Below are 72,089 nucleotides of genomic sequence, written 5' to 3'. Positions count from 1 at the left end.
GGATTATTACTACTATGGATTAATGCTTACAGATGTTTTTTGGTGCTGGCTACACCCTCTGAAAACTCTGGGTATAGAAGGGTTGTCCTGTCAGCATCCTTCTTTGGTGTCGTAAAAAGAAATGATTTTGATTTGCCAAATATAAATCTGTGTACTGTGCAATTTAATGATTGTATTTTTGATGGTTGTGTTGTGGCAAAGTTTATGCTCAGTACAAGAGGCCTCAGTTGGGTATGGTGATACAAGCTTGATTGGGTCACTATGAAAAAATATTTCTATTGTTATAAGTCTGATCTGTTTATTATGAAAAATTATGATAAATACATTAGGCTTGACATATTGATTATGATAAGCATATGTTGAAATCAACGGGCAGTTATAGTTGGATTGTTATTTCCCTGTATAAAAGCCTACCGATAGGTCTTTTGTTACACAAAATATCAAATTAACTTTGTACGGAATGATTTTGGTGTTGACTGCTGCCTCGGGCAAATCCTAGTGGGAGAGGATTTGCACTGGAATAATTCTTGCTAGAATCTCTTTAGTTTTCTGCTGACATCTTGCAATGAAAAATAATTAAATCATACAAACCTCCATATGTAGGAATATATATCCATGCAGATACATAGAGGGCCTTTGGGCCCACTCTGTTCTACCATTGGTCTTTGTGAATGTCTTTAACACTCTCCTTCCGTCCATGGTACTGAACTGCAGAGGAGCAATGGTTCAGTCTGCATCAGTCATTGGCTCTTTTTCCCTGTGAATGATGGCATTTGTTGATCATGCGTACATACACCTGAAAATGAGTGCCCTTCAGTATCAGAGTTGGTTGGCAGTCCTTTACTTTTGACTTTTCTCCTTTTATAGTTCCTCTTTTATTTCTATGCCTTACTCTTTTTCCTTTATGTTGTATATAGAGTATTATTATTTTTTACCATACCAAGATGGCCAGAACATTGGCTCTAAATGTACCAATGATGCTTGAACTTTAAAGCACTGATACACTAGTTACAATACCTTTGATGGTCACCTGCTCCTACGTTTAGTTTGTTATTGGAAACATAATGCCTGACATGTTTTGAAGATAGCATGTTTTTGATTTGTAGTCTTTTAATTTATCTTGCATATGTCGTTGAGTTTGTCTGTTTTGTTGTGGGTGTGCTAGAGGGTGACTGAAAGGATGATTCAGTGGGTTGATGAATGAATGCATGAGTGCAAAGATGAGTGACAGAGTTTGTTTATAATGAAGTATTGAGAGTTTACACTCTTCAGTGGCACAAAAAGCACTTTCATTCATAAGCCAGATCTGCTGGCATTGCCAGTGCTTGTTTTTATCCTGCACCTCTGTGTTTGTAAGTAGTAAGGGGCAGATGGTTATAACACTGATTCACACTCAACACTGTTCCTCCTGTTACCTAGCATGATTCATTTTTACTATGCCACCGCCCTGGTAATTTTTGAGCATTTTCTGGCTGGTGGGATAGTTTTGGATAGGTCATGTGGTCATCCTCTACACACATTTTACATTATGACATCCGCACTAGTATACTCTCTAAGTTATTAGATGAAGGTCGGTTGCACTTCGTTGTAATTGCAGTAAGACTAACAGGCTTACTCTGATTGAATACTGGTTTTAATTGTTTGATTCCTTTTATACTCTGTATCTCTACCGTAAGTAGTAGGAGCAAGGTGACACCAGGCCCATCCGCAAACAGCTAGGCCCTGATTTATACTTTTTGATGCAAACCTGCTCTAACGCAGGTTTGTGTCAAAAAGTATAGCGCCGGCTTGCTCCATTCCAGGATGCCAATCGGGCGCCATATTAATGGAATGGTGCAATCCGGTGCAAAAGGTGGGCTAGCGTAAAAAAAATTGTCGTTAGCCGGTTGGGGGTGGCAGTATGGGAGATAGGTGTTTAGAGTCAAAAAAGATAACTCTAACCAAATTAGCATCAATTTATGGCACTAAACCTACCATGCCACATGACTTCTGCCTTAGAAAAGGCAGGAGTCATGCCCACCACACCAATGGCCAGCACAGGTGATAAGGGTCCCATGGGCATGGCCATTGCACCCTGTGCCATGTATGGGGGCCTATAACTGGACCCCCCTGGCATTTCAATAAAAGATAGTAAATACATACCTTTACTTACCTGTACTTACCTGGGATGGGGTCCCCCATACTCTGCTGTCCCTCTGGTGTGGGTGTCCCTGGGGCCTGCGGAGGGCACCTGTGTACTCATTCCATGGTGTTCCACCATGGAAATGAGCCCGCAGGTCTCTTAACACCTGCCCTGACCCAGGCGTTAAATAATGGCGCTAAGCAAGCTTTGCGCCATTATTTAGGCCCGCCTCCCTCCCATGCACAATTTTTGCAGAGGATAAATAAGGCGCAAGGGCCTTTAGAGTCATTTTCTGCCCTGTAATGCTTACCTTGCATCTCATTGACGCAAGGTATTTTTCCGCAGGCAAAAAATGACTTTAACTCCAATATTTTGACGCTAGACGGGTCTACCGTCAAAATATAAATATGGAGTTAAGTTTGCGCTGAAACAGTGTAAAGTAAATGACGCTATTTCAGCGCATGTAGAAAAACTACTAAAGAGAGCTACGTTAATATACATGAAGATATAATAATCTTCAAGAATAAAAACACTATAGTTTAAGATGATTGCAACTTTGTACAATAAAATCTATTATAGACATATGATGCTAGACTGCTATAATGTAATAATTAAACTCAAATCAACTTGATCCTATTATATGATTGTATGTTTATTTCATTTCTGCGTGATTACGCTAACATCAAATTTATGAATATCATTTAGAAAGAAGACAATAATGAAAGAACAAAATACCTAACTCAGACATACCACATACCCACTAAATGGAACAGAATGGAGAAGGAGGTGATAAGTACAAGTGAAAATATACAACAATATAGCTAATCCTAATAACAAAATGAAACTAAAACAATTCTTTAATGATGAAAATGTATAAATATTAAGTCTTGTAATACAGCAATGATAATAGTAATAATAATAATAGTATAATGATAAACAAAGAAAATACTAATGACGTGGCTCTGTCGAAGTGGTACCGTAGGGACCGGAGCCCTACGTGCGTTTCGGTGTTTTAAGTTGTTCTAAGTCACCTTCTTCAGGGCCGTTCCCAATGATACTATTCACCAGTAGTCTAATCTTTGCAGCCAAATCTTCGAGTCAATTCAATTTTGGATTCTAGATATGATTTTTGATACTGTAGTCTGGATATCTAATGGAGAAAATTATATAATACTTTATAAATACCATTGTGCTAGCATCTTAGAAGTCACCTGTCTTTATATTGCATATATGTCACTCAAAGGTGACTTATTGTTATATTAGAGTAAGTGCCAAAGGGGTCAGAATGCACTTTAAATTGTATTTTTAATGATAGAAATTAGAGTATCAGAGAAAAAGTGAAAGCGTTATTTTTAGGAAATAGAGGCATAGAGTCCCAAATAGTCAATTAGTTGTAATAATTGATTCTAGATAATATTAGGAAAACCAGTAGTTAGTATATTATAATTAGAATGTGCCTTACATTGTGTTATCAACGTTCATTGATTCCATTCAGTGAAGGCATGCGTCCTGGTTCATGTTAAAAGTAATAGTGGTAGATTATGATAAAGGACCTTTTTCAGCGCAAACAGAGTATAAATATACCCCCTAGACTTTCCTCTTTTCTCTTTTGTACTTGGACAGCACTGTGTATTTTTACTTCATCACCATGTTCGTGGTTTTTGAAATGTTCTGTCAAATGTGGGAAAGATCATGCGCTCATCCTTTCTCCACTATTAAACTATGATTTATTTCTTACACTTTATATTGGACGTGTTGACACAAGAATAAATATCAGAATTATGCTAAATAATCAGAAGTGCAAACAACGGTGAAATAACATTGCATAATATCCATACGATCGAACAAAGTACATATTGCATAAATGAGCACCTGAAACATTCATCTCTAATTAATTAACCTGTTTTATAAAGAAGGACGACTGTATCCATAAACATTATAATAAATTGCAGTTGGCAAAGTGCAAAATACTCCAATAAATCACATACAGAAACACATAGGCCATACACATAAAACTTGATTGGAAGTAAGTAAATGCATACAGCTACAAATTGGTGCCCAAATCTGTTTTAACTGCCGACTTTCAGGGTTATTATAAATTGTTAAAATTCCAGTTCATATATATCCTTGAAGTGTGACCACCATAGCGAAATATTAAGCATATCAGCACCCAGTCAAAATTTAACAGTATAAAGTCTAGTAGTTGCTATCATCAAAAGAAGACAATACAAATGCATTGTTTAGTGATATTTGCTGAAAATTCGAACCCTAATAATTTGTGTGCAGGGACTATTGTGATGCCAGTAAGTCTGCTTAATTTCTCTACATGCCAGATCCCAGAATTGAAGACGTTTACAGTATGCAGCAAAATATGTATTTTATCCACCTTTATAGAGCTACATCAAAACCATGTTGAATTCACACAATCCCCTAAACCCTTACCCTATTTGGTGCGAAATCTTTATGTTGATACATTTTCAGTGACGGAACATTGAGGACTTCATGGCGGAGATTAATTCCCCTAATCATTTATTTACCATACCTGCTAAGCCAGTCTTATATTAGTAGACATTTTATCAAAAAGAACAGACAATGGACGTGATGCAGAAAAATGCAAACATTCACCCCCAGTCACAGAGATCTGAGTTGAATCCATTGTTTTTGTTGCCCACCACGCTATCCCAGTTTGGACCCAGCCATATGCAAATCAGCCTTCATCCTGCTTCCCATGGGAACAGTCAAGCCCGAACTGCCAAGCCAGGACCTCCCGGGAACAGAAACAAGCACCCTGGGACTGGTTTTGGGGTATCACCCCTCATCAGCCAGGCTAGCTTGAATCCAATGGTGCAGTGAGCACAATACCCACGTCTGGGTATACCCATCCAACTTAGGGTGACAAAAACATTCACCCCCAGTCACAAAGATCTGGGTTTAATCCATTGTTTTTTTGCCCAGGTCCTCCTTGGACTGGAAACAAGCATCCTGAGACCGGCTTCGGGGTCTGCCCCCTCATCAGCCAGCCTAGCATAACTCCACTAGTGCAGTGGTCATGGGACCCACGTTTGGCTAGGATATGCCCAAACATGGGCCCCTTGCTTGCTGCACCACTGGAATCAAGCTAGCATGGCTGATGAGGGGTGATACCCTGAAACCGGTGCCAGGATGCTTGTTTCCAGTCCAGGGAGGACCCGGTTTAGCAGTTCAGGCTGACTATTCCTGCAGGGAGCAGGGCCAAGTCTTATTTGCATATGTCTGGGTCCAAGCTGGGGTAATGTTGGGAGCAAAATAATGATGGATTAAAGCCAGATCTTTGACCAGAGGTGAGTGTTTGAAAAGTTTTAATGTACCATCCATCATTTTATTTTGTTAAGTAGACATTTTATCAGCAAAAGAATGTACATTATCTATCTGGTTGACTAGTAATCTGCGTACAGTATAAACAAGGAAAAACAGAAGGAGGTATTTGTGAGAATATCCAAGGGCTTTCCATTTTTATCTAAAACTTGCCAGCCTGATTGTTCTTACAGAACATTCCTCCTGCATGGGATGTATTTGTTAAGCAGTAGATTGTGTCCCTGCCTTGAAAAAATAAATACATGAAATAAAATGCTGCATAACTACTGCTCATACTGCCAGCCAATCCCACTCTTGCCCTTTTGGTATCTTTCTACTCATTCGTCAGAATCTTCGCCTGGTGCATGTTACTGTATGGATTGCTGGCCTTCTCTGAGTAACCCCCCTTTTTTGGTATACGGTCACTCAGCATCCCTCTGCCCCTGTGGCTTAAAGTATTAGCCCTTATTATAATTCTAAGTTGCATGGCTATCTCTCATATACCCTTGCCCATCACATTGCCAGGCAGTGCATCTCATCACACAAAAAACACACCTCTGTGTTTATCACACTCAACATAACAATACTTCAAATATAGGCCCAAAACAAAATTAACACCCACTCAGCCAACCACAATGTAAGCTATTCGGCACCTCACATAGAGGTAGGATGCACCATACAAATGCTCCAATACAATACTGTTCAGCCAGCTATCTTCAAAAATGTCAGTTCCACCAAGACCACTTCTGTTTCCAATTTGATCATGCCATCTCAAGTTCTATGGAACACTGCTTTTTGTAGTTCCTTTTGAACTTCTGTTGATGTGACTTTGCATACTGATGACTCTCCTCTTCCTTTCTGACCCACTGATACTCAACTGTTTCTCATGGAATTTTACTTTTACTCTGTTAAAAAAACTGATTGCAAATTCTTCCACTGTCAAGTCTGGCTCTCCTCTTGATCCCTCACCAATACGTCCTCTAATTCTTATTCTTTCATCCCTAGCTCCCACTCCCACTCATCCGTGTAATAGCTCTCATTGAAAAAGAACTGTTCCCAAAAGCAGGATGAAAGTCCTTGTGGTACTCTTGCTATGACTACTCTGCTGAGATTGCACAGGTTTGAACAATTTCAGACCCATGTCTCTTGCCATTTCTTATTAAACTTCTAGAAACAGAAGATAATCAGCAACTTTCCAGCTTTCTAGAAAGTAATTACGTTCTTGATTGAGTACAACTTGGCTTTCAGCCACTATACAGTACCAAAACTGCCCTTTTCTCTATATATTCAGGGATCTTTGCATTCTTTTGGATGAGGGCAGCTCTGCTGCTCTCAACCAATTATTCTATCAGCAGCAGTCCATAAAGTGTCTTCTGCTATTCTTCTTGCCAGTCTGTGTGAGATTGGTATTGGGAACATTGCTCTGAGCTGATTTGCATCCCATCTCTAAGCTTGCACTCAAACTATCAATATACTTTCTTTTTTGTCATTTTAGAACATGTTCAAGAATTCTCATCTTGATTGCTCAGGAATTCTATTTTACCCCAACTGTCTTTGACATATTTTCTTCCTTTGGTTTTGCTGATCCTCTTCTATGTTGTCATGCTTTCTACATATGCAGATAACACCCAGTTTATCATCCATCTCGACAATAAATCTATATTGGCAAAGGAACCTTTCCAACAATGTTTGATAGACATTATCTACAAAATGACTGTTGGACCTGGTATTCTTCATGTGGTTTTCCCCCAACATTTTGCCTTTAATCCTCCTGTATTCGCTGACTTTGTCTTTGTGGGCCTTAAGCCTCAGAACACTTTACCACTGCTGACCAGTGCTGAAGTGTTTGGCTTGCTCTCTAAAACACGGTAACATTTTACTTAAAGTTGTACACCATGTACCCGGGCTGGTAAATTAAATGCTACTTGTATTCTTGCAGCACTGATGGCACCATCCACTTAAGTGGCATTTTAAACATGCCTCGGGCCTGCCATTGCAGTCTGTGTGTGAAGTTTTAAAGTGCGATTTTGGCCTGGTAAAACAAAACTTTTGCCAGGTCCAAACATCCTTTTTAATACGTATGTCACCCCAAGCATAAGTCCAACACAGCCCGGAGGTCAGGGTGCAGTATATTTAAAAAGTTAAACATGTACTTTTGTTGTTGTGCCCTGGTAGTGTAAAACTCCTAAATTAGTTTTTCACACTGCAATGCCTACCTTACCTATGGAACGACATTAGGTTACTCTAATACATATAATAAGTGATCATTTTCTATTGGGAGCTAGTAGGAATATAAAATTTGATCTCTATTAAACTGTAATTTAAAACCATCTGTAATAGTATTGAATTTTAAGTCACAATTCTGAAAGTGCCACTGTTAGAATGCTGCCATTTTTTGTCATAACAATTTGCTACCAGCAGCCTGTATCCTGGGTCACATGACTAGGTGTAGCTGACAATTGGTTTTTGTGTATTGCTCCCAGACAGAGAGACAAAGGGAGAATTGGTGTTGGTAGGATGGTTCCTCTCTGTCTTAACAGAGAGTCAGAGCTGTCACATACCATACTTGCACACCACAAAGACTCTGCCTCAGCACACTCACAAAGGGTTTAACACTAATCTTTTGTGTCCCCATACAAGCTGGGGGCCAGGGCAGAGAGGCAGAAAATGACAGGCATCTGGTAGTGGAACCATCTAGAAACGTCTACTACTTTCAAAGCATAGTGGGCCCTCAGACCCAAATCTTCAGCAAACAGCTGGGCCCCTAGAGGACTCAGAAAGACTGCTCTGCTGCATAAGAAACATTGAGGACATGTTAGAAAGTAACAATTTAGGATGTTTGAAAGATTGGCAACAGCAGTGTGTTTTTAGAAGACTGTTCAAAACACATACCAAATAGCAAACCATAGTGGTAATGTTAAGGTCCAAGTTTGCTTAGATCTGAAGAGAAAGATCTTGGGGCATATTTACAAAAAAGTGGCACATCGATCCCGATATGCCACTTTTCTTGCATCACCCCTGCCCCACCTAATGACAACATGGTTGTGTCGTATTTACACTATGGCGCACCATGGTGGTCGTTAGGACAATAGCATCAACATGTTTGTCACTGTGGTGGCACTTTGCTGCACTAACGTCCAAAATTTGGACACTAGTGAAGCAAAGCACTTGGAGGCCCGTTGATTAAAACAGGTGTGTCATTTTAATGCCTGCTCAGAGCAAGCATTAAAAATGATGGAAAAAATTGTGCAGTGAAATGTTTTCAATTTCACTGCACCATTTTGTTGGGCCTCCCTGCGTCAGAACGCCATCCTTGCATACATTATGCCTGGCGCAGGCATAATTCAAGAATTGCGCCACTTTGTAAATACAGCGCAGGAGAAAGGCCTCCTTAACGCTGCATTAGCGTAAAAAGAAAATGATGCTAGGGGCTTGTAAATATGCCCCCTTGCTTGCTATGCTAGCCAGATTGCCAGTTGTTAGAAATGGGGTCTTTGGTTGGCAGTCAGGTTACACCCTGTCCAAGCAAGATCCCTCACACTACTCAGGGAAAGTCACACACAATCCAAATTATCCTGTGCCCACTCTCTTGTAGCTTGGCACTGAGCAGTCAGGCTTAAATTAGAAGGCAATGTGTAAAGTATTTGTGCAATAAATCATGCAAAAACACAGTATAGCACCACAAAAAAACACCACAGTGTTTAGAAAAATATATAATATTTATCTGATAGGATGCAGGTCAAATAGCTTAAAATGCAATAAGTATATGTTGAGATATCACTGTAAAAGTTATACAAAGTGTCTTTAGTCTTTCAAAAGCAATTCATGTCTCAGTCAAGCACAAAGTACTTAGTTTCTGTTCAAAATCTCCGCAAAGAACCACAGAGGACGAGAAGCGTGGAAAACAAGGGGTGTGCACCGATTTCTCGGGCCGTACACGGTGATGCGTCATTCAATTTTCATGCAGGGACGGCTGTGCGTTGATTTCCGGCGCTCGGTCGTGGATCCTCTTTGATTTCGGGGTTTTCAGACGTCCCAGGGTGATGCGTGGATTTCCAATGCTGACAGGACAAAGTCACAGGGGCTGCGTCGATCCGGAGGGCGTTGCGTGGAAATTTCTACCGCACGGCAGGCGCTGTGTCGATTCCTCTCTGAAAGTCGGGCTGCGTCGTTCCGGCTCAGCTTTGCATCAGTTCAGTGGGCCGCGCGTTGAATTTCTAGTCACTAAGCTGGCGCTGCGTCGATCTTCTTGTTGCGAAGTCGGGCTGTGTTGTTACGGTTTTGGTGTGCGGTGAATTGTTCACCGCAGTGCAGGCTGTGCATCATTTCTGGCAGGCTGTGCATCGATTTTCGCCGCACAAGGAGTCCTTTTTGTAGAGATGAAGTCTTTTTGGTCCTGAGACTTCCGGGAACAGGAGGCAAGCTCTATTCAAGGCTTTGGAGAGCAGTTCTCAGCACAGGCAGAGAGCAGCAAGGCAGCAGGGCAACAGCAAGGCACCAGTCCTTCAAAGCAGTCAGATGAGTCCTCTGGGCAGCCAGGCAGTTCTTCTGGATAGGTTGTAGATTATGGTTCAGGTTCTCTTCTCCAGGAAGTGTCTTGTCAGGTAGAGTGTCTACCTCAGAAGTGTCTGAGTTGGTAGGGGCAGAGGCCCTGTTTAAATACCCAAATGTGCCTTTAAAGTGGGGGAGACTTCAAAGAGTGGCTTAGAAGTGCACAAGGTCCCCTTTCAGTTCAATCCTGTCTGCCAGGGTCCCAGTAGGGGGCGTGGCAGTCCTTTGTGTGAGGGCAGGCTACTGTCCTTTGACATGTAAGTGTCAGGCTCTCCACCCTCCCAGCCCAGGGTGACCCATTCAAAATGCAGATGTATGCAAGTGAGGCTAAGTATCCTGTGTTTGGGGTGTGTCTGAGTGAATGCACAAGGGATCTATCAACTGAACCCAGCCAGACGTGGATTGTAAGGCCCAGAAGGATTTAAGTGCAGAGAAATGTTCACTTTCTAAAAGTGGCATTTCTAAAATAGTAATATTAAATCCAACTTCACCAGTCAGCAGGATTTTGTATCACCATTCTGGCCATACTAAATATGACTTTCCTTCTCCTTTCAGATCAGCAGCTACCACTCAAACAGTATTTGAGGGTAGCCCCAATGTTAGCTTATGAAAGGAGAAGGCCTCACAGCAGTGTAAAAATGAATTTAGGGGTTTTACACTACAAAGACATGTAAACTACACAGGTACATGTCCTGCCTTTTGCCTACACAGCACCCTGCCATATGGGTTACCTAGGGCATACCTTAGGGGTGACTCATATGTAGAGAAAGTGGAGCTTTATGCTTGGCAAGTACTTTTAAATGCCAAGTCGAATTTGGCAGTGAAACTGAACACACAGGCCTTGCAATGGCAGGCCTGAGACAAAGTTAAGGAGCTACTTAGGTGGGTGGCACAATCAGTACTGCAGGCCCACTAGTAGCATTTAATCTACAGGACCTGGGCACATATAGTGCATTTTACTTGGGACTTATGAGTAAATTGAATAATCCAATTGGGTATGATCCAATGTTATCATGTTTAAAGGGAGAGAGCAAATGTACTTTAGCACTGATTAGCAGTGGTAAAGTGAGCAGAGTCTTAAAAACAGCACAATCAGTATCTAAAACGTGGAGGGAGACAGGCAAAACGTTAGGGGGGACCACCCTAAAGCTGTCAGGTATAACACAAGTTCTCTTGAAGAGAGTGAGCAATATACTGCTTATTAGTGGGGGAAAAAGTCACAAGCAATGACGAAATATGGACAAAGTAAAACATAGGTTATTCAAACCATCCCCTGTATTTTATCTGGTGTCCTGACCAAGGACATCTTAGTGAACATTGCGAAAGATACCCTAATTATACTTTCTCAAGCAAGAAGCAAAGCATGATTGAGGTCACTGTCTTTAAACTATCTGTGACAAGTGGTGTATCAGGGACTGCAAACGGCATCTGCAAAAACAGGTAACATTGCCGGGCATAGAAGTCCTGTGGTATCTTGTTCGCTTTCCCTATGACTATTACTGAATTGCCCTGACTTCTACATGTTTACTTCCACCATTCTTACTACAACAACAAAGTATGTACCAATGCATTCTTGTGCTATTTGTACATCTGCATTCTGTGCAATCTTTATATCCCTTGTAATACAGCATTATATTTTTGACAAGTCAGTTGGCTTTTCACTATGCTCTTTTTTGCTTAATTAGATCTTCGGAAAGCACAATTCTACATCTGATAAGTACCTACCTACATACTTTCAATGCAAATGCCCCTGCAGTAGAATGTAGCAAACAGTGGTTGATAAGTAAAAACTGGAAAATGTTTAGACATGACATCCTGCTTGGGTCTTCATTCTGCATCTCCCCTTCAATTCATCCATGGACCGGTTGTTTTTATTTCATATGATTCTTAGATGCAAATAATGTATGTGAGTCAGTTCTTGATGTGAGATGGTGGATACTCCCATGAAACATCCACATTTGATGAAGCATCAAAACACAAACTTTAGCAATCAACTATAGAGGTTTGGAATTTTCGATCACCATAGATTATTCCTTTGAAACTATCATGTGCCAAGTTAGCCATCAACAACTATTAACTAAAAAGACAGTGTAACATGCAGCTTTACATATAACAAACAGAAGTCCTATTTACCAATTAACTCACTCTTAGGTCAATTATACAGTAGCACTTACACACGCTCCATTCCATTGAAAGAAATTAGTAATGAGTCTGTTGCAGACCTCGGATCTTTCACCTTTTCCTTGTCAAACAGTGTATCTCTCCTCTCTTAACCATCCTACCTTAGGTTTCAGTGAACGTCATCTGTTAGTAGTGGCAGTTTATGTTTGTTGGCGATATTATAAAGGGCATTATGATGATTAGAGACTACATGAGGTCACTCCCAGAGACATGGAGACATCTGCAAAGACTTTTCCGCAACTTGAAGGTGTTTTCAATTATATTTTTCATTCTGATAATGTCTCGGATATTCTGAGGTGAAGTATAGTATTAAGCAACGAAGCCTTAAAGGGAAAGGTCTGACCCCCTAAATGAGAGATATAGATCATTTATCACCTGCTGAAATAGTACTAACACATGCTGCACTACACACATGAGGTCCAGTATGCCGGTGTGGAGCCTTGGTAGTCAGCAAATCAATGTGTAATCGACAGGTCAGCATTGCAAATCATTACTACATTCAAGAAGTATGACATTTTGCTATATCAAAATATTTTCCTCCCGGAAGAATCTTTCTCCACCTCTAGAAATGCATCACTAGCCCGATTTACACCTGTGCACCCAGTCCAGGGACCCAGTCATGACTGGGGGTGAATGTTTGATTTGTTCTGCATTCTGTTCATCATCTGTTCTTTTTTGCATTTGTCGCCCCAAGTGGGAATGGTATGCCCAGACGTGGGTCACCATGCTTGCGATGCCACCAGATTCAAGCTAGCCTGGCTGATGAAGGGTGATACCCTGAAACCAGTTCCAGGATGCTTGTTTCTGGTCCAGGGAGGATATGGCCTGGCAGTTTTGGCTGGACTGTTCCCATGGGGAACAGGGTCAAGGATTATTTGCATACGGCTGGGTCCAAACTGTACTGGCTACATTTATTTAGTCCGGGGATCTTGAGTTTGGGCCTTCCCTTGCCAAAACCTTATGTACAGAATCACTTGGAGTGCTCCCTTTCTGTAAATAGGCCTTTAAATCTTGTTCTAAAGTGGTCACATTGCTGTGCATTGAAGGATCGAGGTCGAATGCCAGGTGCCGTCTTCCGGTGGCTTTTGTTTACTTTTCTTTGTCTGACTTAAGTGAGAGGATTTATGTGGCAATCCTACTGGATGGTGGGGGTAGGAAAGAGTTCCTTTCTAGCACACAACATTTAAATGAACTGTTAAGTAGTTCAGAATGTATCAGACTTATGAACGCACAAATGAAGCACGTTTTTTGTTGAAAACAAATTCTTTCATGTGATCAAAACATATCATTAAACTAGGTGATGCAACTTCCACACATCTTTGTCAGTACTCTTTATAGTTGTATTAGTAAAACTGTATGTCTATGCAAATGTAATGATAATTTCAATTGAAAGTGTGTTATCTGTAATGGCAGTGTGCTTCCACACCATGACTACTCCACTCTACTCCACTCTACTCTGCACCACTCAACACCACTGCACTCTACTCTGCACCACTCCACACACTGCACTCCGCATCACTCCACTCTACACCACTGCACTCTATTCCACTTCATGCTATGCCTCTCTACTCTACCCTGTACCACTCTACTCTATGCCAAAGCACTCTTTGCCACTGTACTCTATACCACTGCACTCTTAGCAACTGCACTCTACAGTGCTCCTTTCTAGGCCACATGAATCTACTCTGTGCAACTCCACTCTACGCTGTTGTACTCTACGACACTCTGCAATGCTGCACTCTATGCCAGTACACACTGCGCCAATGCACTTTACTCTGTAACACTCAACTCTATGCTTTGCACTCTATGCCAATCCACTGTACACAACTCAATCTACTCTGCACCACTGCACTCTATGCCACTGCACTCTACATCAATGTACTCTTTGTCATTACACGCTATGCCACTCTGTGCAACTGCACTCTACACTACACAACTGCACTCTACACCACTTCTCTCTTCTTTGAAACAATCTGCTCTATGCCTCTGCACTCTATGTCACTCTATTCCATTCTGTACCACTCCACTCTATTCCATTGCACTCTACGCCACTCTACTCTTAGCTACTTCACTTTATGCCAATGCTCTCTCCACAACTGCACTCTATGTCACTGCACTCTTTGCCACTGAATGGTACTCTGGATCACTGTGCTCTACGCCACTGCTCACTACGCCACTGTACTCCACTCTTCTCTACTGCACCCTAACACTCTACTCTGCAGCATTGCACTTTCTGCCACTGAACTCTATGCCATTCTATCCTACTCCACTCAACACCATGCACTCTATGCCACTGAACTGTATGGCACTATACTCTGCCCTGCACCGCTCTATGCTACTCTACTTTGCCCCACTCTATGCCACTGCACTCTACGCCAATTGGCTCTACACTGTACTCTATGCCATTACACTCTATGCCACTTGATTTTAGTTTGCGCCCCTGCCCTCTGCATCACTCAACTCTACACTACTCAATTCTACACCACTTTACACCTCTCTGCTCCATGCCACTGCACTCTACACCACTGCACTCTACGCCACTCTACTCTAATCCTTGCCTCTCTAATCTGCACCACTCTCCTCTGTGTAATGCTACTCTGCATCGCTCCGCTCTGTGCCACTCTACTCTGCACCACTCTGCTCTGTGCAACTTCACTCTATGATGCTGCATTGTACACCACTGAATTCAATGCCACTGCACTCAATCCCACTGCACTCTACACCACTATACACTGCAACACTCTACAACAATGCACTCTACACCAGTTCACTCTACTCTAAGCCACTCCAGTGTATGCCACTCCACACGACTCCACACTATGTCACTTCAATACACAACACTCTCTGCCACTCCACTTTACCACACGACATGCTCTTCGCCATTCCACTCTATGACACTCCATGCCACTCTTCGCCATGCCACTAACTTTTAGCCATTCTGAACAACAGTCACTCTGTTCTACACATGGTTTAACACATTTGCAAAGCTAATGGCTCTTAAGTAGGCAGGAGCTATCGGCTTTGCCAATTCTTGCTACTTTAGCGTTGAAGCACCTCAACTCTTGGACATCAGTCACATTCTATACAACTATAATTAGTTAATTAATTAATTATTTAATGTATTTATTCCAACAATCATTCACTTATTCAGCCTGGCTTTTGGTGACATGTTGCAGATGTGGGTACAATTGCTCTCTCATCTCGACTGCACCTCGGGCCAGGAAATGACCCAGTGCATGGTATCCCCATAACATCCCCACTACACTGTATTAACTTAGTCCAGGATATCTGTTTGAAATAGTGTTAAACATCAGTGTTAGACCTGTCACCTCTTGGCATGGTTTCCCCTGTCTTTTGATCTCCTGTTATGATCCTGTGCTGAACTTCGTTTTTGCTCTTTTTAGGACTCTGGGCACTTTACCACTGCTGACCAATGCTAAAGTGCAAGTGCTCTCCATCCAAATTTATTTGGTGATTGGTTTTCCCTATGATTGGCATATTTAATTTACTATTAAGCCCCTAGTAAAGTGCACTAGAGGTGCCCAGGGCCTGTAAATCAAATGTCACAAGTGGGCCTGCATCACTGATTGTGCCACCCACATGAGTAGCCCTGTAAACATGTCTCAGACCTGCCAATGCAGTGTCTGTGGGTGCAGTTTTAAACTGCCATTTCGACCTGGAAAGTGCACCCACTTGCCAGGCCCTAACCTTCCCTTTTACTACATGTAAGTCATCCCTAAGGTAGGCCCAAGGCAGCCCCATGGTCAGGTTCAGTGTATAGGGAGCACATGTACTGGTGTGCTTTACATGTTCTGATAGTCCACTCTCCAACATCAGTGCAAGGAACCGAGATTGTGAGGCCGGAAATTGACGCATCGTTCTCCTGTGGTGAAAGAATCTACGCATCTCGTACCCGGCTGGGAGAGATTTGATGCATGGCCTCACTTGTGAGTAGGTAATCAACACATTGCATACTTTTCTGACAAATTACCTGTCCTGCGGATTTATTTTTGATGCATACCAGGTACTTTGTGCTAAAACAACGCATCTATTGATTCTTAATATTAAGACTCTTTTAATCGATATATTTTCTTGTGTATGTTGGATTGTTGTTGTTTTGGTCGTTTTACTCAGATAAATTTTGCAATTTTTCTAAACTGGTGTGGAGTACTTTTTTGGTGTTTTCACTGTGTTACTGTGTGCTTTTACAAATACTTTACACATTGCCTCTGAGATAAGCCTGGCTCCTTGTGCCAAACTACCAATGGGGTGTGCAGGGGTTGTCTTGTGTGTGCGGCTCCGTTACCCTGACTACAGTGAGGGTGATAACGCGTCCCAATCTAGATAATTTATTCATTCTGGGACTCGGTTTAGGCCGATGAATCTTTTGACCCTGATTGAAGACACCTTAAGACGAGATAACTAATCAACATGTCAATCAATAGATCAATAAATTCATTAATAATCACAATAGCTAATTAATCTCTTTAACCAATGACATCAATAAAAATTGAAACACACCATGACCTCTCAGTCATGAATAACCACACAGAATTTAGTAAGATTTATGATATTTATTCCCCATTGGTTACACTCTACTATCAAGTTTATTAGTCTCAATACCAGAAAACACATCAACAATGTCACAATATGGCAACTAGAATAAGATTTCATCAAAGCAAAGATCATAAACATTAGAACAAAGCATGACGTCAACATGGATTTATTTTAGCAGAGTATCATTATCGCATTATTCAACAAAGCATGGATTCAGTCATTTGTCTATTTGCGTCCGTTTAGTGAACCCCTTAACTAACCTTGAATTAGCATTGGCATGTTGAGCTTCATGCAAAACAATTTTAGCAACACAAATTTGGAAAACCCCTTACTATGATCTCTATCAAAAGAGCAGTTGGTACCTAGAGAGAAAAGGCAAATGACAATTACAATTTCATCATTATATAGTTACCCTCCGTAATGGGTCAGCATTCAAAGTCAGTCTTCGTCCTCAGGACATCAGTTGATTCGCCATCAGCCAGGAGACGCAGCAAAGTTCAGCAAGACAAGGTAATAAGAGACACTTCCCTCATAAGGAGGAAAGGCAAAAGTAAGGATAGTTTAAAGAGTCAGACAGCAAGAACGGCACGTAATGGCTACGGCAAAGAATGGCATGTAATAACTATGACAAAGGTTAGCTTGGAATAGCTGATTTCTCCATGTGTCAAAGGATTATATCAATCTTGTTGTACAGTCCCCTAATTTCCAATTGGGTACATTTTGGTGCATCCTTATCTCCAACCAATAATTAGCCCAACACCTCATTAGGATTGTCACTTTAGAACAGTTCTCACGTATTTTATTGGCTCCTGTACTTGACGTCTCCAACGGGTAGAATATCAGGTACAACTTCTTGTTCTTGCGGTCCCAGTCAGTAGTCCCATTGTCTATACCAGTTCAGGCGACCTTGTACTTGTTGCAAGTTTACACTGTTGCATCCGGCAAGAATGTCTCCTTGAGCATGTCGAGTCTCATGAGAAAGAATTTACTACGGTTACACACATCTTCTAGCTTCTGGAAAAATACGGCTACTTGTCCTTCAGCAAGTCAGCACATTGTACGTTAGAAAAAACACATTTAATATGAAACCGAGCAGCTAGGCCCCGACTCATGCTAACTTAGGCCTAGTGATTAATTTAGTAAAACCTTAACACATAACTCTCAATGCTAGTACAAAATCATACATTAGTACATTAATAATTCATTATTAGTCTATTTCATTTGTCATCGAATACATTGGTGGCCACTCCCCGTGGGCACATTTCAAACACATGTTAAAAGCACATTATACATTTTCTATGCGGCATCATTATACATTAATTTGCGAACATTTTCATGCTAGTTTTGATTATAAAAACTACACTCCAACAATCCCTCCTCTGATGACACTTGTCATCACACAAATCCATTCTTTAGCAACCCTTTCACTTTTCCATTTCCTTCATCTCAATTTCTTCCTTTTGTTTCGCCTTTTCGTATTTTGCTCTGAACATTTTCTCCCTTTTCTTTTCCTCCCTCCTCGCTTTATGTTTTGCCAATTTTGCCTTAACCCTTTCACTAATTTTGCTCAATAACCATAGTCCAAATAAACAAGCCAAAACAATTACTAGTCCTTGTATTAATTTTCCCCAAAACCCATGCCAAAGACCACTAAACCAGCTTCCCACACGCGCAAATCCCTCTCCAACTTTTTCCCAGACCCCTGGTTCTTTCAGTTCTTTCAAATCTGCACTATCTCTTGTTAGGTTAGTAAGCATACTACTAATCTCATTACTATTATCCGGTATGTAGGCACAACAGTGACGCTCATTAAGCATCTTACAGACTCCGCCACTTTTCGCTAAAAGAATGTCTAAAGCAAGCCTATTTTGAAGAGTCATAACCCTCTTCGCAGCAAGTTCAGTATCCATCAGGAGAATAGCCCCTGTGAAGTTTGTCAGCATGTTATCCACAATAGTAGACAACTTTCGAATCTTTATGGAAAACTCCCACTGAAGGAATTATTGCTCCAAATATGTCCCCTACTACACTAGCAGCAGATTCTCTCTTTTGTCTTGCACGAAGTAATTCTGTCACTTTCGGAAATTGGTTTAAATCATCTAGTTGATAGATCTTTGGAAAAACTATTCCCAAATAACATGTCCCATACCATCCCTTTGGAAGACGGTAATAAGCACTAAGTCCACAAATATAATAGACCCCTGGGATCGCTTGATCCATTCCATTTAACATGAACGTCCATTTATTCTGAAACAAAAACACATGCTTACACTCACTTGTTCCCACAAACACATTGTCATAGTATGACTTTGGCCGTGTAATGCAAAGCTTTCCTACATGTTTCGCATCTAAAGCTAGCTTCCCTTGATCTCTAACCCCATTGTTGCTATTACTAAGGAATGTTCGTTGCTGCAAGCCCTTTTCTAATTTCCCCTTTAGAACCCACCTTCTATCTTCAGTGTGATCTAGAAAGCTCTTTTCTACAAATGTAAGCAAGCATGTCAAATTATTGCAGTGTGCATATGATGTACTAATTGTCATTCTAGGCTCAAAGAAACCCTTAATCAGCTTTATGGCATAATACGTAGCTACACTATTCAAATCTTCTATGATAGGTACATAAGAGAACACTAAATCATAGTTTGAGTAAAAATATTGCACTTCTTCTTGATTATAAAAAAGCGTTAGTAGCATACTACAACTAATCCCGTACGTTAATGGTAAGCTGTGATGTGTAACTCCCTCTTGGGCTGAAAGAGGAATTTGTGTATACACATAACAAGTCTTCCCATCCATAGAGTCAACATACTCACTCAGCAAGCGATAGAAAACATTAGTAGACAGCTCCCCTTTTGTATTAGTTTTGTCATGCAAATACTTTGTATCCTGCTCAAACCTATCCCACGGTGTCAGTGTAGCAGTCTCAGAAACTGTAGCATTGTTAGCTTCAATTTCATCCACCAAACGCATTTCCACAAATATAGCTATAATGAATATCACACATACAACACCCAAAGCAATACCCAAATATTTGCAACGCTTATTCCCCTCAATGTCATCTCCTGATCTAGGCATGATCTGTAAAGAATCAGAAAGTAAAGTACTATAAGTAAACAACTAATTTGAGGATGGTTAGTAATTCTCTTTTCCTCCGCAAATCTAAGCAAAATCTTTCTTCAGCAAGTATTTTCAGCTTCCTCATTCACTCCAGGGTCTTTGTCAAATCCAGGTTAGCAGCTCGTCATAATCGCTTTTCAAAGTCAATTCAGGTTAACAGTGTCACATCCGGTAATTTTCATTAGTCTCTTTTCTCAGGTTTCCCTTTATTCAATTTCAGCTTCACACAGTCTCTTTTACTTGTAGTCAATTTCAAGTACCATAATATTGACCTGGAACTTCTTGATCAAAACAGAATGCCAAGAATTCTTGTTGCCACTCAGCTGACATTGCATAAGCCCATTCAGGACCCGCGTATCTTCTGTTTGCTATTCTTTTTCTTTTCAACTTGCGATCACCTTGCAATTCTCTTTCACTCAGATCTTCTTTCCTTGTGGTATCGACCCCTTCCTCTATTGTTTCATTAATCACTACTTTCCCTTTTGCAGTTTGTGGCTCCGGCCACTTGTCTCCTCTCAGTGCCCTTTTACTGGTTGGCTTTTCAGGTTGATGTTCACTGCCCTCCTCTTGTGCTATGGTGTTTTCTCTTGCTGGCTCTGCAAGTGGCTCAGGAGGAGTCTGAACGCTTTGACTTCCTTCTGCCTCAACTCCTTCGCCTTCTGGGTCTGTCAGGGGTTCAACTTCATACCTGCATCCGTCTGCTTCTGGGAGAACCTCTCTTTGGATCGGTTCTCCTGGTGCCCCAGTTGAGATAGACTCACCGTCACCCTTCTGGATCTCGTTTGCTGTTCGAGTGGCCAAGCCGTCCTCAAAGAGCTCTCCTTCAGTCTCACTTCCCCTTTGATTACTCTCCGGCCCTGAGACTTCCTTTTTTGCAGCTATTATTTTCGACAACTCACGTTCCTCATCAGTTGGACACGTCACCTTCTTTGTGTGACTGGCATGGATCCAGTTTGGAATTCCCGCACATTTCACAGCAGTAGTAGTTGTCAGTATCACTTGATACGGCCCCTTTCAACGTGGCTCCAAACACGACTTCCTCACGTGTTTCTTGACAACAACCCAGTCACCAGCTTTCAGATTGTGACCTGGATCATTTATCGATGGCAATGTGGTTGCCTCCACCTGGTGAGAGAAAGAGCGGACCACGTCAGCCAGACCCTTGCAGTAGTCCAACACCATATCATCAGTGATATTCACAAGAGCATTCGCAGGCACGGCGGGCAGTCTCATAGCTCGACCCATAAGAATCTCATGAGGAGATAGTCCTGTTTTCTTGTTGGGTGTATTTCTCATTGGCATTAGCACTAAGGGCAATGCATCTGGCCATTTTCGCCATTCTAGACTTCAAGGTACCATTCATCTGTTCCACTAGTCCTGAGGCTTCAGGACGGTAGCTACATTGCAACTTTTGTTCAATGTTCAATGCTGCACACAAGAGCTTAACCACCTCATTGTTGAAGTGACTTCCTTTGTCTGATTCTAAAGAGATTGGGAACCCGAAACATGGTATCAATTCCCTAAGCAGCAACTTCGCTACTGTGAGACTGTCATTCCTATGGGTAGGGTAAGCTTCAATCCAATGACTAAAGATGCACACAATCACCAACACGTATCTCAGACCTCCACACACAGGCATTTCAATAAAATCCAATTGCATTCTGCTAAATGAACCTCCTGCTCTCCCAATGTGGCTCAAATTCACCATGGTCCCTTTCCCTGCATTCATCTGCTGACAGATGATGCACCTGTGACAAATTACTTCTGCAGCTTGTCTGAATTTCGGATTGAACCAATCAATTTTTAACAACCTGATCATGGTGTCTCTCCCAATATGTGCTTGACCATGGTAAAACCTTGCAAACTGTAACAAGAGACTGTTTGGCAAAACCATTTTCCCCTCGTCTGAAACCCACAAATCATCAGGTCTTAGTACACATTGCATTTTAAGCCAAGAGCGTTTCTCTTCTCTGCTGGCACGTCCCTGCAACAATTTTAGTTCTTCCATTGTGTCAACCACCCTCAATGCGTAACCTGTGCATGTCTCATTTTCAGTTTCAGGTAACAATTCCCACTGATCTTTGAACGATATACAGTTCAATGCACAAAACCTTGCGACTTGATCTTCATATCCGTTTCCCATTGACACAAAGTCTTGTGATTTCACATGAGAGCTGCATTTCACTATGGCAATTTCAAGAGGTAACTGAATTGCATGCAACAACTCCTTAATTCTTTCGCCATTTTTTACTGGAGAACCAGAAGAGGTCATGAAATCCCTCCTGAGTCATTACTCCCTGGTCACATACACTAGGCTTACCCTGCGCATACAGCGGTACTGGCGGACCAACAGTGATTGGCAAAGACATAGCAGCTGGTGCCTGTCCATTTCCCAGACCCTGTGGAGCACTGACTCCCATGGCTTGATTCATTACAGGTGCTGTAACTGACTGCAGTCCTGTGACCGAAGTGTAATTCAGAGCCACCTGTTGCTGCGGCTGTGACAGCAAATGTGGGGTTGGCTTAATCTGCACTAACTTCGATCTCGTGTATACTGAATCAGGCTCAACGTTTATTTTGTTTTTGGGTGTTTTGAGGGTGGAGCGCATGAGACAAGAGAAGAGATTAACTCGGCTGGCCTTGCTGAGCATATAGCAATAATGTTATATATATACTGAGTATGGGGCTGGCATCTTTCATTTTTACGGATAATATGATAATTATGAGAATTTCTACAAAGTGATGGCTGCGTCATTTACACAATACAATACCATCACTTTAATGTCACCTTGACATGCACTTGGTGTTTACAGACAATAATGACAGTTCTGGTAAACAATAAAGCACCAACATTCTAACTAAAGACGCAGCGGCTAGATGTACATAGAGATAAGCCACATGTGGCGATTAATCTTGACTGACAGCAAGAACACAAATCTGCATGAGACACAGGGCAAGAATGTTAGGCAGCAAGAACTCTCTGCAGCAAAACTCAAATGTGAATTAGGAAGCTTGCACACTGCACAGTTACCGTCTAGTGCCTCAATGATATGCTGTCATATCTATGAAGCCCAGGGATATATTCGCGGGGTGTGCATAATGGTCAGACATTTACCCTGGTTCTTGCTCCATTAAAAATAGAGTATGTTGCTTTTTCATGCATAGCTGACAAGTTTCCTAGGTCCATGTGTGACCAGCTACTCCAGTCCAGATTTTTCTTTGCAGTCTGGCACTGGCAATCTATGATTGCTAATGGGCTAAGCAAGACTACAAGACCCAAGAATGCAAAGGAAAACGTGCTGAGCAGTGAGTCCCAATGAACCTGGGAATCTTGGAGGGCTGTTCACGAAGGGCAGCAAACCTGAGCTGAGCAACCATGAATCTGAGTGCATGACCTCTTAAGTTTCAATAATTTTTCTCTGGTTTTAACACTGCTAGTCACAGCATATGTCTCAAGAGCTCTACTTAAAATACCATTATTGGTCTACATATAGAGTTTACCAAAAATGCCATAGAGACTTGCAGCGGCACATCCGCACATTTCAGTGTGAAGAGCTCGATATTTTTAGGTCGAGCGTTAGCCTTCGGCCTGCTGTGTACTAAAGTATACAATAGAGTGAGTTCCAGCATTTTGATTTGTTAGTTCTAGTGCCCTTAAAAATCCTTGCTTGCTAGTGGTCAGTTCTGCCTCTTTGTCCTGCCTTTTTTCACTTTGGCCGCAGCACAAGGTACTGTGTAATTACGTAATGTCCTGTTTATCTCTTCTGTAAGAGACTTTTTTTGGCATTTGCCTGTTTCACCTCAACAGTGTGGGTGCTTGTTTAGTCCCTCCTTCCCACCAGCTCCCTCTGTAAACATAAACCAACATCAGAGGGGGGCTTTTCCAGGGCCAGCTCGCCCTCGCTCTCTTTATTTTCAGTCTGTGTGGCAAGAAAAGTCCACTCAGTAATTTACAATGCTCGGAGCTCTAATTCGAGCAAACACGAGAGCATTGCATTCCCCCACCCCCAGCTTTGTAAACTCCTAACCTGACTTTTCTTGTCACACAAATAAAAAAAACGCAGCGCTATCACGCTGCGTTTTTGTTTCTTCTCATTTGCGTGGCAAGAAAAGTCTGGTTAGGAGTTTACAACGGTAATAGCTCTAATTCGAGCAAATGCGTGACCCGTTGTATTGAAAATGCTCGTTAAATGCTCTGGGTTACGTCCGATTCTCTCATCTTCACAGGCTGCAGCAGCCCCTCCCCAACCTAGCACGACTATCAGACGGCCCCTCTCACACACTCAATTACAATGGACAACCCTGACCTGACACAGCATGTGCTGCTCCTCCTTGGACCCCTCCGTAGGGCATGACAAAGAGGAGCACCAGGGGAGACGCTGCTTCTGAACAGCAGCATTCATTCTCCCCTCCCAAGGACGATTAGTTGCTGCTATGCAGGAGTTCTCTCTTCTTTATCCCACTGAGTGGCGACACCTCCATTCCCTCTGGCTGGGAGAAATATCTCTTCTACACTACCTTAACAAATCCAGAAATAAACGGGAGGGCAAGCCCTCTTGCACTTTTTTCACTTAATGAAGAGGCTCTGTCACTCTGTAAGTGCCATCTGCAACATATTCGCCATGCCTTACAGGCCGAAGGTGGCCAGTCTTTTCTTTATTTTTGTCAAACCAGGGTCTCACAGAAAGTATTTAGGAGTTGTTGAACAAATCAGATCTTTCATCATGGAATCCTTTCTCAAACAACATGCAAAATAATGCCCCCTCTTACAATACAAGTGAAACTGAAAGAGACAGAGGTCTGTAGTTTAATGCTTAGGACGCAACAGTGAGTAATGTGCTCTCTGCTGGGATGTTTTCCTATGTTGAACAGGTTTTATTCTGCACACGCCCTGCTCACCCATTTTTTCTGTGGTCGATAAATTGATCGTTAAGTTAATGACACCTCTTACAGTGACATGAAATGCCGGAAAATGCTTTGGAATGCTTTTACAACAACTCAAATTGTACACAACTTTCCTCTTTTTATTCCCTGTTTCTGGAATGGTCTGCTTTTGGACTCTGTTACACTAGTGTCTGCAACTCATTTCATTCTTCCACACCGATTACATCATCGTGCTTTTATCACATTTCCAACACAATGTGCTGATTTTTTCCATTTGGTTGCCAATAGTGGGCTCAAGCACTATTTCTTGGGGGCTAAGGCTTATTCATGGCACAAGTCTTAAAGAATATAAGTGGGGGGACTGACCAAGTTAGACACTATGCAAGTGACATCACGGCACATGACACCACAGCGTGTGAAATCGCACCTGAAATCACAGGTAGTGGCATCACAACCCATGACCTGACAGGAAATAACATCACAAGAAGTGATATCTGATCTTAAGACCTCATGCATATTCTTACCGCAAGAGCAAATGTTTTCTTCAGCTTGGACCAATTGTAAAGTGCAGAATAATTGTAAGTTTTCCTTTGGAAAATGTGTATTTTAGTGTTATTGCTGTTCTTTTTTATTTCTTGTTTTAAGAAGGAAATAAAAAGTGGAAAATGAAATTAGCGAGGAAGCTGTGTAATTGAGCTAAGACGTGCAGCACCTAGTGTCTGCGAGAGGCGAAATGTCTACAGCACCTGGTATTCCCAGGCAGTCTCCGATCCAAGTACTAACCGGGCCCGACCCTGCTTAGTTTCCGAGATCAGGTGCATTCAGGGTGGTATGACCGAAGGCAGGAAAAGCTGTAGTTTCAAGCCCACCACCCAGAACCTGCTGCTCTTAATCACACCTGCACAGGCTACCCTTGGGAAGTCGGACATGCGCTCACTGCCGGAAGCCCAATGCCCCAACCCACATGGAACACCAGTTTTAGGGTCGAGCCTGCGTCGCATGCGTTTCGCTTGCGAGACACATTAATAGTTTGAAAAGGGCTCGGAGTCCTGCCCATGTCACGTCTGTGTCTCTCATTGGTTCGTGGGCTTGCCTTTCAAAATCTGCTTGCTTTCATTAGTGGAAGGCATGCATACATCATGCCTGTTCCGGTGCTTAGCCCTCCTCAAGTGCAGCGACCAAGTACTGAAAACATGCGAGGCTCGCTGTTTTCCGTCTGGTTTGTGGACTACTTTTTATCTTTTTTCGCGGCACGATCTCACTTGGCAGAAGTCGAGCGCTTTGCATGACATTGACCCTGTTACATAGTTAATTGCACTTTTGCCTGTTACGTAGATAATTGCACTTTTGCCGAAAGGTTTAATGTGGCAAAAAAAGTCTGGTGGTTGGGAGTTTACAACTGCTAATAGCTCTAACTTGGAGAAATGTGAGACCTGTTGCATTGCAAATGCTTGTTTAGTGTAGGATTTAGTAGTAAATGCAGAAGGGTTACAGGGAGGTTGTGGGGAATTGAGGAATAATTATTACTTGTCCAGTAGAAACTCTGGCCTCTTTTAATTTAGTTTGAACTAATAAAGGCCCCACACATAGAGCTGGCCACGCCATTGATGCCATTTTATCCAAGGTATTGATTAGGTGGGAGACTCCCGGTCCAATGTCCTGGAAGGACAATTCCTTGCTTCCATTCTCTTGGCACATCGACTGTCTGAAGGAATTCCGACCTCCTCTTCCTCAGAATAAGAAGAAATGCTGGAGTAAGGTGTCTATTTCTGACCTTAGGAGAACCCTGATAGATTTGAAACCAGAAATCCCAGATTCAATTATCCAGGATGCAAGTTATCAGGTCCTGGCTTATGAGCACGGCTGACTCTGTAGTCCAGGGAAGAGCTTTGTGCAAAAAATTGGAAGGAGCTTGATGGCGTCACTATCTGGGATCTGACAACGCACGTTACCAAATGGCCCTTAAAAGTTAACATAAGAACCTTAATGGGGATCGATGTGCTGACACTGATGGGAAGGAGATTTTCAAAATTGTTGCTAGCTTTACTGATCCTAAAACTATGTACCCTCCAACTTGAGTATAGCCAGTCAGTTTGCTCCTGATTTAGTGTTTTTTTTTTTAGGATAAATCTTCAAAATTCAGTCCAATCTAGTAGGGGTGAATAAATTGCTTTTGTGATCCTTTCATGTTCTGTCACTGGAAGAAGTGACAGCTTTATTTGCGAATTGTAAATCAGGGTCCTCAAACAATCCTATGCCACCTCAAAACCTGAAGTCCATCTTGGATATTATTGCACTGATATATCAGAAGTTCTTTGCTACCTCCCTCCACTCAGCTATCATGCCAGATGTTTGGAAGAGAGCTAATGTGATTCCTTTGCTCAAAATGGTAACGCTGACCCTTAATCATTGGCTAACTTCAGACAAGTCTCTCTGCTCCCAGCAGCCTCAAAGCTCTTGGTAAAGCTGGTGAACCAACAACTAACTACCTGTTTAGAGTTTTCAACAGCACTAAGACAATGCTATCAGAGTTCTCTGGCTCTATTAAGACCAGTCTGGACTCTGGCCTCAATGTTGCTCTGGTACTGGTGGACCTGTCAGCTGCATTATATACGGTAGATCATAGTATCTTGCTGTACATGTTAGAACACCTCAGGCTAATGGGCTCAGTCTTAAGCTGGCTTTCCCTGAGAGACGAGAGCAGGTAGTCTGGATGAAGTTAAGGGCGGGATATGCTAATGCAAAACACGCACTCACATAACAGTGAGCCTCAGGAGCAAAAAAGTTGAAGTTGGGAGTGCTGCAAGACGTCTCCCTAAGATCCACACTCTTCAAGATTTATATGACCCGTTTGGCCTATCTGGTGAAATCCTTTGATGTCAACGTCTTCTCATATGCTGAGGATATGCAGCTTCTGCTCACATATGATGGGGACTCTTCAAATAGAAAGGATGCATTTGTACGTTGCATGGTAGCCCTGCTTGACTGGCTGAGAGCCAATAAACTACAGTGCAACCCAGACAAAACAGAAATCCTATTGTCTGGACTGAATCCCTTTACAGGACGGGAAGGAGCATGGTCCAATAGAGTTTCCCCACCAACCTCTTCAATTGCCAGAAATCTTGGCGTTGACTCCCAACTCTTGTTCAGTTCGTAGTTGGCAGCTTCCAAGCTTCCTTCTGCATGATGCACACACCATGGTGGTCAGGGCATTGATTCTCTCTAGGCTAGATTATGCCAAAGTTCTGTACTTGGGTCCTCCTGAATATGTGATCCAGCTGTTACAAGTTATGCAGAACATGGCGCACCGCCTACTTTATAAAAATACCTAATACATTGATATCTTCATTATGGAAGAGACTGCACTGGCTGCCAGGTTGTCAATTAATAATGTATTAGACATTGACATTGACACATCAAGATCTTCATAACATAGGGCCTATGTGCCTAAAAGAGAGGATTAAGGTATACCGATCAGGGAGGTCCCTGTGCTCTAGTAATGCTGGCTTAATCTTGATTCCCCAATTTAAAAACAACACACAGGAGGCTTCTCTTTCTCTGTCAAAGCAGACAGTACATGGGGTCAGTTGCCTGGACATTGGAGGTCCATGACGGAGTAAGTAAAATTTAAGAAAGAGCTGAAAATATTTTTATTCAAACTTTAGTGATTGTAAGCCTCCTGACATGTGGTTCCCTGTTTCTTTTCCGTCTCTAGTTGTCTAAAGCGCCGCAACACTCTTTTGAGTAGTGGTGTGCTATAAAAGAACCCATTCATTCATTCATTCATTTAGAAAATAGGTGTGCTTAAGGAAACTTAAAGGAGGAGTTTAGGGAGGGATATGCTAATACATAACACCCACCCATATAAAAGTAAGAAAATTGCTCTTCACAGAAGACAGTTCAAATTCTTTCACAATAGTAACAAAACAGTATTCCTGTCCAGCCTTTGAGTAAGTCAAGTACCATTTATGTCCAAATATTGGCACTGCACTCTCTCACATAAAAAATCATCAGAGGCTTTCTAGAACCCCACAGGATAGAGCATAAAATATATTAATTAATTTCTAAATTAATATAGTTAATATATAATATCCTGTTCAACTGGACTTTCAGAGAAGGTATACAGCCTCATGGTGCCCTTGTTGACTACAGCCTGCAGCCTGCAGCTTCCTCTTAACGGAGTTTGTCAACTTCAATAAAACTGACAATCTTCACTGTGATCTTGTTCCGTGGCTCCCTGATGATGATGCCTCCTCCTTGGACAGCGCCTGTTGCCTTGCCTCACTGAACTCTACATTCTCAGGAACATTTCTGCAAAATTAATTCTAAATCTGAAGGTAAGCTGAGACCTGGCCCAATCCACCCCCTATATCCAATCGGGACTCCATCACGGTCGGCCATAATTTTTTACTTTCCCTAGTTTTGTGCCATCAACACCCTGGGTAGAAGCTTCAATCTTTGAGGTGCTATTTTGCACTAAAAATGTTAGAAATTCACAAGGTATTTTTGCTGTCATTTTATTCATTAAGATGTACTCTATTTTTCTAAATAGATTTGGAATTTTTATTGTGTTATTACTGCTGTGGGCTGCAAAAATAGTATACACATTGCCTCTAAGTTATGCCTAGTTACTTTGTGGCAAGCTACAAGAGGGTTAAGCACAGGTTAATTTAGTGACTTTTGTGGCTCACGCTGTGGTTGTTGCTCAAGTAGGAATTTCACTCCCTTCAACCAATAACCCAGTTTCTTAAAATATATATACGTTTGGGATTTTTGCAAACTTTGCTCATAATGACAAGCCCCATCTTGGAATGACAATATATCCTTTCAGACACCCAGGCCCGTATTATGTCTTCGGCAGATAAAAAAGCCTATCTGCCGAAGTCCCAACAGTATGGCAGCCTCCTTGCCAGGCCATTACGAGTTTCCCTCTGGGTCAGTGGGTGGAAACACAGTTTCCTCCTGCTGTCCCAATGGGAAATGGCACACATCATTGTCTCTGGCTCATAACAGAGCTGGTGGCAATGCTGTAGTGCGTAGTGTGCACCAGCACCCACTGCAAAGTTCACTGTCTGCAAAGCAGACACTAAACATTGTGACAGGGCTGGCCAGGGGGTCCCCTGCACTGCCATTGCCAAGTGCATGGGCAGTGTAGAGGCCCCCCTGAGAGACCCTGCCCCCTGCCTCCACCACCCTTTTCATGGCAGGGTTACCACCATGAAATTGCTGACGGAGAAGGGGGTCATAATCCCCAGGGCGGGATTGCCAGCACCGCCAGACAGTCATGTAGACGAAATCTGGCGATGCTGGTGGTTCAAACTGTGGCGCTACTGCTGTGGTCATAAAATGGCTCTCGGACCTTATAACCATAGAACAGATGCTAATAAAAACAAAATTGAATTGTAGCATCTATTTTATTGCATTCTGCCTGCAAATCACTTTCCATGTCTTTCCCAACAAATTAATACATTTAGTGGAAATGTAATTTGCATAATCTCATTTTACCATGCTTTTTAAATGATGATGCAATTCAGTGGATTGATTTTGAATGATACCCGGATTGTAGTACAATGTTATTATTCAACATCTCTTTCTTTCCATTTGAGTAAATGTCTGCATATTACATGTTTAATTCAGTGAGCAGGTGACATCTTTGTGTTTCATTTTGTTTTCAACCTTCTTTTCCAGACATGTATAATGGAATACAAAAATCTTTATAACTCTACTTTATATCTGCAAAACCGGCTCTTTGTTCAAATCACCAATTCGTTCAACTATCCAGTTCATTCTCTCTGTAAGAGCGTGAACAGTCTGCCAAAAAACAACAAAATATATTTTTCTAATGGTGACTTTTTACATGTTTTTATATTAACATGATAATTTTCTGAGACGCTAGTGTATGTACAGCTTATTTCTAGTAAGCATTGCTGCCTGGTGTCTGTACACTCTGTCTAAGGCAAGCCATTTAAAACATAATGCCTTTGTCTTATGTTGTCCTTTGGAGACAGCTCTGAGACTCCAGACAAACCATTGCATCAGCTGTGCACATTTGACACAGTGTGATATGAATTGTGTTTTATTATATAAACAGCATCTGTGCTACATTCAGCAAGGAGCCTTTCTGCTGGGATTATCCTGGAATGTGGTGGACTGTCACTGAGATGCAGCCCTGCTGACTCTGACCTCTATTCTGCAAAGGATGATAGCCTGCTCTACATCAGACTGGTTTCCTGGCACATCATACCCAGGTATGAGGGGGTTAGGCTATCTGAATGGATCTGGTAGAAGGTACTCCCGCTATGTTCTCTATAGAGTAAGTAGCAGTAGATAGGAGTATAACAACATAGTAACTTTACCATGGTTGAATTGTTTATCTTTTTCACCATTCTCATAATGCTGTTTACAATACTTTGTTTCATCTGCCTAAAAATCACAGCTCATACTATGGATACAAGAATATGATTGTTTAAAAAAATGTTTGAAAAGCCATTTTCATATTTTTCTTATGTTTACTATGGCATGCAGTTTAACAACAAAAGGGTAGATCTGGTTCCATGTTTTTCCTTGGGAATAAGAGTGGTCATGTTTGAGGTTGCCAATACCATCTGTATCGTGGTAATGTTAGGGGTTCAAATGGAACACTGTCAGCTAGCTAGGAATTGTGTCAATGGTGTATGTGGACTAAGTGTCTATATTGTGAAGTTCATCTTGACCTAATACACAATCCTACTGAATTTGTAGGAACCATATAACACTATTCCGTGGTTACTGGAAATGCATTATTTTTACGTTCAATAGCCTTTCAATGTTGCAGTATCCTCTTGTGAACTGGTAGCTTGTTACTCCTGATATACTTTATCTGCCATATACACCATAACCAGTACGCCACATAATCGTTTTTACAAGTATAAGAATCCTTCAATAGTTAAATGATACTTTAAAAGGTGCTTTGCACATGTTTTACGATAATACCATGTTTGCAGGCCTTGAACTTCATGCATTTATAAAAGCTGGTGTCTGCTTTCAACCACATGGACTTTTTATTCCTCACTTTTTACCAACTGACCCCGCATGGATCTTGTTCTTCTGAATTTAAGTGTCAATCTTTTTCCTAAACTCTTTCCTATTACTGGATCATTCCTCAGTACAGGACAACATTTACATAGTGTATGTCTCAGTTGTTTGTGTTGTAAACTGTATGTTGTTATAAACCTGTGGGTCACCCCTTTCTTTTTTTTCTCCTATTGCTGTGGGAGAAAATATCTTCTCTCTTTTTGTTATTAACTCTCTCTATTGCCTTGTTGCATTGTTGCCACGTTAAGTAATCCTTCTCCATATCTGAATCTCTAGCTGGTGTCTGTCCTTACTATTTTGTATGCTTTTCAGTACTCAAATTAATTTTTTCTTGTATGAGCTCACCATATGGGATTCTTTCTTTCAAGGGAATATGGTGGAAGCTACTGGCATGTATTAGGTTATTGCCTGCTGCGTAAAGTCCTATGCATATGGGTGTGTACACTGTTGTACCCTATCTCGACCCTTACAGGCCAAAACTCTTTTTCCTGCCTACTGATGTTACCAGTAAATTGTAAATTGAAGTCACTGATGTTAATTACACATACAGGTTTTCAGCAGTCTCTCTTAATTCTTTTCATTTCACAAACAGGTTGTCAATTAAACTTAACCAGAGCACTCCAGAATCTGACCATGTTTCCATCCCATTGACCACCTCTTCCTCTGTCCAGCACATAAGCAAATTTGCATAGCTAGATGCATTGTTTAAAGAATATTTTCATTAAAAAATTACTGCATAATTTCTATGAGCATTATATGTTCATAAAAGTTCATGGAATAGGACCATCCTCATGTGTTATGCTGGTATGTAATGATGTTACATTAAGCATCATCAGTGAGAAATCCTTTTCCAAAGCAATATCAAATATATGTATAAAGAAATCTGAAGTATACTGAATATATGGTGAGAGACAACGTACATATGGTCATAAAAATGGGTTGGTGTACTTGGACGTACTTGTGCAGATATGATGGGTCTCACTGGTGAGTTTCCTGTATTCTTATGTATATTAGGTATCGAGTACATTACTTGCACTTTTGAATGCTCTGTTCTGAGAAAAGTGTAGTTATTATTATTAAATAGAGCTTTTTCCTTCCACATGGCTAGTTCATCATCATTTTTCTTTTGTACCTAAAGATACTGGGACTTAGAGATGCTTTCATAACAATACACATCATTTAACTGTTTGTAAACTTCATTTAAGTACATATGTTGTGGCCACAACAAAATATTCCCACCTTGGTCTGAAACATTGATTACATCCAAGGCATCATGTGGTGAATTGGCTTTGCAATTTGAACATACTTCCAGGGTCATGAGTTACATCTAAATTATTTTTTTACATAATATGTTTTCCATCCAGGGTTCTGGATCCCAACGTTTCTCCTTTGTCCAAGGCCATCAATGTGCCCAATGCATCCAAATCTCTTAGATTGCCTCTATTAATGCCTGATTCCGGCAACTCCTCAAATGTATTCTTTTTGTTTATTCCAAAGAACTTGGAAAGTTTACATTTACTAATAATTTCATAAATATCCTAGTTTTAGTGAAATCAGACAGGTTTCAGGGCACTATGATAAACCCAATGATAAAATCTATTGTCCTGCTGTGGCCAATTCCTTAGTAGTTAAATTAATGAACATTTTGATCACTATTTCCTAGTTTATCTCATTGTTTTCTACCATTTGCTATCCATATCACTTTTTGAGTGTTTTTCCAGCCCTCCTGTTGTGCCTCCTCTTCTTTTCTTTTTTCTTTGGACCATTCTCAGCACTTCCTAATCTTCCTAATCTTATCCATAATCAAAGTTGGTTTCCCCATTGTTGCCGTTGTATTTTCACATTTGTCATTGTCAGCTTCTGAGCTTGCATTGAAAGCTAAGGGCCAGAGTGCAAGTGCAGTGGTCTTAGGCGAGCCGTACCCGCAGTGTCGGTCTGACCATCACATAATTGGCAGTTTGACCACCAGAGTTGGACTGCCACAAGACCGCTGCAACTGCCAGGATATGAGATCCTGCAGTTGTGGTTGTCAGGAGATTACCCATTAAATCAAACTTCCACAGGAGCAGATGCCTTTTACCCAACTCCCTCCAACAGATATGTGCTCAGACTTTACTGATTATTTGAGCCCTGCATCCACTAGAGGGAAAGGGGAATGGAAATAGAAAAAGAGAGACTGCCTCCAGATCCAGTTCTAGCCTGTGTTTCCCACTTGAAGATATTCAGTGGGTACTTCTGTAACCTGCACCTTTTTTCCTATTGGGATTTCTTTAAAGGAAGGACCTGCAGTCGGGTGATAAGAGCATATATAAGTACATTCCTACTGCACATTCAACTGTTCAGCCATTCACATTCACCCAATTCTATTGTTCTTCTAACCTGGATCTTTTGAGAGACTGGCCTCTCTCTAAGAGAACAATGTTAACTTAATATCTTCTTTTCTCCAGGAGTCAGAGGTATCCAAGGTTCTCTTGAGAACAGTTCAAAGGTTCACAAATGTCCAATCTACTAATGTCTTTCATAGGAAACAAAAACTCCTTCTGAAGGTTCAGTTTTCTCAATCACAGTCACTAGGAATTAGTCTTAGCACTGTTTGTCTCTAAGACTGGCAAGTCTGCAAGGCGTAGAGTTTTTGAATAAATAAGTACATATATACATTGGCAAGTCTGGAAATCATACAAAGGGATTCTTTACTGCATTTGCATAACGTTCTGTGGAGCCAAAACAAATTCTCCACAGAAAGCCAATAGCCAGTTGTTGGAAAGAGGAAGAAATTCAGCTTCTTCAGAAGGGAAAAAGTAGCTGATGTGCACACCGTAACAAGACAAATAATTAATTACTCAAAACTGGAAGAATTCTCTATGAAACGAAGAGCCTCAGGAACACTGCTCATTCTCCTCAGGATGACAGTTGAAGTGCACAGCTCCCAGAGAGAAGAGCTGGAGGGAAGCTTCAGCACAAGACTGAGGTAGAAACACTAAAGCGCTGACCTCACAGAGATTTGCGGCCACCATCTTGAGTGGTAGTTAAACCTGAAGAAGCTAGTTCAAAGAACAGCCTCCGCAAGAGCCACAGGGAGTGAGGACGTTGCTGCAACCAACGTGCGTACAAGGAAAAGGATATTCGTTTTTTGCTGAGAGAAGAACCTAACAACACTGCCAATAGTTTTCCTGACAGCGGTGGTGCAGAAAGCCCTGGTCAAGCATGACAGTGCTGATGTCTGCACTGCTGTGCTGATTACAACTTTCCTTACAGCCAAGTTTTTCATGGCTGGGATACTGCCATGAAAAGGCCAGCAGAAAGGCAGAGGCGGGGCGACGGGGGGGGGCATGCACTGCCCATGTCATGGGTAGTGCAGAGGACCCCTGTCATCAAAGTGCGCATCCCGACTGTGGTGATGGTGCAGACAGCGCAGAGGCATTTGCCTCGGCTCTCCCTTAAAGTCGAAGCCAATGCTACTGCACTGTCTCTGCTGTCCATCCTTGCAGGAACATCGCAATATGGTGGTCAGGCGGCCACCGGTTAGGCGGCGTCATCCCGACCGTCGTCTTGGCGGGCCAACAGTTGGACCACCAAGTTCATAATCGGGCCCAAAATCTGTTGCCACATCCTTGTCACATCCTTTTTCATCGTATCATCCTTTTTCACCGTATCACACTTCTTATTCATTGCCATCATAAACTATCATTTTTTTGCAATTTTATAAATCCATCTGCACTCAGAATACTTATTATCCAGATTTATCACTTGCTTTGACAGTGGCAACCTCCAAAGCTTATATGTGATTAAGATATATCATGCTCACTAAGATTTAGGCCTTTGAAATTATTCATTTAGGGTGTTGACCTGGATAAGCAGATGAGTTCACAAGAGTAGTTTCAAAGTCTGCCTGGTAACGGAGTATGCTTATCGGTTGCTCTCTGCATGGGGGAGAAGAACTTAATTTTGAGGGGAATTTTCACACACAATGTGTGCTTAGCTGACTGGCAGAACAAGCCTCATGCAAAATCCCAAATATGGGTATTTTATATTTGGAATTTTAGGCTAGGTTTATTTAGATTTTAAACAATTAGTCTGTGCAGCTGATTTCCCTGCATATTGTAGAAAACAGTATTTGCCTATTTAATACAGACGTTTTGCACCTAATATTTCATTTCCTGCTCCAGGTGCCAATTCAGCAATGTAAGCCTCTGACGGGGACATTAACGGTTTTTAAAGAACCCACAGCCCAAGTTTTATGCCTGACTCTCAGGTGATTGTCTATATTGAGGGAGAGAGCCTTTGACAACCTCTATACCATGAGGCCAGGAGGGTTATTATGGTGTTAGACCTTTCCACCCACTAAGAAAAGAATGTTCTTTAAGAAACAACAAACCGAAAGGCAAACACTTGAACGTTGCAGCAGAAGATCTGTAGCAGCCATTACTGACTGTGAGCACTTCATTGTCTTCAATGGAACACTTAACATTCCAATTTTCTAAGGACATGGGACAACTATGGTACCATTTTGGAAGTTACATGGTTAGTGCAATAGAATCATCTTGCCATGAGAGTGATGCAGTCAGTGGGTATATTATTTCCTTGTCCTTGCCTCACTGTCTTCAGTTCTTAATGAGAAGTAGAAAGACACATCATTATAGAGTGAAACAATTCAACGGCCAGGCCACATATCAAAGACACTTTTCTGCTGTGGTCTGGATTCACTTAGTTTTAGAACTAGTCCCAGAGAAAGAGAGAATAAATGGACATCTGCGCTTGCCATTTATACAGAAATGTCACAGGGAAAGAAGGTAATGGCATTTATTCAACGTGATAACGACAGCTTCCTCACACTGAGAGCAGTGTGAAGGAACTCTTGTGAAAAGCCACACTGAACTGAATCTGAGATTATATAGTAACTGACATGAATATGTAAATTTTGAATTTTCTTGACTGAAGGATTGAATATACATTGACCTTCAGATGGTGATGAAACGCAAGCATTTCACACTGACACTTCGTTTCCGCAGGGAGACTTTGTGACAGAGATGGCAGTTTTATGATTTACATGTACATTGACATTAGGCACAGAAACTTATAGAGGTAAAGAGCGGCAAAAACACTCTTATTTCCATATTTAAATGTTATTTTATTATACTGAAACCAAAAAAGAGATTCTCTAATTTTGGAATCAATAGCTTGAGAAGGCAGGAGAAGTAAAGATATTTTTCACACATTATAAATTCTAAAAATATGCTAAGCAGATTAGCATAGGGAATATTGATTTTTAACTGTAACCAAGACGAGTTTGTGAATTCGTGTACATCAGTTAGAATGTTGGTCATTTGCAGCTAAGATGGAAAAACAGAAAGTCAAATAAACCTTGAGCGCTACAATTTACTCGAGCTTTGAAACTTCTTTCTAAGGCACTTAAGCTCATATTTATACTTTTTTTAGTGCCGCATTTGCATCATTTTTTGATGCAAAAGCAGCGCAAACTTACAAAATACAATTGTATTTTATGTTTGCGACGATTTTTGCATCAAAAAACGACACAAATACGGTGCTAAAAAAGTATAAATATGGGCCTTAGGGCCTCATTTACGAGGAAGTGGCACAGCGCGGCGCTGTGCCAAAATTGGCAGTGCCGTGCTGTGTCACTTCAGAAATGCAGGGATGCGCAGTATTTACAAAAAATATGGTGCACACCTGTGTTTCCCCTTGTGCTGGTGGTAAACTAAGCTGCCTAGCACCCATGCAGGCACCCTTGCACCATAGTGCAAGGGTTCCTGCATTGCAGGGAATGACAGTGTATTTGCAGGAAGGTCAATAAGCAATCAATAATGGTGAATTGATATTTCTATGTGTGCTGCCTTCTGCAGCACACATGGAAGTAGAAAATCATCATTATTTAATGATTGTTTATGTGCAGCAAGGGACACCTTCCTACACAAAAACAATAATTCATGGCATTTTGCTCTTTCTATATGTGCTGCAGAATGTAGCATACATAGAAAAAGCTAACACGAGGAGCAATAAAATTATTTCTCCTTGTTGCGCCATGCTAATGCCACCCCTGGGGTGACCTTGTTATGGTGCCGCCTCAGGTTTACGATTCCTTGTAAATCTGGGGCAGCGTCAAAATGCAATGGGTGTTGCAGAGGAACACCAACAGCAACACCCATTGCATGCCCCTTCTACGCTATGTGATGCATGTGAAGGGGTCATGTTTACAAGGCTGTGTTAAGCCACAATACCTTGTAAATGTGGCACAAGGCATTGCGCCACTGGAGCGTCGCTAAATGTGACACTGTGGTGGCACAAGGGCCTCATAAATGAGGCCCCTTACTGAGAACTTGTTCATAAGCTATCAATTAAAAAACACCTTTGTACAAAACAGGCCCACAACTGACACCAAAATGAGCTGAAGGGTGTGAAATTGAGGGCTTCATTTACTATGTTTTGGCGCAGGGCAAGCCTTTTTGCTGCGCCTCCCTGAGTCAAAACAAAGGGGCAGGAATGCACCATTTCTACAAGATACAGCAAATTCGCCATGGTGCAAGGGTGCCTGCGATGCAGGGGTGAGTGTTTATGTGCAGGAAGGGGCAGCTTCCTGCACATAAACAATCATCAAGGGCGTTTGTATCTTCCTATGTGTGCTGCAAAATGCAGCACACATAGAAAGGGAAAAACAGGGAGAAATAATGTTCTTTCTCCCCATTGCATGACTTTAGTGCCACCACTGAGGTGGCGTAGGAATCTGACGGATTCCCAGACTAGTAAATTTGGGAATGCATTAGATTCCAACTGATTCCATTGGAGTTGCAATGGGAACATTCACAGCAACACCCATTGAATGCTCCTTTCACACAGTGTTAAGCATGAAAGGGGTCCATATTTACAAGGCCATGAAAAGCCATGCAAGTTGGCTTTGCGTGTCCCTGTTAATCTGGGCCCGCACACTGCACTACCAGAGCATAAAAACAAATGATGCTCTGGTGGCACAGTTTGCCTCTAGGGCCTTGTAAATGAGGACCCAGGTCCAGGTCAAAATGGCAGCTTAAAATTGCACCCACAGACACAGCAGTGACAGGTCTGAGCCATGTTTACATGGCTACTCATGTGGGTGGCAAAACCAGTGCTGCAGGCCCACTAGTAGCATTTGATTTACAGGCCCTGGGCACTTCTAGTGCACTTTACTAGGGACTTACTAGTAAATCAAATATGCCAATCAGGGATAAGCCAATTACACATATAATTTACACAAGAGCACTTGCACTTCACACTGGTCAGCAGTGGTAAAGTGCCCCAGAGTACCAAAAACAGCAAAAACAGAGTCCAGCACAAAGTAAAAACATGGGGAGCAGAGGCAAAAAAGACAGGGGAGACAATGCCAAGGATGCCAGGTCTAACACTGGCCAACAGACAGTGCAAGAATAATACTTAAAGGACTCAAATCTCAAAGAAAGTTGTAATTCTGCACTCTCAGTTATAGGATTTTGCATTGCAGATTTGTCATTCTCAGGAAATCATAAATGGTTCCTGTGATATCCTGGGAAACATGCCAGGTTTCCAAGGGCCAGATTCTGTTTGCGATCGCAAAAATGCATTTTGGGGTGTAACAAGTCCAATTTGCGATTCGGTAACCGAATTGTATACTATATACAAAATTAAGTATGTGGAAATGCCAATGCCTTTTGCACATTTTTCATTCTTTTCTCTACAGATAAAATACTTTCTGTTGGAGAAATCAGTTGCACTACACGCTCAGCACTTGTATTTCCCTTCCTATTCCCACCTTGGACAAAATATTTGATATTTCCCTTGTAAAGCCTAAATTGTCAATACTTTCCAGGGAGACAACCGGTCTTGGAGGAGTTTGTGAGTAGCCAACAAAAGTGCATGTTTTCAAGCCTGTACAAATGCCCAGGACATTCCAAACGACCTCTCAGTACACACCCTCTGTGCATGGGAATTGTCAGGAATTCATGTGCAACACTGTTGAGCATGCAACTTTTTTACAGACTCTGCCTTCCTTTGTGAGCAAAATACAAGGCAATTTTGCAAAACCATTGATCTCACAGCAACCATTTCCATGTCCATTAACAGCATAGCTCCAGCAGTGTCAGTGGATAGTTTGTCTACTATTGTTTATAACTTCCTAATCTTGAGATCATTCAAGATTAGTCCCACTGATGGAATTATGACACCAAAAATATCTCCCACTATCTCTGGGGCACTCACTTCTCTTCTAACACTGGAGTTTGATTTGTCGTCCCAGACTGGATCATTAATTTTCTCCACATAATAAATGTTCTACTCCCAGGTAACATGTTCCATACAAGCCCTTTGGCAGCTTGTGATAGGTGATTTTTCCCACATATGAAATGAACACCTGATATGGAATGATCCTGTCCATTTAACATAAAGGTCCATGTGCTTCTAGTCACAAAAATGTGTCTACATTCACTAATGCCTACTAAATGAGTGTCTGTCTGCGACTTTGGTATATGTAAACATCATTTCTCTACATGTTGCCAATCTAAGGCTAAGAACCCTTTACTATTCTTCACCTCGACATGTGCGGGGTCTTTTCCCAATCTAATACTAGAACTCCCCATTCCATTTTGGCATCCATTGCCAACCTTCTTTCATCAACTTAACCAATGAACTCTTTTTCTACTGTTCCAAAGATGAAGGTAGGTTCAAAGGACCTCCCACTGCATCAATGTTTTTTGCTTTAGCAATGCTACTCAGGTATTTCATAATAGGCACAAAAGGAAATACTAAGTGAATTAATCTTCTAAATTCAGGGAACTTGTGACTGACATTTTCTTGATCTCATTCTTAACAAGAAAACTCGATCCAACAGTCATCAAAATAATCACAATTGCACATACTACTGCTAAACCTGCACCCACATACTTACATTTACTCCTCTTACTTTGATTGGGTTTCATGGCTTGTTTAGACTCAAACCACATTATGCTCCTTATTAACAAATAAAAATAAAAAAATTAAAAATCATAGAGGGTTTTTAATTTTTTTACTGTCTCTTTTTAGTCTTTTTAGTCTTCAAAAAATAAAATAAAAAAGTGCTGCAATTGTTCACCAAGTTCCTTGATCTTCCAAAAGGCTCATCAAGAGCTTCTCTACTTGCAAATGTTCAAATGCTTCTACTAAAAGGTTAAACTGTCTCTAATAATAAAGCATCTGATAATCACTAATAATCACTTCCAGCAAATAATGTCTTTGTTCATCAAGCAACAGTGAGATTTCAAAGTTCTATGGCCCTCATTATGAGATTGGCGGCAAATGCCGCCTACCGCCGCGGCAATGGCCGCCAACATACTGTCGCTGTGGCTATCGACCGTCCATGGCATTATGACCGTAGACGGAATACCACCAGAAGGCTGGCAGAATTCTGTCTACGGTCATGGCGGTGGACAGCGGTTAGGTGGCACTGCTGACAGCAGCAGCGCCACACCAGCAAAACACCGCCTACCATATCATGTTCCATGATATGGCCTGGCGGTGTTTTGCTGGCAGACTCTGGTGCTGGCAGCAGCATCGCGTCCCGCCTCCTGCCGGAGGACCCACTGGAAGCAGGTACAGGAGAGCGGGGGTGGGGAGTGTTGTGTGCATAAGTGGGGGGGGTGTGACTGTGTGTGAATGTGTGCATGAATGTGTAATGGTGTGTGCATGAGTGGGTGTGAGTGTACGTGCATGTTGTGTTGTGAGATTGCGTGTGTGCCTGGATGTATGTTCGTGAGTGTTGCTGTGAGTGTGTATGAATGTATGAATGCGTGGGTGAATGTGTGTACGCGTGTATGTATGGGTGTATATGTATGTGCATGCATGTGTTTAAATGTGCGGGGGGTTTGGAGACGGAGGGGGAGAGTGGGGGAGGATTCTTGGGAGGGGGCAGGGGAGACCCCTATCAGTGCCAGGGAAGGAATTCCCTGGCACTGATAGTGCCTACTGCCATGGTTTCAATGGCGGTACCAAACCACTGAAACCATGGCGCTGGGCTGGGTCATAATGCCATGGGTGGCCTAGTGACGGCTACCGGGCTGGAGACTGAAGTCTCCAGCTCGGCAGTCGTTACCGCCATGGCGGTCGGTGTGGTACATTGGCGGTTTGGGTTTGGACAAACTGCCAATGTCATAATAGTTGAGGTAGGTACCGCCAGCTTGTTGGCGGTAATACCTCCACTATACCACCAACCGCCAGGGTTGTAATGAGGGCCTATATCCTTTCCTGAAAAATCCCAAACCTCAGGAAAAACTGTCTCTTACATTTCTTCAGGCAAATCATTATGGGGGTCATTCCAACCCTGGCGGGCGGTGTTAAAGCGGCGGCCAACCTGCCAACAGGCAGGCGGTAAAAAAAATGGAATTTTGACCCTGGCGGAAACCGCCAACAGAGACCGCCACTTTAACACTCCGACCGCCACGGCGGGACAAACAAACAGCGCGGTGGTCACCGCCAACAGACAGGCGGGAGACAATGTACCGCCCACCCTATCATAACCCACCAATCCGCCACCTTTTCCGGGGCGGTAGCCCCGCCGATAAAAACACGGCAGAAACAGACATAACGAACGGAAAACGCTCACCTCTACACACTCCACGAGGAATCTGGACAGCATGGAACCCGAACTACACATCCTACCAGCTATTGTCTTCCTGCTCCTCTACCAGGAGCATGAACGCCGGCGCAGAAGACACCGGTGAATACTGCACCTACGACACAGGGGAGGCAAAAAATTACGGGCACACACATAAGCGACACACCCACCCTCACCCTCACCCACAACTACATACACATCAATGCAGAGCAACAACTCAGAGTGACACCCCCCAAACCCCCCAGAATAATGCAAAGACAAAATAAATTGTTCATGAATCTTGAAGTATATTGAACGGCTAAGTAAAAAAATATATCCAACATCCATAACTATATATACAAATGTAAATTGTCCTGTGCAAATTGGGTATCAGCCATTGTTCGTGGGCCAATGGGCCTAAACACATGGGCAAAGCCCACACACGATACCCGAATCCATTGGAGAGAACACTGCAGGGGCATCAGATATCAAAACTACAGGCACCTCAGGGGGAAGGGAAGGGGGGCACCTCAGCCAGATGAGTCCACGACGTCTGATCCACGAGGGGCCTCCATGCCCACTGTTCAATCCTGGGGAGTGCAAAGCCACAGTCTCACAAGTCTCTACAGTGGGTGGATTGCCCACTGTGCCATCTTGGGGAGTGCAAAGCCACAGTCTCACAAGTCTCTACAGTGGGTGGATTGCCCACTGTGCCATCCTGGGGAGTGCAAAGCCACAGTCAAACAAGTTGATTACAGACTCCACTGGTTCTGGAGGATTCATGGTGCCCAGAGTGCTTCGTGCAGCCCTGGCCGACACAGATCCTGCCCTGCCCCTTCTGCCAATGGGCCAGCGGTGCATGAGACTGCGGTGCCCTGTCCAGCGGTGCTTGACTTGAAGGGCCCAGCGGAGCGGTGCTTGACTTGAAGGGCCCAGCGGAGCGGTGCAGAGACGGCGGTGCCCAGCGGAGCGGTGCTTGACTTAAAGGGCCCAGTGGAGCGGTGCTTGACTTAAAGGGCCCAGCGGAGCAGTGCTTGACTTGAAGGGCCCAGCGGAGCGGTGCTTGACTTGAAGGGCCCAGCGGAGCGGTGCAGAGACGGCGGTGCCCAGCGGAGCGGTGCTTGACTTGAAGGGCCCAGCGGAGCGGTGCTTGACTTGAAGGGCCCAGCGGAGCGGTGCAGAGACGGCGGTGCCCAGTGGAGCGGTGCTTGACTTGAAGGGCCCAGCGGAGCGGTGCTTGACTTGAAGGGCCCAGCGGAGCGGTGCAGAGATGGCGGTGCCCAGCAGAGCGGTGCTTGACTTGAAGGGCCCAGCGGAGCGGTGCAGAGACGGCGGTGCCCAGCGGAGCGGTGCTTGACTTGAAGGGCCCAGCGGAGCGGTGCTTGACTTGAAGGGCCCAGCGGAGCGGTGCTTGACTTGAAGGGCCCAGCGGAGCGGTGCAGAGACGGCGGTGCCCAGCGGAGCGGTGCTTGACTTGAAGGGCCCAGCGGAGCGGTGCTAAGCCTGAAGGGCCCAGCGGAGCGGCGCTTGACTTGAAAGGCCCTGTTCAGCGGTTCTTGAGACAGCAGTGCCCTGTTCAGCGGTGCTTGTCTTGAAGGGCCCTGTTCAGCGGTGCTTGACTTGAAGGGCCCTGTTCAGCGGTTCTTGAGACGGCGGTGCCCTGTTCAGCGGTGCTTGCCTTGCAGGGCCCTGTCCAGCTGTGCTTGACTTGAAGGGCCCTGTTCAGCGGTTCTTGAGACGGCGGTGCCCTGTTCAGCGGTGCTTGTCTTGAAGGGCCCTGTTCAGCGGTTCTTGAGACGGCGGTGCCCTGTTCAGCGGTTCTTGAGACGGCGGTGCCCTGTTCAGCGGTGCTTGTCTTGAAGGGCCCTGTTCAGCGGTTCTTGAGACGGCGGTGCCCTGTTCAGCGGTGCTTGTCTTGAAGGGTCCTGTTCAGCAGTTCTTGAGACGGCGGTGCCCTGTTCAGCGGTGCTTGACTTGAAGGGCCCAGCGGAGCGGTGCTTGACTTGAAGGGCCCAGCGGAGCGGTGCAGAGACGGCGGTGCCCAGCGGAGCGGTGCTTGACTTGAAGGGCCCAGCGGAGCGGTGCTAGACTTGAAGGGCCCAGCGGAGCGGCGCTTGACTTGTAGGGCCCTGTTCAGCGGTTCATGAGACGGCGGTGCCCTGTTCAGCTGTGCTTGTCTTGAAGGGCCCTGTTCAGCGGTTCTTGAGACGGCGGTGCCCTGTTCAGCGGTGCTTGTCTTGAAGGGCCCTGTTCAGCGGTGCTTGACTTGAAGGGCCCTGTTCAGCGGTTCTTGAGACGGCGGTGCCCTGTTCAGCGGTGCTTGTCTTGCAGGGCCCTGTTCAGCGGTGCTTGACTTGAAGGGCCCTGTTCAGCGGTTCTTGAGAAGGCGGTGCCCTGTTCAGCGGTGCTTGTCTTGAAGGGCCCTGTTCAGCGGTTCTTGAGATGGCGGTGCCCTGTTCAGCGGTTCTTGAGACGGCGGTGCCCTGTTCAGCGGTGCTTGTCTTGAAGGGCCCTGTTCAGCGGTTCTTAAGACGGCGGTGCCCTGTTCAGCGGTGCTTGTCTTGAAGGGCCCTGTTCAGCGGGGCTTGACTTGAAGGGCACTGTTCAGCGGTTCTTGAGACGGCGGTGCCCTGTTCAGCGGTGCTTGTCTTGCAGGGCCCTGTTTAGCGGTTCTTGAGACGGCGGTGCCCTGTTCAGCGGTGCTTGACATGTGTCTCCAGGGCACCAGATCCGGCCAGGACATGGATCTCAGTCGCCACCCGACATGTGGCTGCCGTGCCCTTCGTGCACATCCGTCTTCTCACTTGCGGGGCCCTCCTGTGCTGCCGTCCCTGGCCCGTGGGTGTCCTCCTTCACCCCTGGAATGGGGCTGGTGGGGCCCTCCTGGGCAGCTCGCCTGCTGCCGGACTTGTCGGGCGTGCTGCCCTTGCCACCCTTCCCTGCTCCTCTGTGGCCCTTTCCTCCCTTTGTCGGTGTGCCAGGTGGCACCCCACTTCCTGACGGTGCCAGGGTAGTGCCCTTGGAGCCTACTGTCTCTGGCTTCTCGCGCCGGGCACTGGCTTTTTTGGTTTTCTTTCCAGGGGGTGGGCTGGCTGTATCTTTACTGCTAGCCGAAGTAGCTGGCCTTGAAGGTGTTGGACTCCAAAATCCTTGGACTATTGTCCTTGTAGGTCCAGGTTTTGTGGTGGCTGAGGTGCTGGTTGGAGTCTTATGAGATGGAGGGGGTGGGTCAGGTGATGGAAAGAGGTTAATTTTGGACAGGAAAAACTTTTTAGGAGCAGTGGAAAGGGTAGGTGTAGTGGGTATGGGAGTGGAGGAAGAGGATGTGGTTGTAGGTGAGTCAAGTCTGGTGTCTTTGGGTGCAGGTGCTTGTGCTGGAGGCTGTCGTGAGGTGGATGACTGTTGGGTGGGTGGCTGCCTGCGTTTGTGTGGTTTGGAAGAGCGGGTGACAAACACACTGGGAGAGGACACAGGGGACGTGTAAATGGTAGTGGGGGTGGTGACTGCACGTGTGTGGAGTGTTCTGGTGGGTGTGCTGGTGATGGACGTAGTGGCTTATGATGTTGTGCATGCAAGTGTGAGTGGAGACGTCACAAGGAGGGAGGAGGGAGACGAGGAGGAGGGGGACACAGAGGAGGCGGTGGCTGTTGGCATATCTGCATGTGGATGTTGCTTGGGTGAATGCTTGTGTGATGTGTGGTGCTTATGTCTGGATGAGCTTCCCTTGGGTGTTGAGGTGTGTGCAGGCTGGTCTGTAGGTGTGTCTGGGATAGGCAGAGGTACAGGGAAGTGGGACTGGGTTGAGGAAGTTGGAGGAGGGAGGCAGGAGACAGGGACAATGGCTGCCGTCAGTGCTGAGGCCAGAGCGTTGAACGATCGCTGATGGGCAGCCTGACCCGAATGAATGCCCTCCAGGTATGCATTACTCCGGTGCACCTCCCTTTCTACACCTTGGATGGCATTCAAAAGGGTAGACTGCCCAACAATGAGGGTCCGCAGGAGGTCAATGACCTCCTCACTGAGGGCAGCAGGGGTAACTGGGGCAGGGCCTAAGGTGCCTGGGGCGAAGGAGATGCCCACCTTCCTGGCTGAGCGGGCACGGGGCGAAGGCTGAGGGGCTGCTGGGAGGGTGGAGCTGGTGCGCAGGGTTGCAGCTGTACCTGTTGTTGCGGTGGGCACGGATGTTGCCGCCACCACAAGGGAGCTCCCTTCCAAGGACGTGTCTGTGTCGCTGGTGTCACCACGTGTCCCCGCTGTGGAGCTCCCCTCACCCTCCGTCTCACTGGTGAACTCCGAGTCGGTTGCATGGCCCTCCATGGCCATGTGAGATGCAGCTTCCTCGTGCTCCGATGCCACTTCTCCTCCGCCTGATGATGCTAATGCACACATGAACAGGAAGACCACCAAAAAAAGGGGGGGAGGTAGAAATAAAGACATGTTGAGTGCATGCATTGGCGACACAGTTGGCGGAGAGGACAGACACAGAAGCCCCCTGCACTACGCCGCGCACTTGGGGTACACTACTCAATCCATGGGACATGGCCTACAAGCCTATGGACGACAAATCCACACATAGGTGACGCAGGGCCATGATTAGCTGTACTAGGCAACCTACAGAGGTGGGGGGCGGGGGCACAGGGCCATGCCTAACGGAAGGGCCTGGCCTACGAAAATCGCCCTGGCCTAGTGTTAGCCACAGCCCTCCTCGCCCACCCAGACACCTCCACTGCACGCAAAGTCAGCAGAATGTATTTGTACTCACCCCCTTGTGTCTGCTGTGAAGTCCTCACGCCCCCATCCAAATCGGGGTAGGCCACTGCCAGGATCCGGGACATCAAGGGGGGTCAATTGACGAGTGCCACCTCTCCTACGTTGGGAGGCCATCCCCAGCAGAGCCTCCACGGTCTTCCTGCTCCCGCGGCAGATGTCCTCCCACCTCTTGCAGCAGTGGGTGCCCCGTCTGTTGTGGACCCCCAGGGTCCGGACGTCCTTGGCGATGGCACGCCAAATGTCGATTTTCTGATGGGCGCTGACCTATGTGACATGTACAGGGGGAGAAAAAAAAACAATCATTTTCTGCATGCTCGATGTGAGTGGCCCCCCATCCCCACCCTTGCCATGTGGCACATGCTCTCATCTGTCGTTTGATGCATGCCTCATTCGCTCCCCTCCCCACCATCGTTCATTCACCCCACTCAACCCAGGCATTGGCCACAAAGCATGCTCCCAGTGTACTTACCTGTTGGTCTGGAGGACCGTAGAGTAGCGCATACTGGGGAGGACCCCATCCACGAGTTTCTCCAATTCTTCAGAAGTGAAGGCAGAGGCCCTTTCCCCAGTCGCAGCAGCCATTGTCTCTTCCAGACTGAGGTCACAGCAGCACTTGCAGTATAGGTCCTCTCCTGTGGATGATCAGGTATCGAGTGATTAAGCAGTTAGAAAATGGTGGTCACGCCCGCGGCGGTACGTACCGCAGCGGTGCGTACCGCGGCTGTCGGCGCACATCGTCATTGGCTCCTGAGACCCATAGGGTTCAATGTTAACCAATGCGGCTTTGCGCCGCGGTCTTCGACCGCCTCCCGCCACAGTGTGCCACGACAGCGCATTGACCTCACATCCCACTGTCGCACTTCACAGGTCAGGCAGCCGCCATTTCAAGGGCCCACATGGCTTAAAATCTACTGCGTCACACATACCTAGGCCTTGCATCAACACTCATAGAAGCCATTCAATGCATTGATTATCGTGTACTGTGCAAGCTGTGGGAACGTACCTGTGGGTAGATTGACTCTGTGCTCCATGTTGTCCTTCCTAGGCACCGTCCGCTGGGACTTGCGAGGAGATGGAGGAATCTTCCTGTGTACAGACCGCTGGTGGACCTGTCGACAATGGAAGAAAGACATGTCATACTGACATACAGGCTTGACAGAGCCACTATACAGGAACTGTGTGCCCAACTGGAGCCAGACCTGATGTCACCCATCCCCCAACCCACAGGGATTCCCCCTCTAGTGCAGGTTCTGTCAGTACTCCATTTCTTGGCAAGTGGGTCATTCCAAACTACAGTGGCCATTTCATCAGGGATGTCACAGCCTATGTTTTCCAAGGTGTTGTCCAGAGCGTTGTCTGCCCTGTTGAAATACATGCAGAGCTACATTGTTTTCCCTGAGGTGGGCGATTTGGCTACGGTGAAGGGTGATTTCTATGCGCTTGGACATATTCCCAACATCATTGGTGCAATTGATGGGACACATGTTGCTTTGGTCCCCCCAGCACGAGTGAACAGGTGTACAGGAACAGAAACAGTTATCATTCCATGAATGTCCAGGTGGTCTGTTTGGCTGACCAGTACATCTCCCATGTAAATGCCAAGTTCCCTGGGTCAGTGCATGACGCGTACATCATGCGAAATAGCAGCATCCCTTACCTGATGGAACTACTTCAGAGACACCGTGTGTGGCTAATTGGTGACTCTGGTTACCCCAACCTGTCCTGGCTACTGACCCCAGTGAGGAATCCCAGGACAAGGGCAGAGGAACGGTACAATGAGGCCCATGGGCGGACTAGGAGGGTGATCGAGCGGACCTTCGGCCTCCTGAAGGCCAGGTTTAGGTGCCTCCATATGACAGGTGGATCCCTAATGTACTCACCAAAGAAGGTGTGCCATATCATCGTGGCCTGCTGTATGCTTCACAACCTGGCTTTGCGCCGCCAGGTGCCTTTCCTGCAGGAGGATGGTCCAGATGGTGGTGTTGTGGCAGCTGTGGAGCCTCCGGAGAGTGAAGAGGAGGAAGACGAAGAGGACGACACCGACAACAGGGACAGAGTAATACAGCAGTATTTTCAATAACATACAGGTAAGAATCAACACCGGAATTTACATTTACTTAAAGTCTCCTGCCTCTCTACTGTCTGAGTTTCCACCCAGTGTATGTTCACTGAGTTGTGTCTTTCCCTTCCAATTTCAGAGATGTGGGCCCCACTCCGTGACCTCTGCTTTGTTTCCCCATGGACTACAGCTGTGTGACAGTGGTATGTTGTCATCACAATGTAACTGGACATTTTGGCACGGTTCTGTGTAATACATTTGTTCAAAAATACAGGCAGACTCCAGATTATTTTTGTGCAATAAGTGTGTTTATTAAGGTGTAAAATTTAGGGAAATGGTTGTAATTCGGTGATGGGTGATGGTGGAGGAATGTCCATGGCAGAGTCCAGATTTTCAGTCACACAGGTGCATTGTCCATATGCCTGTGGAAGGTGGAGCAGGGGCAGTTTAAGGTTGGACAGTGTGACAATGTGGGACAGTGGGACAACAATCAGGGGGTATCCTTTCCTGGCGGGGGTCTTGGCATCCTACTCTGTCTTCTTCCTAGCTCTCAGGCACCGCTTGCGGGGTGGTTCTCCTTCTGCAGGGGGTGGGGTTCTGGTGGCCTGTTCTTGTGTCGGGGCCTCCTGTCCACTAGCGCCGGCAGAGGTGGTAGCCTGTTCTTGGTCCATGCTAGTGACAGGGGCCCTTTGTGGTGCCACATGGTCCCGCAATGTGCTGACAATCTGATTGAGAGCCAGTACGATGGTGCCCATTGCGGAACTGATGCTTCTGAGGTCTTCCCTGAACCCCATAAACTGTTCCTCCTGCAGTACCTGGAGCTCCTGGAACCTGGCCAGGACCGTCGCCATCGTCTCCTGGAAGCAGTGGTATGCTCCCATGATGGAGGAGAGGGCCTCGTGGAGAGTGGGTTCCCTGGGCCTGTCCCCCCCCTGTCGCACAGCAGCCCTCCCAGTTCCCCTGTTTCCCTGGGCCTCTGTCCCCTGGACCGTGTGCCCCCTACCACTGCCCCCAGGTCCCTGTTGTTGTTGGGGTGGTGGGTTAACCTGGGTGCCCTGTAGTGGTGGACACAACGCTGATTGATGTGTCCTGGAGACAGAGGCATGGGTCCGCTGGGTGGGTGCTGTGCTGGTGTTCCTAGAGGGGGGTAGGTCTGCTGTGGCCTGTGGCTGTCTGAGGGGAACCGACTGTCCCGAGGTCCCTGATGGGCCGGGCTGGTCATCTGGGTCCAGGGAGACAGAGCTGCTGTCATCACTGTGGGCTTCTTCTGGTGGTGGAATGGACATTTCTGGACCCTCCTGGGCGGTGTCATGGCGTTCGGGTCCTGCAGGGGTATAAGAGTATGGTTATTGCTTCTGTGTGTGCCATAGCGTGCAATGGGTGGGTGCCCATGTAGCCCAGTGCTGGCATTCCCTTGTGGGGGCTGTTGTGACGGTGGTTTGGGGGGGGGGGTATGTGCAGTGGGCATGCTTAGGTGATGGGTGTCCATGGTTTGTGGTTGCATGCAGGGCTTGGTGTTGGGATGGGTGGGTTGTGATGGTGAGACATTAGCAAGGAGGATGTGTGATGGGGGTGGGGGGAGAGGGCGGGGTTATGATTTGGCATGCCGGTGGGTGGGGGGGGATGAAGTAGTTGAGATTCGACTTACCAGAGTCCATTCCTCCGCCTACTCCTGCGAGGCACTCAGGATGCAGGATCGCCAAGACCTGTTCCTCCCATGTTGTAAATTCTGGGGGTTGAGGTGGGGGTCCGCCGCCAGTCCGCTGCACCGCGATGTTGTGCCTTGATACCATGGAACGCACCTTCCCCCGTAGGTCGTTCCACCGCTTCCTCATGTCGTCCCGATTTTGTGGATGCTGTCCCACAGCGTTGACCCTGTCCACTATTCTTTGCCATAGCTCCATCTTCCTGGCAATGGTGGTGTGCTGCACCTGTGCCCCGAAGAGCTGGGGCTCTACCCGAACTATTTCCTCCACCATGACCCTGAGTTCAGCGTCTGAAAACCTGGGGTGTCTTTGGGGTGCCATGGGGTGGTGTGGATGAGGTGTGGGGTGGCGTTTGTGGTGATGAGTGTGGTGTGTGTGGTGGTGTGTGGTGTTTTGTGCGTGGAAGTAGTGTGGGTGATGGTGTTGTGTGCCTCTGTGTGGTGGGATTGTCTATTCTGTGCTCTCTCTCTGGCCTTCGTCAATAATTTTGGGTCGTAGTGGTTTGTGGGTGATGTGGGTGTGTGTTTTATATTGTGTTGGGTGTGTGGGAGTGGTGTTAGTATGTGTATCAGGTGTGTGTGTTTCAAAATGACCAATGTGGCAGTGTTTTGGAGCTGTGTGTGTATTTTGACCGCGGCGGTGTGTACCACCAATGGAATACCGCGGTTGAAAGACCGCCGCGTGGATTCGTGGGTCGGAATGGAATGGGCGTATTTCTGTTGGCATGACGGTGGAGGTTTTGTCATCGCCAGTTTTTCGCTGCCCGTTAGTGTGGCAGACTTTTGTGGATGTCGGGTTTTTGGCGGTTTGCCTGTTGCGGGTCAGAATGACCGTGGCGGTTTCCCGCGGCAGCGGCGGTGTTATGGCGGTCTTCTGACCGGCGGTAAGCGCCTTTTACCGCCGAGGTCAGAAGGACCACCTATATGTCATAACTGGATACAGTGAGACAAGTGGGTTCTATTCTGCATTTTTACAGTGGACATCTTCTTCCTCATTTGTTTGTATTTCTATTTCTCGAGGTGTGCAGCTAATGGAACAGTCTAGCTTATACAACAGGTCATGTCCCAATAGACCTACTGGACATGAATCACAGACCACAAATTTGTGCTTATCTTCAAATTAAATCATTTTTACTGGGGCATGTTCTGTAACAGGATTTGTGAACTGCTTATTTGCCACTACTACAATCTGAATTCTCCTTACCGATAGGGGCAGGTTTGACACTTCTGCAGTTCTGATAGTGGAATGTGTAGCTCCTGTGTCAACCAACTTTGAAACATCATGTCCCATAACGTTGACATTTACATAATGACCACGCTGATCTACCTCTAAGGATGCAGCTAACATGCAATCCTCATCATCTGAACTATCACTGTGAAATGTTTCTAAGAATTCCTCATCACTCAACTCAATTAAGGGAAATTGTATTGCTATGTGATTCACATTTGCCGCCATCTGATTCATGTTTTTCTGAGAAACAGTCACCTGCTCCTGTGCCATTGGGACTTGTGGTACCTGCATCTGTTGTCCTGGGGACACATGTACATTCGAAATTTGGGGTTCTTGAAGTCTCTGAATTTAAACCTGATTAATACCTTGAGCCTGAGCAACACCAGCATTCTATACCAAACTATTTATATTATTATAGGGACCCTCCGCCAATGACTTAAATTTCCGCAAGCATGAAAATATTTGTTTTTCTTCAATGACTGAATGTCAACCAAATTTCTCCTCTGATCTACCTGAACAACACATCCTTTACCTCTACCTCTAGGTTGAACCACATTGCTAACCTGCTGTTGAATACCTTGCGTTCCACTTGTATTCACTATCATCTGTGGGCTCTGGCTTCCGTTCTCTGTTGCCTTCAAATGCACCACCATCAACTTTTCCCTAAACTTTTTCTGCTTCAATTCAATCACTGAAGTACCTTCCATACTGCAGGATCTCATCAATGGGTTTTGTCTGCCAGGAAATCAGGTGATACTTAATCATTTACTAATGTCTGGCTTCAATCACTGCACAAACCTAAACACAAAATGGTCCATATCCTTCAGCTCTATGTTCTCTGTACCACTATGCTGTTTGAAAGCTTCCATCAATCTCTCATAAAAAGCATGAATAGACTCCTTTGTTTCCTGTGATATCCTGCCAATTTCCTCTCAATCAATATATTTCAGTGTTTCAATTACCTTATAATACTTTTTCATCATCTCTTCAGACAGCACTGCTGTTATTGGATGTCTCAGAAGTTCACAATCTGGCTAATCATCACTTCTTTTGCACTCAGTCCACAAGTCAGCTGGAACCACAATGTCAAAGAAAGTATTCAAATCTTCCCACAGGCATTTTGAAAGTTTCACAAACCTTTCTGTCTGTCTGTACCATTCCGCTGGCTTCTCTCTTAATCTTGTGTAATCATTAGTGATTGACAATATATCACGCCTACTCCAGGTACATGCGTATAACCTCCAACTGGTATATCTCTCATAAGCATCATTTTTACATTGTCCTCATCTTGATTTGCTCCTGCCAGAGACAAATTCTGCTTTGCTTTATTCTGATCTCCTTTCTTTGCCCATCTGCCTTCCCATTTATATCATGCTTCTCATATTTGAATATATGTAATTAATTACTTAATGTGCGTTCTCATTCTGGGTGGTCTTATGTTAATAAAGTTTTTGGTTATGAAATCTAATCTGTAACTTCTCTTAGGGGTTTAGGTTGTTCTAAGTCTACATCATATTTCTCAGCCTGCTATCTTTTCACAAGTCTGTCCTGATCGTTGACTAATGTCCTTACACATGAATTGCAAATCATCTTCTATGTACGGTTACAATTGTACACAGGTGTCCCAAGATGCTTGTTTCCAGTCCAGGGAGGACTTGGCCTGGTAGTTTGGGCTGGACAGTGAGCAAAAGAAGGATGGATATAACCCAGAAATGTGAATGGGGGTGAGTGTTTGAAAAGTGTCAGCACTCGGTCCATCATCTTTTTGTGTTGCTAAAGTTTCCCTCAGTGGTCAGGGTATGCCCAAATGTGGGTCCCTTGCTCATTGTGCCACTAGATTCAAGCTAGCCTGGCTGATGAGGGGTGATACCCCGAAACCGGTCTCAGGATGCTTATTTCCAGTCCAGGGAGGACCTGGCCTGACAGTTCAGGATGGACTTTTCACATGGGGAGCAGGGCCAAGACTGATTTGCATAGGGCTGGGTCCAAAATGGGGTGGCATGGTGGGCAAAAGAAGGATGGATGTAACCCAGATCTGTGACTGGGGTGAGTGTTTGAAAAGTTTCAGCACTCCATCATCCTTTTATGTTGCTAAAGTTGCCCTTAGTGGCCAGGGTATGCACAGATATGGGTCCCTTGCTCACTGTGCCACTTGATTCAAGCTAGCCTGGCTGATGAGGGGTGATACCCCGAATCCAGTACCAGGATGCTTGAATCTGGTCCAGGGAGGACCTGCCCCAGCAGTTCGGGCTGGACTCTTCCTATGGGGAGAAGGGTCAAGACTGATTTGCATATTGTTGGGTCCAAACTGGGGTGGCACGGGGAGCAAAAGAAGGAGGGATATAACCCAATTCTGTGACTAGGAGTGAGTGTTTGAAAAATTTCAGCACTCCATCCATCACCCTTTTGTTTTGCTGGGTTTCTAATTGAGCCATGACTAAGCTTCCCAAAATTAATTTGTTTAATTATAATTTCAATATAAGCACATTCACTGTCCTGTCTGTCTCTGGCATCTCTTCAGATCTAATGTTGCACCATGTGGGTTCAGATTGTTTAACCAATCTGTCAACTGTTGTGCTGAAAGACCTTGCAAACTGATATTAGTTCTCTGGGGCACATTTACTTGCAGGGTACTGTAATGTACGTTCGTAATCTGATCAGGTGTGGGGATATAAGGAAGTGAGTTTCCCTGAGGAAACCTCCCATCAAGAACTTGTACTGCCTGATTTACTATCTGGTTAGGTTGTGCAATTTATATAGGAGTCAAAAGAAGCTGATTCCTTCATCTCTGAGTTCTTTGAATGAACTAATCTCTGCATACCAATTGGTGGGATCCCAGCAGATGCAGCTGGAATTTCAGGAAGCGCTGAAACATTTATTGACTGGGCATTGCTTCCAGAATTACCTGAAACATACAATGGAACAAATGGACCTATAGTCACGGAAACTGTTAGTGCATCGGGACCCTTAATATTTGTCTGGTTCTAAGGAATTGACATTCCAGCACTTTGCCCTGGTAAAACAGTAATGAAAGTCTGTCCTGTTTGATTCGGAGCAGCATTTGACGTTGGCTGAGCTGGCATAAACATAGACATAGGCTGATTATGATTAAAATTCTGCACAGCCTCAGTCATATTAGGTGTTTGCACTGTCTAATCCACATTAGGACTTGGCATTACCTGATTCATAACAGGGCTTGATACTGGCTGATTTACAACTGGATTTGAAATAGTCTGTGCTGTATTCACAGTCTGAATTGTGGGTAACTCTTAGGCACTTGGGTCACTGAATTAGAAGGTGTACTTGGAACTATCTGAGTTTGAATTTGCTCAACTGGAGCAGTTTGCACATTTGGGACTACATTCTACACTGCTACACTTCTTATTCCTGTCTCAATTGAATGATACAGTGCGGAACGATTCATCAAAAGCTGATTTATGAACTCCTCTTTCGAATCACTCTCATAGGTGACTGTCTTTTTACCTTCATCTTCTGCTGTCATCTCTGCCTTTGCTGTCTTTTTCTTCCAAGTCTTAGGTTTTGTACTCTCATCACCTTCTTCTGTGATAGCTGGAAACATTCTCACTCCATCTAATATGCTTGCTCTTCACATTCTTTATTCTGCATCCCATCTCCCGTCCGCTAATGTCTTAATTGCTTTCTGCATTCTATTCTCAAACTTGGTTATTGTTCTCTGTCTTGCAATAAGTTTACAAATACTAAGGGCTTCAAACTGTGCGGGTCTTGGAAGTGGCTTTGACTGATACATTATTCGCCTCAAATTATTTAATATTCTTGAATTAAATGTTCCATAACAGGGAAAAGTTAATGTATCCTCTTTCTTAGTCATTTTATACCATTGTTCTAATCATACACATGGGGAAACTCCTTTTAGCGATGCCACATGTTAAGCTGGGATTCCTTCAGGTAGGGCCTCTGCACCCTCTCTAACTGAAATAAACACATCTCCTCTTAGAGCACTTCTTACTGCCTTGAAAAGTTTCATTATTGCTCAAATTCAATTAACTACTATAATTTTCAGTCGAATGAGGAAGTAATTTCAATACCACAATCCTTTTTGTAAGCTGTTCTCAACCAATAGCAACATGGTACTGTCCACCAATACCTGTGCTGTTTCACGCTAACCTACCAATACCAGCGCTACACACAAATTTGTCACAGTCACTTCTCTCAGCAGCAGCAATCATTTCACAATTGTCTCACATGTGATCACTTACTCACATCTAATTAAAGTATTGCGAGAAAAAAACAACAACCTGTCTGCACACTACAGGTAAGAATTCAAACACTTCTAAAACTGAATGAATTACACTTTTGACTGTGGCTTTCCGAATTAACAACAAGTGAAACTTGACCAGCAAATCTTACTTCAGTTGATATAAATCTTCTATGTGCACTTACTATTTACTAACTACCAGCCCCTCCCAACTCACATTAACTCAAGGAAAAACTATTGGCACCATCTCATGACAAGTACCTCACTGCAGACAATAATTTAACTAAATCTCTTCTACACTTGTGCATTATCCTAGGCTCTTAGTCCACAACGGACCTATCAACAACAACAACAACCACAGAAATTTTTGATTAAAAAGGACCACAATCACTTTGAGTAAAATGACCCTGTAAAATGCCTCACAACATCACCCCCTTCTTCATGCCAAAAGCATTGCAAGCGCAAATCCCTATTGATACTCATGCAGCACGTCACTTGTAGGCACAAAGCTGGAACTACATCAATCACTGGAACGGTCCACGGGAAGAAATACGGGGCAATAACATGGAGTCTATCCTAACTCCCCACTCTGAACAAAAATATGGTTCCCCATCTTATGAAACAAAACCATCAATCTGCTACCAGGCCTGCTGTAGCATTTTGTGTCCTTCACCAGTATCAAATGTTCACTGAGGTCGACGTACCTTTTGACCCAGTAAGTAATGTGCAGCACCAGCAACAAGATTTCAACAACACCCCAAGCAATTTAGACACCATGACCAATGTGGCCACGGAAGGAAAACTCCAAACGGAACTATAGTTAAAAGATTTGTTGCAAACACAAGCTTAAAGACATAAAGAAAATGCACGGAACCAAGTTATAAAGATGCAAAATCATTAAGCGTTGCCCAAGGCGTTGAAATAGAACTAGGCAACCTAACAGTAACAAAACTAAGCATTCAAGAAGAATAAGATATAACATCAATAAGAATATCTGAGATACTGATATAATGAATTTCTCAGAATTTACAATCATTAGTCAATTCAAATTTAACAGAGTCAATAATCTTTGGCTGGTCACAAGTCAACCCTGCAGCTAACCAAATCAAGGAAATTCATGAGAGGGGAGAAACACATGCAGGTGTCAGGAACTGTCAGGGCTGTGCTGACTAGGCTGGTGGCAGGGAAGACAAAGGAGGCAGAATACTGGTACAAACTGCCCAAGATCGTATGGAGAGTCAGAGGAGAGAGGCGGACCCAAATGGGAAGCTCTGCTCAAGGGAATAAGAGAGATAAGGCTCAGAAAGAACAGACATCCAGGAGGCAATGCAGCGCTCAGACTAACACCCCAGGATTGAAGTGCAAAATATATATATATATATATATATATATATATATATATATATATATATATATATATATATATATAATCATATAACATTAACAATAAATGGAATGTGGGGTAAAAGCACTCTGGAAATCCACATGGTAGGACAGTAGGACTGAAGCTCATTAAGTTCCTCACCCACAGTTGCTGTTACAGATTCTGACTGCTAATACCAATGTATTGGCTATACATGCAAAGGCAGGGTCTGTGAAGCTCACTCCTATAGTGATGTTATAAAAAGTAACTGAAAGACAATACTCACAGTGGACAAGAAACACCACACAGGTTGTTAGCTGAGCCCATGGGTCCTACAGGAACATGTATGGCGGAAACTGCAAGGGTGTAGAACTAAGGGGCATGTTTACAAGTCTCTTGCACCACTTTGTGTCACATTAGGTTAACTTTTTTTACGATAATGTGGCGTTAAGGTGGCCTTTTCATTGCCTGACACTTTGTAACCCCTTGCATTATGCTTGCGCCAGGCATAATGTATGCAATGGGGCTTTTCCCCTTAGGAGGCCTGTAAAAATGGCACAGTAAAATTTACAAGCTTTTACTGCACCATTTTTAGCGTCATTTTAACACCTGCCTAAGTCACAAGATTCCTCCCATTGTTTTCAATGAGCCTCCCTTGGTAGGATTAGCGGCATAATTTTTGGTGCTAATCCTGCAAAGCGCCACAATAGGGTCAAAACGTTTGACCCTATTGGCCTAACGACCGCCATGGTGTGCCGTATTGTGATACGGCACAACAATGGCGTCATTAGGTGGTAGTAGGGGCACGCAAGAAAATTGGCGCTTCACGACCGATGCAACACTTTCTTGTAAATATGCCCCTAAATTAAACTGCGATAGACGAAGAGTTAGCAGAGAGGAGTGCTCAACAGACAAGAAAGGAAAATAAAGGGCAGACTTGCAGAAAGTAAGTAACAAGCATACAAGAAAACTAGAAGCAAAACAGCAGGAACACAGCAAACGAGGAACTGGAATAAAGAAATGGGAAGAAAGGCAAGCACTAGGAAAAGGAAAATACAGAAGGAGAGGCTTAAAGTGCTGGTGCAGGAATCAAGAATACAAGGAAACACAGCAGACAGAACTAGTTCGATGAACAAAGAATAGCTGAGGCTCAGGAGTCAAGTAGCACTGCAGGGAGTGCTAGTTCTAGAACAAGGATTTGCTAGAGCTTACAAACAGGAACAAGGAATAACTACAGCTCAGGAGCTAAGAATAACTGTAGCTCAGGAACAGGAACAGGGAATAACTATGGCTCAGGATCTCAGCAAATAAGAATAACAAAGCTCATGAAACACATGAGGAATCACTAAGGCACTGTAACAAGAAAAGGCATTTCAAAGATAAGGACAAATGGCAGAGAGAAAAGTACCTCTCCAAGGGTACAGCATTCAGGGAATCTTCATCAGCAATACATTAGTATTCACAAGGCATCTGCAAGTGCCTGAGTCTGCATAGGTCTGCTCAGAAAATTGCTGCAGACTACTCAAGACTGACCAGGACTGCCCAAAGTTCAAATGTCCATCAATACTTTAAACTTCACAAAACATTCTGATTCATCAAAGGTATCGGTTTATGTGACATTGAATGGGCATCATCCAATGGGAAAAATCGTATGACTCCAAACTGCAACTTTTACATTCTCCCCTAAGCTCAGCATGAGAACATCTCACTGCCATGTGAATCTAAACAGATTTGAAACAAATGTATTCAAACTCAGTCCATGTCCCTGCAATGTACTGTTTTCAAGGACAAATTAATACATCTTTCCACGTTTAAACAACAGGGTCTTTTACAAAAGAATGTTGCTTCCCATTGTGACGAAATCTGAAAAATGACCACGTTATGAAAATATAATATTTCAACATTTTTACGTGACTTCAAAATCCAATCTCTACAGGCCTCACTTTTACTAACACAAAAGAAAATATAAAATGCATTTAATTAATATGTTTTAGTAAATTCCGTTATGTGCAAACTTAAAAGTTAAACATTAATAATATTTCATCAATATGAATATTACATTTAATATAAATAGAAAAGCGTTGTTACTGCATTATATTAAATTCAACAGAGAAGTGCAGTTTTCTTACTTTGCACATATTTTTAAACTCTGAATCACATTTTGACATCAGTTTTATCCTTCTAATGTGATTAAATTCAAAAGGCACCAAAGACTAACTCTGAAATACAAGCAATTACACATTTAAACTGTGTCAGTGCAGCTCTTTATGTTAACTGTTTTCTGTTTTACTTTCATAAACTTAAACTGTCACATCCTAATGACTTTTGTGACACGAGAGACAGCACTACATTTTTAGCTCTATCAGGTGCTTTCCAATATGACTAAAAATCCATTGCCCCAGATGTGCTCTGCCTGACTCCATCCTTACTCTAAACATTCTACCAGTTAAAATTTTACAATAGACAAAAAGGCATCATGTATACATTTTTGTTTCCTCCCTGATATGGATTATCAGCATTTAACAATTAGCCAATAGTGTATACTATTCACTTTTCTGTGATTCCAAAATATATGCAGATACTTAAGTATGAATATATTTGATGGCAGGTTAGCATATTTGTGATTGAAACATGTAAACATTATATCAACCAACAAAAGCAACCCTACAATAAGGTCCAGGCCCATATCAGTTTTCTTAAAACAACTGAATTCTTATTAGTGATACATGTACACTCAATGAAAGAAGAACAATCACCTTAATAACTCAATAATAGGATGTCAGATGAAAGAGCCAGCCCCAAAAGTAACATGATGAATAAGGCCACACACAATTGTTAATATCTATATCAATATGTTGTTGCAACAATCATAAAATGTCCACAATGAAAATGGAACCCGCACTCAACACCAGCAATGAACAAATAGTATTCATAATAAAAACTAAACAGAACAAAAATATTTCAAAAATCCAACAAATGACCCAAATCAATAGTGTATCTGAATACTAGACCCAATTAAGATTCAAAGGGTCAAAATGTTAGTTTTGTTATGGCACAGTCAATAGTGTTTCAACCCTCTGATGAATGTGGTGTCTCATCAGAACCAAAGGATGCAAGGAACACCTGATGAATAATAAAGAACCCAATAGAAATGTGTGGACCTCACCACAAGTGTGGAATAACACACAACTACTTACAAGCAAGCAAGAAGACTCAGGGTAATATTGGCACTTGGGCATACAGTAATTAACAGTTCACCCCGATGCCAACACCCGTATGAGGATGGAGACCTTCCACTCCATGTATGCAAAATAGCCCGAATAGCAGAGTAAAAAAGGCAAGCTGTAATACCAGGCCTTGTCACGCATCAATAAATCCAGCCTGATGGAAGATAAACTGAGACATTTGAATAGTACTGGTTGGACACATGGGTAAATAAATGGTGTTTTTTGAAATACTGATTGTAAATGCGTAATTCTTTGAAACGTTTTCTCAATAAAGAATTATTGATAAATGCATTATGTGAGAGTGTGATCAGTACCTAGGTGGGAAGTGGTTGATAGTAGGTATCATTGTAGAATGTGTAGAAGAGCATACGTAAAGGAAACAAAGTATTTGAATATATGTGGGTGTAGGATTGTACCCTTCTCCAATATGTGTATATATATATATATATATATATATATATATATATATATATATATATATGTATATATATATATATAAAACACAGACTTCTTGTTGTTCAACAAGGTATTTTCTTATTTGTTTGAAAGAAAAAGTCTCTCCCGATTTAATCCTCACTGTTCTTCTTAGTTTCACGTCTTCACACCTTCCTTGGTACTGTATGTGAAGCTCAGGTGCTCCTCCCACCAGCCGCTCCCATGGAGAAAGAAAAGGTAAGTATTAGAAGTTTCTTAATAAGTTGTTATTCTTTTCTCACCCTATTCTTTGCCTCTCCCCTATGTCCTTCTCATCTGGTGCTGAGAAGAGTCTTTTTCTCCATGTCCATCCAGCAAAAACTTTTAATCCTCAAATCTTCCCATGTGATTATTCATGCTTCCCAGTACCAAGTATTATCACTGTATTTACAGTATCATGCACTAAATTATTAGTAGATTCCTTCATTGTTGAAATATTATTGCAAATAAACCTATCCCCATTTCTTTTTTCACCTGTGCCTTGTCCTTCTCTTCAGTGTCCCCACCACCCATGAATCCCTCTGTGCTTCTGCTACCATCCACTTGATTACGTTGGTCCTCCCATTGGTTCTCCCTGGAACCGTGGCAGGTGTGCCAAATGCCAGTAGATGGCTGATCCACTCACATCTCTATGTCAGACGTGAGTGGATTGGACCCCAACCACCATCTGGCATATCTACCTCCTCCAAGCTTGGTTGAATCCTTAGATCCTGTGCTTCCTTATTTAAGCATCACTATACATTTCCTCAAATCGCTCCTCATCTGAGCAGGTCGAGTACTGGGAACACTGTGTTTTCCTCTGGCTTCCTCCTTGGCATTCTCCATGGACTTTGAGTGCTACTTTCATCTGTGGGAAACCACAATTTGGAGTTCCTCTTTTCCCATTGCCCTGCCTACTCGTCAATCTGTCATCTAGGTATGTTCCTTCTTCTGTTACTCCATCTTCTATTTTGAATCATTCCCTTCCCTTTTGTTCACCGGCCATCATGGGGGTCTTTTGTGAGGTAAGTGTTCTTTCTCTCCAGAACCCCCTCCAGTAGGACTGTGTCAATATGTGTTTTCATTTTACAACTTGGGGCAGTTTCATAGGGTCACCATACTAAGTCATTCACAGAAGTAGTGGGGCGTGGGGTGGAAGAGATTTTTCTGTAGGTACATCTTTCATCAATAGGTAATCAGTCTAGAATTAAGAATACAGGAATGATCTGATCAAAGGTTTAATTGCCAGCAGCTAAGACAGGTACTAAATGGAGGTTCACTTTAAAAGAGGGGAGTAGTGATGTTTTAGAACTCTTCTATGTAGGGCATCACAATTTGAGAATATTATTTTGTAAGCATTATTTTACCTCTGGTGATAGTTTCTTCAAAAAAAGATTTCCTAAATAAATTGCTGTCAGGAAAGAACTATGGGCCAGATGTAGGAAGCCAAAAAATTGCGAGTCGGAAATTGCGAGTCATTGCGACTCGCAATTTCCGTCTCGCAAAATGGTATCCAACAAGAAAAAGCGACTTCATTTTGCGACTCACAAATGAAGTCGCACCGCAGATTGCGAGTCCGCTGTTAGCGAGGTGGCTTTTAGCGACCTCGCTAAAAACGGACTCACAAATTGCGAGTGGGTATCGCAAATTGCGACTGTGTCGCAAATTGCATGCAGGTGCAGCAAAACAGTTTGAAAAACACTTCCTGGCTCTTGCTGATGACATCAGAGCCAGGAAGACATCAAACACACCTGGGAGGAGGGAGGACCACACCCTTTTCTAACTGCTGAGCAACCACCTGGAGGAACAGCAGCAACAATGGAAGACTCAGGCAGTGCAGGCAGGAAGAGAAAATTGAAGTTCTCTGAAAAGGAACTAGAGATGCTGACAGAGGAATGCTGCCAGCACCATGACCAGCTGTTTGGAAAGGCTGCCCTGAGTGTTCCAGACACAGAAAAGAGGAGAATCTGGCAAGACATCAGGAGAGGGTCAACGCCATAGGGGTGAGCCACAGAAGTAAAGAGGAAATCAAAAAACGGTGGTATGACCTGCGCTCCAGGACAAAGGAGAGGGTGGCAGAACGCCTCAGGGAGATGAGGGGCACAGGAGGAGGCCCATCCACCGTCCCACCACCCACAGCCATGGAGGAACTGGTAGAACAGACCCTTGAGCCTGAGGCAGTGTCAGGAATGGGAGTACTGGACACGTCAGCGCCAGGGACATCAAAAAGTGAGTACCACGAAACATGCATGTCCACCCATAAATGCTATACCCCCACCCACCCAGTACACAGCAGCATGCACAACCAAACTAGCGCCATTTCAGACTTGCAACCACCAGAATGGTGCATTATGGGCAATGAAGTACAGTAGTCAGCTTATAGGCAACTGTTTAATAGGAGGCATACAACAGATGTTACATACTGACAGTGTGTTCCCTATGTCCCACAGGTCTCCCACAAGACACCCCCACCAGCCACACCATCCAAGGTGAAGAAAGCAGCCAACAGGCAGGGCAGGAGTCTGAAGCAGGCACTACAGGGCCCAGCACCATACCACCACAGTTCCCTCCAGCTGAACAAATGGACATGGTGGAAATAGACACAGCACCTGGTCCCAGCCACAGTGTCAGACAGCAGGACCCCGAAGCACCACTGCGTCGCAGACGCAGACTCCATGTCCAAGCAGTGTCCCAGGAGGATATAGGTTACTCACCCATATCTGCAGCTGAGGCAGCCCTCATATCTGGTCAGCGCCTGCAAACAAGGCAGATGAGAATCATTTCTGGGGCAATGCAACGGATGTAGCATAATTTCACAAATGGGATGGCACAAGTGAACACACAGTTCACACGTTTGAACGAAAATGTCGGTGACCTTGCTCTATCCATACGACAACTGGTGACAGAACTGGTGTCAGAGAGACAGAGTGCAAGGCGCCGTGAGCGGCAACTGGTACACAGATTGGACAGCATGGCTGCATCCATCGTCCGTCTCGCAGTGAACACCACAGGGCTGTCACGCCGTACTGTGAGCTTGCAGGTGGACTTGGGCCACTTTGCAGGGGATGTGGCTCTGGGACTGGGTCACATTAGCCATGCTGTGGACATGCTGGAGGCTAGACAGGTGGCTAGGGGCACGGCAGACACACCTCAGGACAGTGAGGAGGGGTCCACCATCAGCAGCGCATCTGCCACAGACACACGTGTCTTCCGGAGTGGCAGTGCATGTCAGGGGTCTGCTGACACCTAGCACAGGCCATGCTGGGCGTCCCAGGCGGAGGTGTTAGGCCCAAGCACTGCAGGACACATGAGACACATGGAGTGAATGTGTCCTCATTGAGGGTGGACATTTACAGCCCCTTAACAAACGTTCAGTTCTTTACTTATTAGGTTCACTTAATAAAAAGTATTGTTTGATCCACTTCACAACTGGGCTCTTTGTGTGTGACATTAGTGTGTGTGGTGACAGTTACCATGTACCTTCCAAAGTATTGGTTTGCAATGTGGTCCCGTCTCTGTCTACCTTGATTTGCAATGCTTCTATCCCCAGGCTGGCGATGTGGTAGCTCTTGCTCGTCAGCCTCCGAATCTGGGTCTTCAGGGGTGAGATGTAGCCCACGTCTGGTGGCAATGTTGTGCAGTATAGCGCATGCGCCAACTATCTTGAAAGCTGTTATTGGGGCATACTGGAGCGCACCTCCACTTCTGTGGAGGCATCGGAATCTCGCCTTTAACAGCCCAAAGGTCCTCTCTATGACATTTCTGGTCCTCCTATGTGCACAATTCTATCGCCTCTCATTTTCATTGCTGGGTGTTAGGTACGGGGTAAGTATCCATGGTCTTAGCGCATATGCACTATCACCTGTTTGGCAAAAATTAACAATGTTAGCAGGGCAAGGATGGTTTCTACAGTGACCTGTGTGTATGGCTTCAGGGTGTCTGCAGCAATACCTAATAGATATCCGTCTCCAAACTCCCCACATTCTAGGCATTGGTGTATCCCACGGTGCCTGAAAATGTAAGAGTCATGTGTACTCCCTGGAAATTTAGCTACCATGTCAGTGATGACATAATGGGCGTCACATACCACCTGGATGTTCAGTGAGTGGGTACACTTCCGGTTGCAGAACAGATGTTCCAGATTTGCAGGAGGGCAGATTTGTATATGTGTCCCATCCACACACCCTATTACATGTGGGAAGTTGGCAATTCTGTAGAATTCCAACTTGGTGCTGTTGATTTCTGCCTCATTCCTGGGTAGGTATATGTATCTGGACATGTGTGTGAGTATGGCATCTAAGAAACATCTGAAGAACTGTGAGAGTGCACTTTGAGATACCCCACCTGCCACAGCAATGACTGTCAACACCAGGACAGTGCGCGCTCTACGGGCATCTAGAATGCAAAAACCCAACACTCGCAAGATAATGTAATTTATGCATTGTGATGATATGTTATTGTTTAACATTTTGCATTGCAGAATTCCATCCAAAAGATTCATTTTTAAGGTGCTTATAAATACTGTACATTTGCAATGTATTGTTGCAGACATTCAGAGTGTGTTAGGGTGCGGTCACTTTCCAGGGCCTTCTAGAGACTTTCACTGCAACATGCCTGGGCGTGGTTCTAGGCTGGGCCAAGACTCTATAAAAGAGAGTCAGCCCAACTTCCAGTGCTCACTATTCAGAGGTCCCGGTGCAGAGCAGCAGCTTCTTCCTGAGCTCCTGTCCCGGCGGCCTATTTGGATTTTCCAGTCTTCTGCACTCATCTCATTGGTGATCACTGTTTCCAGGCGGTAAGACGGTGTTTGGACATTTCCCAACACCGTAATTGAGAATTTTCATATTCTTGATTTTAATTCTTAAATGAATAACAGATTACTTGTTTGCTGCAATTTTTTGACATTTGTATGGTGGTTTGCAAATAGTGAGGACGCGCAATTTATTCCATAAAGATTTGACTTCGTTATTACATTGTTGTTCATTGCACGCTGATATTCCTTGACATTTACATGATGTTTTACAAGTTGGCAAGACGTGCAATTCGTTTCATGAGCATTTAACTTTGTTGTTCATTGCGCGCTACCTTTTCTTGACATTTACATGGTGGCATTCGAATCGGCGAAACGCGCAATTCACTTCTCGTGTGTAATTCATGCTGTTCATTGTGCGCTACCATTTTCTGGCATTTACATGGTGGCATTCGAATCGGCAACACGCGCGATTCTTTCCTTGAGTGTTTTTTCATGTTATTCATTGTGCGCTACCATTTCTTGGCATTTGCATGGTGGCATTTGAATCGACGAGACACGTGATTCTTTCCCTGAGTGCTTTTCATGTTGTTCATTGTGCGCTACCATTTCTTGGCATTTGTATGGTGGCATTTGAATCGGCAAGACGCGCAATTCTTTCCTCGTGTATAAATAATGTAAATTACTGTGCGCTACTATTCTAAGACATTTTCTTGGTAGCATTTCAAGTTGACACGTTGCGTGATTTATTCCTTGAATCTACGTTGTGTGATTTCATGGTGCACAATCCTTTATGGTGTTTAATACTCATATAAAAATCTGCAATGTGCGCAATTCACTTCCCAATGTTTTTTCTGAGATGAACACAACAATACCAGAGTTCTAGATGTAATGCTGTGTGTTCCTGATATATATTCTTAAAAGGAGATTCATATGGTTGTTTAGAAATTGCTCAGAGTGCTTCCTGATTCTCATGCTAAAGAAAGTACTCAAATCTGAAAGTCCTATTTAACTTTTCCTGTTTCCTCCTCAGGCATTCGGTCATCTAAAGCCTAGTCAGTTTTAGGACTATCTTAGGGTTGTTCATGTTTTTTCGGAAAAGACGAAGCTTAGAGTTGTAGCATGGTACTGATTTCATGAGATATAATTTTGATGTTGTGTTTTAACCTTTTGCTTCCTACAGGTCTCCTTCCCAGCTGTTCCCGTCCTAATCCCCTTTTCCCCACTTGGACTCTCTTAGACTCTGTGATAAATCTAATCAGAGTATTGGAGATGTCTTGTGGTGGAAGTGTTGGGAGCGTGCACAGACCCCGAGGATCTGGTGACTCTGACAGAATAGTGAGCCCACAAATTATTATCCTCCTGGTTTGTGTATGTTCTCAGCATGGCCACACTGGACGAACTAGTCAAGGCTATCACCCAGCTCCAGTCAGAAGTGGTATCATCAAAGGATTTGACAAATGGTCTAGCTGAGAGGGTGAGTCAGTTACAGAATAAGGTTGAGAAGAAAGAACAAAGTCCCACAGGTGTGTCTTGGCCAGGTACTTCTTCTCAGACTTCTGGAGGTAATCCGACTAACATTTCCCTCAATGTTCCTTCAACCATTCCTTTAGCTCCCCCAGAACGCTTCTCAGGTGATCCCTTGAAAGCGCAATCTTTTCTGGTTCAAGTAGAACTTCACTTCACCTGCAGACCACATACTTTCCCCGATGCCCAGTCTAAAGTAGCTTTCTTGTTGTCATATCTGTCTGGAGATGCAGCTACCTGGGCTATTCCTCTTGTGCGTAAAAATAGTCCCCTGTTGTACAACTGGAAAAATTTTGTTCGGGAATTTGAGAGAGTTTTCGATCGTAGAACTGTAATACAGTCAGCAGATCGTGAATTATTAGACTTACGCCAAGGGAATCAGGACTTAGGGGGTGATTCTGAGACTGGCGGGTGGCGGAGGCCGCCCGCCAGTCTTCCCCCGACAAAATACCGCTCCGCGGTCGCAAGACCGCTGAGGGTATTTTGAGATTTGCCCTGGGCCGGCGGGCGGCTGCCAAAAGGCCGCCCGCCAGCCCAGGGCAAATCTACCTTCCCACGAGGACGCCGGCTCCGAATGGAGCCGGCGTAGTGGGAAGGTGCGACGGGTGCAGTTGCACCCGTCGCGTATTTCAGTGTCTGCTTTGCAGACACTGAAATACTTTGTGGGGCCCTCTTACGGGGGCCCCTGCAGTGCCCATGCCATTGGCATGGGCACTGCAGGGGCCCCCAGGGGCCCCGCGGCACCCCTACCGCCATCCTGTTCCTGGCGGGAGACCCGCCAGGAACAGGATGGCGGTAGGGGGTGTCAGAATCCCCATGGCGGCGGAGTGGAGGATTCTCCAGAGCAGCGGAAAGTCGGCGGGAGACCGCCGACTTTCCGTTTCTGACCGCGGCTGAACCGCCGCGGTCAGAATGCTCGACGGAGCACCGCCAGCCTGTTGGCGGTGCTCCCGTGGTCGGTGACCCTGGCGGTCACGGACCGCCAGGGTCAGAATGACCCCCTTAGTGTCATATTTAGCCGACTTTAATCGGCTGGTCGCTGAGACAATCCTGGCCTGAAGAAAAACAAGCGTCCTTGTTTTACAGAGGAACCAAAGAGGAGCTAAAAGACATCTTAGCGCAAATCGACCCACAACCTGCAAACTGTCAAGATTTAATAAACCTTGTCTTGAGGCTTGATCATCGTTTAAATGAACGAAAAGGAACGCGTAAAAACACTGAAAAACATTCTTGGCATGCTCATGATAACAAAGACTCAAGAACTCCGAGAGAAAGAAGGCCGGAACCGATGGAAATTGGAACCATCAGGAGACCTTTGACCAAAGATGAAAAGGACCTGCGCAGAAAAAATGGGCAATGTCTCTATTGTGGGCGGAAAGGTCATTTCGCCAAAGATTGTCCAATCAAAACAAAGAGCATGCAAGGCCCAGTTCAGAAAGTTGCAACCAATGCATCAGTCGAGTCGGAAAATCTAAAGCACCCAAGTTGCAGAGAAGGGTTGCTCTTGGGTGTCACCGTGCATCCTTCACAATCCAAACATCTAAAATTAGGAATAAGAGTTCAGGTCAAGAAAAAGACCTATTTCAAGAAGGCTCTAGTCGACTATGGGGCTACCGGAAACTTTGTTGACACCCAATTGGTTCGTGCATGGGGGATCCCATGTATTGAAAAGAAGACCCCAGAAACCATCCAGGCAGTTGATGGAAAACTCTTGACTGGAGGTCTGATAACTCTTCAGACTGTCCCCTTGACAATAATTTGTGAAGGTAAAAATCAAAGAAAGAAACATAAAGAGGAACTCATCCTTGACGTGATCCATGCTCCCCAGTATGGGATCATCCTTGGCTTGCCATGGTTAACTCATCACAATCCAGAGATTAATTGGGCAGAACGAAAGATCGTGTTCTCATCAGTGCTATGTAAAGAACATTGTCTCCAAAGGACTCAAGAATCGGAAGTTCGCCATTCTTACATAGCTACCGCCGCAGAGAAAGAAGTTCAGTTGCCCAAACAGTATTCGTCTTATGAAGATGTATTTGATGAGAAGGAAGCAGAGAACTTACCTCCTCATAGATCTTATGACTGTCAAATTGATCTAGTCCCAGGGGGGATACTTCCCAACTGTCGTTTGTATGCCCTGTCAGAACATGAAAATCAACATTTACGAAAATACTTGGATCAATTCTTAGAGAATGGTTTCATCCGCCCCTCTAAGTCTCCCACAGCTTCTCCTTTATTTTTTGTTCCAAAAGCGAATGGAGAGCTTCGAGCTTGTATCGACTATAGGGGCTTGAATAAAATCACCATCAAGAACAAATATCCTTTGCCTCTAATTCCGGTCTTACTGGAACAAGTAAAGAAAGCAAAAATCTACATGAAGCTTGATCTTCGAGGTGCTTACCATTTGGTCAGAATGAGAGAGGGTGACGAATGGAAAACGGCATTCAAAACAAGATATGGCCTTTTTGAATACAACGTCATGCCTTTTGGTCTGTGCAATGCTCCAGCAGCATTTCAATTTTTCTTAAATGACGTTCTTAGAGAGTACCTCGATATCTTTGCCATAGTTTACATTGATGACATTTTGATCTACTCAGACAATGAGAATGAACATGTTCAACATGTCAAGAATATTTTGGCAGCCCTTCGTAAACACCATTTATATTGCAAGCTAACCAAGTGTGAGTTTCATGTTACCACAGTTGAGTTTTTAGGGGTTATCCTTACCCCTCAAGGTATGGTGATGACAGAAAGGAAAGTAAAAGCCGTATCTCAATGGCCATCCCAAAGACTGTTCGTGATGTACAATGTTTCCTGGGCTTTGCAAATTTTTACCGGAGGTTCATCAATCATTTCTCCCAGACAGTGGCTCCAATTACTAAGTTATTAAGAAAGAAAGAGAAATTTGTATGGTCCCCAGAAGCAGACCAAGCCTTTTCAACTTTGAAAGAAGCTTTCTCCACTGCCCCAGTCTTGACTCATCCAGATGCGGATCGACCTTTCATACTGGAAGCTGATGCTTCAGATTTGGCGATAGGAGCAGTCTTGTCACAACGAAACAAAGACACTGGTCAGCTTCATCCTGTAGCTTACATGTCTCGGAAATTGAACGAAGCCGAACAGAACTATGTCATTGCTGAAAATGAGCTTCTGGCGATTCGTGACGCCTTTAAAGAATTGAGACATCATTTGTTGGGAGCTAAATATACTGCCACAGTATATACTGGTCATCGCAATCTTCAATTCATGAGTTCTGCCAGACTTTTGACTCCTCTGCAATTACGCTGGATGCTGTTTTTTGCTGAGTTTGATATTGTGGTAACCTTCCGGCCTGGTAAAGATAATCGCAAAGCTGACGCCTTGTCCCGCCAAGAGTCTACCACATTGCCTGCAGTTCAAACCTCCAGAGCTATCATTGCTCCTGACAAGGTCCTATGTATCATAAAAACAGAAGATTTCTTTGAAGACATCCGCAATTCATTCACTGTTGAAAAATGGCAGGCGTGGGCCCAAGCAGATCCGAAAAGATCAATCAAGCAAGGATTACCCTTTCACGATGCTCGTTTGTTCGTGCCGACTACCAAACTTCGCAAGATAGTGTTTCATTGGTTGCATGTTATACCTACAGCAGGTCACCCTGGTACTCCTAAAACTCTTGAATTAATCCAACGCTATTTTTGGTGGCCTACCTTAACAAAGGATGTAAAAACAATGGTAAACAACTGCGAAGTCTGTGCTCGCACTAAAACAAGTCATTCAAAACCGAAAGGGTTGTTACACCCACTCCCAACCCCAAGTCGTCCGTGGGAACACATCTCTTTAGACTTTATTACAGGTCTGCCAGTGGTTCAACAGCATTCAGTAATTCTGGTGGTAGTAGATAGTCTCACGAAATATGGACATTTCATTGCCTGTAAGAAATTACCCACCTCTAGTGAACTGGCAACTATCTTTCTGAATAGAGTGGTTTGTTATCATGGACTGCCAAAAGTGATCCTCTCCGATCGGGGATCGCAATTTGCCTCCAACTTCTGGAAGACATGGTGTAAAACACTCCAAGTGACATCTACCCTATCTACTAGCCACCATCCTCAAACAGATGGTCAAACGGAGAGACTAAATCAGACTTTGAAGCAATACCTACGTGCTTACGCTGAAAAAGCACTTAATTCATGGACATCAATGCTCTGGTTAGCTGAGTTAGCCTACAACAACTCCTTCCACACGTCTACTGGCGTTACACCCTTCTTTGGTTTGTTTGGCTATCATCCTGACACCTTGCCCATCACAATTCCTCAAGAAAGTTCTCTCACTCCAGCTGTGTCAGAAATCATTCAACATTTGCATCAAACTCAGAAAT

General features: G+C 44.1%; 1 pseudogene; it reads right to left on the bottom strand.

Moving 5' to 3' along the window:
• Positions 1-25,479: 25,479 nt before the first annotated feature.
• Positions 25,480-25,588, bottom strand: LOC138302316 (5S ribosomal RNA; annotated as a pseudogene).
• Positions 25,589-72,089: the final 46,501 nt, after the last annotated feature.

This window comes from Pleurodeles waltl, chromosome 6 (assembly GCF_031143425.1).
Source record: "Pleurodeles waltl isolate 20211129_DDA chromosome 6, aPleWal1.hap1.20221129, whole genome shotgun sequence".
Classification (NCBI taxonomy): Eukaryota; Metazoa; Chordata; class Amphibia; order Caudata; family Salamandridae; genus Pleurodeles; species Pleurodeles waltl.
This window is presented reverse-complemented; position numbering and strand designations above follow the sequence as displayed.